The 65,876-nt window shown below is 44.9% G+C and overlaps 15 protein-coding genes and 1 pseudogene across 15 annotated transcripts; 4 read left to right on the top strand and 12 right to left on the bottom strand.

Moving 5' to 3' along the window:
* Window positions 1–22,351: 22,351 nt before the first annotated feature.
* On the bottom strand, window positions 22,352–23,204 carry LOC128713160 (uncharacterized). Its single transcript, XM_053808021.1, has 3 exons — window positions 23,024–23,204; window positions 22,765–22,962; window positions 22,352–22,701 (listed from the first exon to the last, which is right to left on the bottom strand). Exons 1-3 carry the CDS (start codon window positions 23,202–23,204, stop codon window positions 22,352–22,354), a joined length of 729 nt encoding a protein of 242 aa, XP_053663996.1.
* Window positions 23,205–23,341: 137 nt separating this feature from the next.
* LOC128713826 (CLIP domain-containing serine protease B15-like) lies at window positions 23,342–24,456 on the bottom strand. Its single transcript, XM_053808695.1, has 2 exons — window positions 24,216–24,456; window positions 23,342–24,141 (listed from the first exon to the last, which is right to left on the bottom strand). Exons 1-2 carry the CDS (start codon window positions 24,454–24,456, stop codon window positions 23,342–23,344), a joined length of 1,041 nt encoding a protein of 346 aa, XP_053664670.1.
* A 558-nt stretch (window positions 24,457–25,014) lies between these two features.
* LOC128715264 (uncharacterized) lies at window positions 25,015–25,940 on the bottom strand. Its single transcript, XM_053810145.1, has 2 exons — window positions 25,853–25,940; window positions 25,015–25,562 (listed from the first exon to the last, which is right to left on the bottom strand). The coding sequence occupies exons 1-2, from the start codon at window positions 25,938–25,940 to the stop codon at window positions 25,015–25,017; spliced, it is 636 nt and encodes a 211-aa protein (XP_053666120.1).
* Window positions 25,941–26,410: 470 nt separating this feature from the next.
* On the bottom strand, window positions 26,411–27,179 carry LOC128713159 (uncharacterized). Its single transcript, XM_053808020.1, has 3 exons — window positions 27,098–27,179; window positions 26,840–27,037; window positions 26,411–26,754 (listed from the first exon to the last, which is right to left on the bottom strand). Exons 1-3 carry the CDS (start codon window positions 27,177–27,179, stop codon window positions 26,411–26,413), a joined length of 624 nt encoding a protein of 207 aa, XP_053663995.1.
* A 1,824-nt stretch (window positions 27,180–29,003) lies between these two features.
* Window positions 29,004–29,710, bottom strand: LOC128713158 (uncharacterized). Its single transcript, XM_053808019.1, has 3 exons — window positions 29,629–29,710; window positions 29,364–29,561; window positions 29,004–29,302 (listed from the first exon to the last, which is right to left on the bottom strand). The coding sequence occupies exons 1-3, from the start codon at window positions 29,708–29,710 to the stop codon at window positions 29,004–29,006; spliced, it is 579 nt and encodes a 192-aa protein (XP_053663994.1).
* A 778-nt stretch (window positions 29,711–30,488) lies between these two features.
* LOC128714230 (uncharacterized) lies at window positions 30,489–31,264 on the bottom strand. Its single transcript, XM_053809106.1, has 3 exons — window positions 31,183–31,264; window positions 30,918–31,115; window positions 30,489–30,832 (listed from the first exon to the last, which is right to left on the bottom strand). The coding sequence occupies exons 1-3, from the start codon at window positions 31,262–31,264 to the stop codon at window positions 30,489–30,491; spliced, it is 624 nt and encodes a 207-aa protein (XP_053665081.1).
* Window positions 31,265–31,742: 478 nt separating this feature from the next.
* Window positions 31,743–32,471, bottom strand: LOC128713157 (uncharacterized). Its single transcript, XM_053808018.1, has 3 exons — window positions 32,390–32,471; window positions 32,129–32,329; window positions 31,743–32,065 (listed from the first exon to the last, which is right to left on the bottom strand). Exons 1-3 carry the CDS (start codon window positions 32,469–32,471, stop codon window positions 31,743–31,745), a joined length of 606 nt encoding a protein of 201 aa, XP_053663993.1.
* A 2,438-nt stretch (window positions 32,472–34,909) lies between these two features.
* Window positions 34,910–36,252, bottom strand: LOC128714563 (uncharacterized). Its single transcript, XM_053809438.1, has 2 exons — window positions 36,124–36,252; window positions 34,910–36,022 (listed from the first exon to the last, which is right to left on the bottom strand). Exons 1-2 carry the CDS (start codon window positions 36,250–36,252, stop codon window positions 34,910–34,912), a joined length of 1,242 nt encoding a protein of 413 aa, XP_053665413.1.
* Window positions 36,253–37,544: 1,292 nt separating this feature from the next.
* On the bottom strand, window positions 37,545–37,865 carry LOC128714648 (uncharacterized). Its single transcript, XM_053809524.1, has 2 exons — window positions 37,757–37,865; window positions 37,545–37,675 (listed from the first exon to the last, which is right to left on the bottom strand). The coding sequence occupies exons 1-2, from the start codon at window positions 37,863–37,865 to the stop codon at window positions 37,545–37,547; spliced, it is 240 nt and encodes a 79-aa protein (XP_053665499.1).
* Window positions 37,866–38,447: 582 nt separating this feature from the next.
* LOC128713156 (nuclear valosin-containing protein-like) lies at window positions 38,448–42,135 on the top strand. Its single transcript, XM_053808017.1, has 7 exons — window positions 38,448–38,507; window positions 38,678–39,107; window positions 39,202–39,719; window positions 39,819–40,321; window positions 40,392–41,337; window positions 41,406–42,002; window positions 42,079–42,135. The coding sequence occupies exons 1-7, from the start codon at window positions 38,448–38,450 to the stop codon at window positions 42,133–42,135; spliced, it is 3,111 nt and encodes a 1,036-aa protein (XP_053663992.1).
* A 315-nt stretch (window positions 42,136–42,450) lies between these two features.
* LOC128716109 (carboxypeptidase B-like) lies at window positions 42,451–43,577 on the bottom strand. The gene is made up of 3 exons (XM_053811028.1): window positions 43,203–43,577; window positions 42,857–43,125; window positions 42,451–42,784 (listed from the first exon to the last, which is right to left on the bottom strand). Exons 1-3 carry the CDS (start codon window positions 43,575–43,577, stop codon window positions 42,451–42,453), a joined length of 978 nt encoding a protein of 325 aa, XP_053667003.1.
* Window positions 43,578–44,958: 1,381 nt separating this feature from the next.
* Window positions 44,959–46,679, bottom strand: LOC128716106 (carboxypeptidase B-like; annotated as a pseudogene).
* Window positions 46,680–49,776: 3,097 nt separating this feature from the next.
* Window positions 49,777–51,309, top strand: LOC128716108 (carboxypeptidase B-like). Its single transcript, XM_053811027.1, has 5 exons — window positions 49,777–49,862; window positions 49,944–50,141; window positions 50,212–50,484; window positions 50,557–50,797; window positions 50,860–51,309. The coding sequence occupies exons 1-5, from the start codon at window positions 49,777–49,779 to the stop codon at window positions 51,307–51,309; spliced, it is 1,248 nt and encodes a 415-aa protein (XP_053667002.1).
* Window positions 51,310–51,611: 302 nt separating this feature from the next.
* LOC128714618 (carboxypeptidase B-like) lies at window positions 51,612–53,354 on the top strand. Its single transcript, XM_053809492.1, has 4 exons — window positions 51,612–51,783; window positions 51,858–52,527; window positions 52,699–52,797; window positions 52,884–53,354. Exons 1-4 carry the CDS (start codon window positions 51,707–51,709, stop codon window positions 53,352–53,354), a joined length of 1,317 nt encoding a protein of 438 aa, XP_053665467.1. The 5' UTR covers window positions 51,612–51,706.
* A 549-nt stretch (window positions 53,355–53,903) lies between these two features.
* Window positions 53,904–55,376, top strand: LOC128714617 (carboxypeptidase B-like). The gene is made up of 4 exons (XM_053809491.1): window positions 53,904–53,974; window positions 54,048–54,260; window positions 54,318–54,596; window positions 54,671–55,376. Exons 1-4 carry the CDS (start codon window positions 53,904–53,906, stop codon window positions 55,374–55,376), a joined length of 1,269 nt encoding a protein of 422 aa, XP_053665466.1.
* Window positions 55,377–59,297: 3,921 nt separating this feature from the next.
* Window positions 59,298–60,524, bottom strand: LOC128714855 (carboxypeptidase B-like). The gene is made up of 3 exons (XM_053809736.1): window positions 60,314–60,524; window positions 59,823–60,239; window positions 59,298–59,756 (listed from the first exon to the last, which is right to left on the bottom strand). Exons 1-3 carry the CDS (start codon window positions 60,398–60,400, stop codon window positions 59,298–59,300), a joined length of 963 nt encoding a protein of 320 aa, XP_053665711.1. The 5' UTR covers window positions 60,401–60,524.
* Window positions 60,525–65,876: the final 5,352 nt, after the last annotated feature.

The following is a 65,876-nucleotide window of genomic DNA, read 5'->3' as shown; positions in this document are numbered from 1 at the left end:
GTATTCATGTCGCGAAGGGCCTAGCTACACCTTCGCGTAGCCGGCGAAGATGTGTCCCGGGGGAGAGTAAGGCGGCAGGAGAAATAAAAAACCAACGCAACGTGAAAAATGGTTCACGTGTGTAGGAACGATTTACCACACTGCTGGAATGGAGACACAGCAACTGCCACCCCGACCCTTGGTTGGAGTACCCAGTAGGTAAGTGGAAAGCTTTAAAAAGTTTCTGGTTTGTTTCGCAGGAACTTTTTGTACGGTAATGGACGATGTTCCAACGGTTGTGCAATCATCCTTCTCATTAGGCTGCGCTAAAACCTGAAGACGTACCTTACTGTCGTTTAATGAAGTTGTTAGGGCTTTAAAGATTTGTTTCACTGATTTTTGTAAATTTGTTCTTTAATTTTTTTTTCTTGATATGTGAGGCTTTTCATGGCTTATTTGCCAAATCGAAAATACTTTCATTTAGAAGATATTGTTATTATTTAAGATAAAAGTTTAAATTTAGTATATTTTTGTGATAAAAATAGACGAAATTCTGCTTACGTTGGTAACAACACACCTTAGGAGAAAACCCACTCCAATATTAACGCCCAGGCGGATGATTTGATTTGGTTCTCTCTCCACGTCACTTTCGTACGAAACAACACCAACACACACCCATACCGAGGTAAGATCTTTGTAACGATAAACACACTCTTTGACAATCTCACAACATTCTTTTAACGATTAATCAACATTTTTATATAGCTAATATCATCGCATCATTGTTTTCCACATGAAACCCAACATAATGCGTCGCATCATAAAACCACCAACACATCTACCTCGAGAAGCTGCTGGAATGTACCGCAAAGGCAAAACAATTTCACACCACCACTGGCACCATTACGGTTGAAGTAAAAAAACCCTCCAAAACGGAAGACGCTTTCGATGGCGGGCAGCAATGTCGTTCGCTTGGTTGGCAATCAAATTCGCGACCCTTTATACCATTCCTTCCCCCCCTCCCACCAGAGGGCATGTAAAGCGTTGTGAGGCAAAACAGTCGAAGGATTTGTAATAAACTAACTTCACCCTAGCTTCATCACAAAGCCGCACTGGGTGTGGAAGTAGACGAACCGCGGGCCTAACCGCTACCGACGTCACGCACAATACGCAATAAATTGAAATTATTACAGCCACCCGCCCACCATGTTACGGCAAGGTGTGTCACGGACTTCTTCACGGAAAAAGGGAACAACGGAGCGCTTTTCGGATATCCTTTCCTCCGCAGATTGAGGCTCATTTGTATATAAACTTCACGATATCTTAATGCTTCGATTAAACGGGAACTTTGTGTACAACGAATCGAACAGCACACACTTTTCACTGCACCATGTAAACAACATCGATTGTTTCTTAATCGTTTTGATGATCTGACGTTATCAAAACTGTTAACAAGAGCCCACGCATGCCAGCAACAAAAAAAAAGCTATTAAGAAAAACACAACGGTAAGAAGGAACCATTCGGCATTCAAGGCACGGTTTGCTTTCCTTTTTTTTTTAATATCCTGTTTTTGCGCTAACGTTTAGAGGTCGATCAGTTTCTCGCTCTCTTTTCGAACACTCTCTCCAATTAGATGACACTTGTTTGACACAACAATTTAAACATTTATAAGCTTCAAAGGCAAATGTGAAGCATATTTTTGTAAACCGAACAACGTTACGATGCAAACAGACTGTTATTTCCCTACTCCGCGCTATGTGCACTGCCCTGCGAAAAAATACCGGTAACAATGATTTGAGTTGGTTCCCATTACGGAGGCTTTCCAACACTCGTACTGTTTTGTCCTTACCGTAGTAAGGGGTTGACAGATGGCGAAGCTTTCAAACCGAGCTTTCGAGTGGCGCGCAGGCGCATACCTCACGCCAACGGAAGTTAAAAGAAGAACACTGCCAATGTTAAAACCATGTCAAGCAGCAAACTTCATGATGGGATGTAAATTTTGCACTTTATTAACTCATTTAATTACACTATCCCACTGGTAAAATATTCCTTAAAGAGAGCTGGTGTTGGATTTAAAGCAACAAAACGTACGTTACATAAACAAATGCAGTTGTAATTCGCAGATCCGGGATTTGTGTCACCGTACACAAGCTTTCGGCGATGGAAATTGAACCGCGGGAAAACCAAACCATTTGAAGGTTAGTGTTACATGTAGGTAAAATCCTTCCCGCACCACCCTAACGACGGTTGTCATTTTCGTGCCGGGGATAATTCGGTTCTATATTTGCTCGATAACACACCCTCTGGTTTTTTTTTTTTGATGCCGTTCCACCGGGGAATAACAACATTAGTGTCCCCTGTTATTGGTGCCAGGATGACGGTTGCGAAAGAAAATTAGCGGCACGTTTTATGGATTGTTTGTTTCAAGTTGGTTACTTGGATCTGTTTTTGCTTGCATAAACAACTGGTCTAGAACAAAAAAAATTGATTTATGAGTTAATATGAGTTATGGAAATTGAAGAGAGTTGGACATGTGAAAATGTTATGGTTATGTTATGTCTCTTCACTATGTGCAATAATAGCTTATTCTTAAATTACTACTATTTTTAAACCGTCGTTTGTTCTATTTCCATCGTTTATTCCATCCATATTCAACTTTCAGCTTCAATATCCCATCAAAGTGATGGGTGCAGAGTGAGCAGAAAACGTCGAAAAGGTCAAGTAATCGGCATGCTATTTAAAATTCACCGCACGCTCCAATCATAATGTAAAAGCGAAATCCAATGTCATCAGCTGACTGTCCGGTCTGTCCGGTGTCTCCGTACATGACCTGGCACATGACATGAATTATTGTTTCCCTTTGACAAAAGCGCCCAACCAACCCTATCCATCCCGGGACCCGGTGGTTCGATATCAACGGTAAGCCTTCCGTTTTTGCTCGCCGTCAACGGAAAGTGCAACCGGTCCCGTCCAAAGACCCAGAAGAAGAAGGTGCCCGCGGACGGTTCTGAGTCCGGTTGCACGCAACGCATTCGGAAGCGCCTTTCGGCAAACTGGCCGCACAACAGACAAACCGCGAGCGGAGACCGTTGGCAGGCGAAGATATCTAATTCTGACAATTGACTGACACGCCACTAGCGACGGCTTACGATTTGACGGAAAAGCAACGTACAGGAGCGAGGCGAACGTTTATGGTACGATTGAAGTGGGATGCGAAGAAAGAAATGGATGTCTTTTGTAAGCGCTGGATGGAATATTATAAAAAAAATAATAGAATATGTAGGTTAATAATAAATATATAATAAATAGTTACCCAAACTTGTACAGAACGAAATTCTACAAGAAAAATCACATATTTTCATACAAAACAAAATCCAAAAATCGTTTTCCCTTTTTGTCTCTTTAAATGCACTCGTCTAGATTTTTCACTTTCAATTCTATTCTCACGATTTCCCAGTCGTGCAAAGAAGAAAATCGAAAACATCCTCTTCGACGACCGTACGAACGGAAACGGGTTCTTTGCGCAAACTTCATTTTCAATGCACATCATAACCTCTTTATGGTTTCCAAATGATAACGAGCCAATACCGAACGGGCCATCCAGGGTGAGATCTGGAGAGATCGTCGATGCATTGAAGTTTCGTGCATTGGCAACAATGGCAATCCATTCATACCGTATGGAGGAAATATTCCATCTCACCGGCTTTGACCACCAGCGTGCAAACTTAGAAAGGGCACTGGAAAAAGGGAAAACTCCCTGCGGGGCATAGAACTTTTACCTCCCCCGAAGGTAAACCGGGGGTTCCAGTAGTTTTTCAGTCGCTTCTTGGATGATCACAACAGTGGCCGAGTGAAACAAAGCACAAACAACGTACGCCACGGCAGGGTGGCATCGGTCGATATGGATCAGGTTGGGTTCGTGTCCACGTTTTTGCAACGAAAGGAAAATTACACACACGGCCAACTAAGGGAAATCGCGTAGATCTCGCTGGTTTGTACTTAACGAAGGAATCGAAGCACCACAAATTGTCTAAATTAAATTTATGACTTACAGTCGAATATCTTAGCATCTTGTAAATGACGTTAGATTATTGATTTGTCTAAATGTTCACCTCACTTCTCTTCACTTCACTGCCGCTATTCGCACCAACTATTTCCTATGTTTGATATGATTCAATCACCGTTTCCCAACGAAACTACTGAGCAGATACAATCCCACTGTTGCACATGTGCACCAACCGATGGGAAAATACCGAACTTTTTAATGAAAGTCTCGCACGAAGAAAGGTAAACACATTGTTCGTCGATAGGAAGGGCGACGGGCGCTCGCACATTTGACTCAGGATAAAAATAATCGCACCCGTCGACACCCAGGTATCGATTGCGCAGTGCCCTTCGTAGGTGCCTTACTCCCCGCTGCCTTTCGCGGCCAAAGGTTTCGCGCATAAATCTAGGTCATCTAATGATGAATGAACGACGCTGAGCGCTTAGCGGTACGTCGGGTCGAACGATCCTTCGCTCACACGGAAAAAAAAGACTGCAACTGCAACCACTGCACACACCGCATTGTCTCTCATCTGGCACACCGGTGAGTTTGGGGGAAATGTGGGGAGCGGTATTTTGCTTCGGTTTGTTTGTTTGCCCGCCCAGTACCGTCTTCCTTTCCCTGGTTGCACCAACAGTCAAACGCCTGGTTGGCAGAAAAAGGTGGCATTCGAACTGTGCGGCAAAAGTGCATTAACGATACGCGGTGAGTTATGGCCAGTTCCGGCGGCCAACACTCCGGGAGCTGCAAAACGCTCCTGGACCCAGTTAGCAAACGGGGTTTCGCGGGGTAGCGTATCAAATCCTCCCTACACCCCACACCCCTTCCCTCTCTGCACTCCCCGGAAAAAAAGACTCCCAATCACAAATGAACATGTGTAAGATAGTGCTCAGGCCGTGGGGTTTCGCCTGCTATCGTCGATTGCTGCCGAATGTCTGCGTTATTAAACTCTCCCCAGCGTGGAACAGTAAAAAAAGCGACAGTAGCGACCGGAAAATTGCACCAGCAAAAAAAAAGAAAAACGACACATCACCCAGCCCAAACTTGCCACCGTTTGCGGGTCGATCTCGCGGGTCGAGCGATAATAAATGATCGGGCGCTCATCGGACGAGGCGCTTGCGATCGTGGCAGCCCAGTGAATTACCGTCGATAAGCGAAAGCCTTCCACTGCACGGGACACCGACGGGCCACGGCAAATGCATCCTGGTGCGCTCGCTGACGGGTTTGTGTGCATGTGGGGCGAAGCATGCATCATGCTTAGCGGCGACGATGGCTCCCTCCCGGTGGAAAGCGATAGTTTGTTCTACATTTTAATGACCCTTTCGATAACAAAAAAAAGCGATGAGGGCTGCGAACGGACGTTTGCTGCATAACCTTCAAACCTACTTTTACGCACACGAATCCATTAGGATCTGTCAATGGTTCGCGCGATCATAAAGTTCGTTTGCAACCGGATCTTTCGCTCGGTGCGGTGCAGCAGTTAACAATCGTACCAGCGGAAGGTAGATCGGTGCAAAATATGTATCAAATAAAGTATGGGATTTCCTTTCTCTTGCTTACAACTACGTGCTGATATATTATTCTACACTCTATGAAGTGGCTTTTCAACGATAAATTCACTGTAGCTTGCGAGCTTTTGAATTAGTGAAATGAGGGAAGAATATCTAATGAACTTGATCTGAGATAAAGTTCCCAGGATTCAAGAGTTATACATCTCCAGATTCTTAAACTTCCCCTTGAAAAATAAGCTTTAAATGAGGGTTTTAATCATTTTAACCTTTTCGATCACATTGTTGAAGTCATCCGTTACACCCTTACCAATTATGGCATCTAATATCACAAAGGAAAAAAGTCACCTTCGCTGTCGGATGTGCGCGGATGTATTGTGCGCAACAAAGCCAACATTAACCATCCATCACTTGACATACAATTCCCGTACAAATAACAATATCCGATCCGCAAAACTCAATTGCGCAGACTAATCATAGTGACCATTCTATAGCGCATCGCGCTTTCACTTTTCACCCCCAAGGAGCTAGAAGCTATTGTCCTGCCGTTGTACAGGAAATGCCTTCTTCCATCGGTCACCTCATCCTCAAGCTACCCATTTCTGCGTCTTGAATTTGCATTTTTGTTGCGGAATTCACATGCTCGCGGTGCAGTTGCACTACTGTGCGCCGGTTTTGTCTCTCCCCACCCTGCGTCCAACAATGAAGAACGGGGCTGCACACCTAACAACGGCAATTCGTTAAGATCTGTCATATTGACAAACGAAGATACACGCACGACCAAGAATGCGCTGCCAGCGCTGGTGCGGATCTGTCAGCGAACGCCAAAGACCCTTTCAGCACCAACGGGGGCCCCCGAAGACAAACGTACAAAGCCACGGTACGAACCGCACACTGGCGCGTAACGGCTTGACATCTCATGTCCGCCTGTCGAAGCTCGTTAGCATGTGTAAATGCCGTGCACCGTTTGCCGTGCGTCGAAGATGTGCCAAACTGCCACGGCACGTCACGTCGGCGCGCGCGCGCTCGCGAATCGACTGCCGTCGGTAAATATGATGTTTGCATTGACTTCACCTCCGGCTTACACCACGTGCTGACTCCCGATTTGACACACTTACCCCCACCGGGGTGCATTCTTTCCCTACGCCATTTCGGAAAGATGGCAAGCAGGCAGATCATCTGGATCTCGTATGTCCAGTACCGATGAACGACTGCCGTTTTGACGAACGGTAAGGAGTTCGGATTGTTTTTTTTCCGGGACACTGGCAAGGGTCCGAAACGAGTGCAAAGCACACACACGCAAGAAGGGAAAAGTGTGCAGCAATAGATGCATAAGTGCATCGGAGCAACCCCTAACCCGAACGCAACAATAACCACCCATAATGTGGCAAAAGGGCAGGATCTCCAAGGAGAAAACCAGGAAACGCCGAAAAGGCTCCTCATCGCGCTCGGTGATGGAAAACGAAAACAAAACAGTTTCCCGCGCTTCGCTCCTTATTTTTCTCGTCGTGATCGTGATCGATCGTTACCACGGGCCGTATGGTGGCAACGTTTGGAAAAAAGTTGCGAAACGTTACGCGATCCATTTTTTTTTTCTGCCGCTCGCTTGTTCTCTTCACTGGGCCACCCCGTTCGAATACGAGCCGATTTTTCGGATTCGAAATGGCATAATTTATTGACTTCGGCATCCACCGTACGCCATACCGCCGGATAATGCACGTGACTAACGTGCGGGCGGGAAGATCAAATTGATTCTCAGCCTCCTGAAGGGTTCCGCCTGGCTGCCGGGTCTGGGCGATGCCAATTATAGGGCCAGCGGCTCGCTCCCCAAATGCCCTTTCGTCAACAATGTTGCATTCAAATGGTGGCGGCGACGTGCCGATAATTGTCAAATCATATCCCAACCCCGGGAGAGACGGCGGTCGCAGCTCATAATGTATGCGCCATTGAGCAGCCATGTTTAGCGCTGGATATTTTTGGGAAATTATAAACCTATACCTATCAACGTTTGACAAAAAATAAACGATGTTTGATAAAAAAAAACTTACCTCCGTCTTTGAGAAATTTGAGAAATAACCTGTGAAGGTTGGCCTATAATGGCTGAATTTGCTCGACTTCTTTTGCCCTAAGACAACGCTCAGGGTGGGTTTTAATGCCTTTTCTATCGTATGAAAGACCGGCGTATTTGTCCCGATATCATTCGGACCATCATTTACCAATTAGCAGAACTAACCGAATATATTTAAATAGAGAATTTTAAAAGAATATTTTTAACGATTGATTCTCACTGGTTTTCCCACAATAATCAATTTCCTAATTCTAGCGTCATCTGTAGAGAAAGGCTTGCCAGTTCATCGCACAAAATTATTGTTACACTTCGTATATTATTCACTTACGTTAAATAAGAATAAAATAGTATGAATAGAGTATGTTTGCCCCACAATACTCTATGCTGGAATCAAAAGCAAATCAAAAGAGAAAGCTCTTTTCCATCGAGCTTAAAGCTTCAAGATGAGCTTCTATAGCTGCCTCTTTCATTTTCCCCCATTTCTCTTTTGCACAATTTTGCAGGGTTAGCGATTGAAATGAAATTTTCCCGAACAGTAAATGAAAAAAAGGTTTAAATTAAAAGTTGTTCAAGTAAAGTGTTCAACTTTACGTAATACTATTTAAGTATATTTATTTACTGTTTTTATTTAGCTTTACATTTTTTAATCTTTCAACAGCATGTAGACCATTTACAATTACAGTTTTACATGGTTAAAGAAATGATAATGATGAAGATGATCATTTTAGCTATATTCAAGCAACGCTCAATTTTTCACATGAACAATAATATTTTTCCATGGTTAAGGTTGACAGTGTTTACCTGATATTCTCCCTCTTCAACATATGTTGATAAGATAATTTAATTTTCTGGGAATTTTAATTGTTTTATTTATAAATTATTTATTTTAATTTGAAAGATGATTTTGAAAAAAAACAACAATAATTTTATTTAAATCAATTGTAAAAACAAGTATGGCACCGTAAGAAGGCAATTTAATAACTTTTTCATCTTTGATGTAATGATTCACAAGTAATAAATGTTGTTTCGGCTCATGAATTCATGAATTCCTTTCGATCATTCCAAAAAATATGTCAAATACAAACTAACAAAACATCGAATCTTCTTTCACTTCTAAACGAAATCATTAGTATTTCCACGAAAGGGAAAACTTCAACGATAGCTTTTTCCTTTTAACGCATCCTTTCACTACACATTCCGATGCCATCGCGTCATAATTTGCCCACAGCATATCGATTTTATTGCATCGTTAAGAAGCTCATCGCCGATTTGTTTGCACCGTTTTTGTGTTTCGTATGTGCGTGATTTACGGACACGCGAACTTCCTGCGCACGCTCCGCGACAGGCGAGAGAACAAAACGCTCCCGAGCGGATGCAGTACCCCAATGTTGGCACCGTAATTAACAGTAACTGTTGCCGTAAATCAGCGTAACGACTCCACCTTTCCCATTCGATTGCAGGAAAGGGTGCGAACTAAGGGAGGGGTTTTTTTTTCCTTTCGGTGCCGATCGGAACTAAGCAAAAGCAACACTAAACAAAAAAAAACCGCCCGCTTTGTACGGTGATGACTGATCGGAACAACGCTTAATTAGGTTCAAGAACGGTGCGGCCACATGTTGGCACATTTGAGGGGTTAGAGGTGCGCATGCGGCAGCTAATGCTCATTGCCCTGTCACCGATTGCCAACGTGTTGCCCTATTGCCCTTGCGCACCGTTTCGCAAAACCCCGATCACTCGGGTGCTCCAATTATATGCCTGTATCGTGCCAGATGATCAACAGCAGCAGTAGCAACCGTATGAGTCACAGTAGGCTTTCGGTCTGGGAATAGTTGTTCCCATGCCCTTCCTTCAGGGAACAGGGTGCAACGCCACCGTGGGGTTGCTGTTTACCGCATTTGTGCAACCAGGAAAGGGACATTCCCTTTTTCGTGGGTCCAAGCAAACCATCATATTCTTTTTTCATATTTGACGGAGTTTGCTGATGGCAAACAAAAAGCGGGTTCCACATTCATCCAAATTCAACCAACGCAATAGTGGAGTCTGGGCAAGATGAGAACAAATTGCATACTGTTGCCTAATAGACCGTTCTAAGAGGAACAGAACAGCAGACATTTGGTGCAGATCGCATGCACAATGAGCATTAGTATAGATGACAGCCAATTCTAAAGATGTTGGAACACCACTTAGAAGCTGTTGGAAGGTGGATTTCCACACCGCATCGAAATGATTCATCGCTTTTCTATATTTTGCTAACAATATAGCTATCAAATCTTCGTAAAATTTATTGCATTTAATATAATCCAATTCGCCATTATGACGCCATTATTCGTCTCCATACAAATGACAAGGTCAGATGCAACGACATAACTCAGATAAAACAAATATACACACCCAAAACTCATTGTTTCTCTGCAGCAAACCACAACAACCGATTTTTTTTTCACGAAACTTACTGGTAAGATTATTAAAGAGGCTACTTATTATCGCTTTATCTCGTCCCGTATAAACAACAAACCAAAGAAAAGCTCATTAAATGTTGTACCATAATATTTGGGAAAAAGTGCACCTTTCTTCACACACCCCCCTCCCCCAAAACACCCTGACGATAGAAGACAAACAATCTACCTTTACAATTGACAATGATATGTACGAAAATCGCCGCCATAAAGCAAAACAACTGTCGAAATGTGGCCCAACGTGTTTGTCGGATTGGGTTAATTGTATCGTAATCTACTAAAAAAAAAAAATGGAGGCCAACTGTGGGGCACGCTGCCAAGGCATTCATCAACACGCGGGGGCACACTAATCCAGCACACAAAGAAAACGACTGCATTGCAGGCAGCGCCACGAGAGGCACATTCTTCTCCCATTCTGATGTTACAACGCACCGAGCGTTACGTCGATTACCGCTCGCAACCATTTTCTTTAAATCCCTTAAACGAAGCGCCGAAACGCTCGTAATTCACGTTGATGGTGTGCATGCAGATGGTGATGAAACGTTTAGCTTACAATTGCTTTATTAACTGCACCTTTTGCCAAATAATGTTATTCGGTACAGTTTGTGCGATGATACGCAAGCTCACTTTCAGCACCATTTTCCAGTAATCTTATTTATCATACACAATTTTAAATCTATTTGACTGCTTCATTGCGCGTTAAAGCTACATTAGCTCACTTACAGCAAAGTGCAGTGTAAGTGAAAATGATTGATTTTGTGAATTTTGGGTTACCGTTTCACAATACTTTCACCGGTAACCGGGCAACCTTCACCGTGCAAAACGGATAATCGTTGTATTCATTCGCCAATTAACACCAAACCCTAGATCACACCTAAACAACATAGTGCGTTGATAAAATTGCCCTAAATTGTGTGCTTGCGAGTAAGAGGGAGGCAATTAAGGCGAACGGCGAACAATATTTATATCATTGCGCGGGTCAGTCGCACCAACCGATCGTCGGATGAAACATTCAAAAGGGCAGTTTTCGCAATAAAACGTTTCGAATATTTTCGCCCAGTACAATCATATAACATACATTTCAGAGCCTCGTTTTGGTGGTGTTGGCGTTGGCAGCGTCAGGAAAGAAGCTGAGAGACAAATGGTGGCTAGCTGAGCTAGCTCCGCTTACGATTATGCCGGCACCATCACCATCGCGACTCCAGTCGATCCCCAACCCCGAACCGTTTATGTTCATTATCGTAATGAATATGTTCGCGATTGATTTATGGGTACCGTTTTTCCCTAAACTTTGCATCTATTTCACGTGTCCGGCGACCATAAACGCAGGCCCGCCGATCGAAGAACGGTTTTCCAGCACGGACGACACACTAAAAGCAGCAAAAAGACATACCAAAACAGGGCTAGGACCCATTAGAAGACTGGCGAATATACCCCCCGACCCCTCCGGGGCGATGGAAGACGGATCATAAATATATGTATATGGTACCGTGCTAAGAACGTAACTATTCTGGATGCCATTAAAACTTCGTACACGACGGTTACGAAATGTGCTCCACTGGGTACGCAAAATGTGCCTGCACGCATCGGGTCCACCGACCCCTTACAGCACACCATCCCGTAAATTATTTCCCCCGGGTGAGCACACCCCAGAGGTTCCAGTTCCTCGTTTTTCGAAGGAGTCACAAAACAACATGGGACTATTGCTACTACTTCGACACCATCTCCCCTTGACCATTGCACCTTCAGACAGTACGGCAGACGCGCAAGCCCTCGTGAACCGCACGGCAAAAGGGAAGTAACCGTGCCGGGCATCCGTTTTGCGAATGAGCTGCCGATGTTGGGGTGCTCTCACCTACATTTCAGCGATCGCTACTCAGCGCACCGGACGCAACCAGAGCAGACGCGAGATATTCAACAATTGCTCCCACCAAAAGCCACTCGCGGAGCGGAGGAAAAACACAACGCAAGCGAAAGGAGGTTCTGCTTTTCTGGCTAACCCACCGCAACACGGCACGAAACAAAACGGTTGATGTGCGAAAATCGATCGATAGCTTCATTATCATAAATCGTGATGCGATCACTGCTCGTTTTGTGCATGATTTCTCCCGTTTATCAAAATATCGGCGGAACTTTCCATTTTTTTTGTTTTCTGCAAACGTTTTGTATTGTTTTTTTTCCATCTGAAGTTGCCACCGTGAGGTTTTGGTGCTTAAGGGGCGTAAGAATGCCGGGCCTGGGAAACCTTTGATGAGGTGGTGGAAATGGTGCTGGGAAAACTAACGAAAACGCTTAAATAGAAAGTATCACGAAGGACAAAATAAATATAATTAATTAAATAATTATTTGTTAAGCCTAAACCGATATTTTCCCAAACTTCACAGCGACCAGCTTTGTTTAATTGAATAATTTTTTTAGTCAATTTCATATCCTTTTTTGATAGTATTTCTAAATATTACAACATTCTGTTAATGTGTTTAAGGAAAATTATCCTTATATTTCTTGATGACGTTTAAAAGATTTGTTATACTCAATTTATTTAACTTAAGCTACTTATTTCGACTCTACAACCTGTCCTAGTACTTGACCGGGCATGCCTAATGGCTCAGTAGCTTTGAGTTTTAACATTCTTAGCACTATGATCAGTCGAACGGTTCCATAGTCACGTGTCACGTCGTTAGATCTTATTCATCAAAGGTTCCCACCATATATGTTCGAATCCCATCCTATATGAGGGGATTCAAAATCGAAACAACAGTGCCGTATGGAAGAGCGATGATAGTCCAAAAGAAATTGGAACTTCCAGACTGGGCGTGTTGTTGATTCTCTACTAGTATTGATAATAATATATTGGCAGTCCACACTTTGCTTTGTGACGTAGAGTAAAAATAGCCAAGGTGTTACAGTTGCACCCGCCCGGAAGTTGAAGGTGTGTACGTCTGGCAATGATAAATGGTCATTCTTCAACGAAGTTTAAAAGAAAATCATGTATTGCCATCAAAAACGTGGTGAAAGGGTTACCAGTCAATGACCAAACCTCACTAAATAGTTGCAATAATTAACCAATTTAACACAAACTTCTTGTAAAAAGGGCCATTTTTGCAACAGACCAAACATTAATTCAATGCTGTACTCTAACCGATTCTTAACCCACATACAACACCGCTCCTTACAAAACAACAATTCAATATTGCTCCACATAAAATAGCAAACACAACCATTATCGGCTTTCATGACGGGTTGCGTGAAAAGGCAAAATAAAAACATGAACATTTTCCTCAACCCCGAGGCGGCAGCGGTTTTGCAAAAAAAAAAGAAAGCACCATGAAATCGGCTTCCTCCCACCTCCTCCCCCTCCATTGCACATAGGTATAGTTCCCTCCCACATCCTCGGTCTAGAAGACACCCCCCCGCCGAAAGGATTGCACCGGACAACTGCGTCCAATTAGGGAGCCTTGCCTCGGACTAGTCGACTGTGGCGGCTTCTTCTTCGGGAGTGGCCAACCCCATTTTACCACCGGCCCGCAAACATCGAACCACACATCTATGCGTTCCGTGTACCGATGCGAGCCCGTTGATGGGATTGATGTGTACTAAAACGAAGTAGCGGCAGCAAAAATACGGCAAACCCCTGCGGCAGGTCTTTTTGCTCCAGCTACACGGTTCAGTGAAATTCAAGACGATCGTTTTCGGGGTGTGGAGCACTTTCCGTTCTATTTGGCCTGGTCGTACCAGTGCGGGGAGGCACAACCATTAGTGCTTCAGTGTCCGGTGTGGGCTTTCGGGTGGGCAGAGCGCCCGTGGTGTGTTCTCTTTATCTCATCGTACGTCCCTCCCCATTAGACAACTATATGTCTTTTTCCGCGCTGCTACGGAAAATAGTTTTCCATTACATTGTACAATTTTGTACTGCACGCGAACCGCGGTAATCTGCATATTGATCGAGTAGCATTGAAAACCAGCTCCCAAGGCCAACGGTGACGAAATGGACGAGTTGTCGACCGGCAGTTGTGGCGAGTCTAATCGAATAATTTACCTTTTATCCCTTTCCCACCTGCACGCAGCCGTTCCTTGTAATGTTACCCTCCCCAATGCAGCATTGCCATACGTCACTTATCGTGCATACACTATTGCATAACAATTGCCTGCCCTACACTACTGCCAGGCGGCGTTGCATGATGGGGCGTTGGAATGATCCACCGGGTGCTCTTGAATTCTTGCCATCAGTAAGGGTGTTCTTTTCCCCTCTGCATTTCTGGGCTATCAGCGTAATGGAAACATGCTATAATATGCTAATTTAATCAAAATCAAGCGATTATACTGACCGATCTTTGCTTTGAGGACGACCTGTTTTGAGGTCACACCTTTATTATTATAAAGGAAACGAATTTCCAAGTGTAAATAGGTGTCAACAGGGGTAATGCAGGTTGGTTTATAAGAAAATTTGATACTTTAAATCGCTTTATATTATAAATATTGTTATTTAATTTCTGATTAGATTTTACTTAAACTTCAATGTGTTTGTTGAAAGTATTTTCAAAATCGATCTTTCTGATTGTATATAAAATCTGTTGCTCTTAATTTGGTTCCCATGTAAAAATATCAATTTTTAATCAAGTGAACCATTCCGTACTATCAGTATCATTAGCTGGGGTTCATTTTACTTTAACTTATTCAATTACCAAAAATTGAACATCAATGATCGGATGGCACACCCTGGGTGGTACTGAAAGTTCACATCCGCACTTTCTAGCTGGCATCATTAGTCCAACATGACACAATGATAAAATTTCTTCCATCACCAAACAGACCAACCGAACGAAATCGAAATCGTAAAAAAGCGCATCCCCTTATATGCTGACGCCCATTAGGACCGTCCGTGACGTGAGTCATTAAGTGGCCTTAAATTGAACGTTACAGTTGATTTCGGTTCCATTTTTGGGGACAGCAAACAAATAGCATACTGGGCGCGTTGATCTCGCATTGGAGTGATCGTTTTGCCGCCCTAACATCGCTCATCTCACGTAAGCGGAAGCATCTTCTCACATCCGCACCAGACACCCGATTGTGCTTCAAAAGGTGGTCCGCGTGTGAGAGAAGAGTATTTTTTCACAATATTTTCTATTCCTAATTTTTGCGCTGTGGTTGATGGGCTTCGTTTTTTTTTTAAATTAACTTTTCATTGCGCTCGATCGGACGGGAAAGTGCACATTTTGTGTCCACCCGTATAGGGGGTGTTGGAATGTTTTGTGGTTTACTTTGGACGCTGGGCCTCCATCGTGATGACTTCCCTTCCAGCTAGAAGTGTACAAAGACTGTACTACACGCACCCGGGAGACCACCAAAAGCGTAAGCTTTTCCATCTAATATTTTCTCCCCCCAAACTTCCCCTCTGTCGCCGACTGCCCACTGTCCCTGCTTTCTTTCGCGGGACATTACCGTACCGCATGCGACCACGGAAATAAACGTCGCCATTGGACTGGACCGCGAACTGCGGGGAATCCTCTCATGCGTTGCTGCATTACCGAGTGCCCACGGCCGTGAAATTGGATATTAGGTTATGGGTTTTCGGAAGCAAACTTCTGCCGTCGTATTAATTGCACACCCTCCTCTGCCTCTTTCCATCAATCGCCTGGTGGAAGAGAAAATATATGCCATAATTGTCGTTTACGTTAGCTATTTAGGACTAGCTGAGGCGCACACAGACGACGTACTGACGAGTGAGAGATAGATACGTTTGCAGATGGCTTTCGAAAATCAGTTGAACTGATCAATTAAGCGTATGGGGAATAACGAAATATGTGGGACAAAGATTTCCGGTATCCGTTTATGGGGATGATTGACGAATGTTCATGTGTCGTTTAGGTCATGGTTGGAAGAAGAGTCTCTGAGTGTAGACATGTTTATAGTCAGACTTTATATTGCACCACTAATTCCACTTGCCCTAGGTCACTCGCTATGGTTCTAGTTTGTCTTGAGAATATAACTCTTAACCTCAATCGTAACTGTCATTTTAAATTGCCAATGATTGCGTGTTTATGGAAACTGTTTGCCTCTTGGAGCTCAACGATGCAATAAAAACGGTATAAATATAGATCTAACAGAGTTAATTAAGAAATTTATACAATATTCAGACGTAGTACGATTGAGAAAACCAAAATTCGGAAAAAAAAACTTTCAAACTCACTTCATCTTCCACCGACGGGTTCCTCTGAATGCCCAGCCGAACCTTTGAGTACTGCTTCAAAAGCACGCGCCAAACAACGTACGCCATCTTGCCGCCGATTCCCCTTTCTTCCTTTTTTTCACTTACAACCAGCTTTTTGAGTAGTGTTGCATCCTTCTTTAAACCTCCTTAACCTCGTTCCCTCTTGACCCACACGATCGCGTTCGAGAATCAATTCAATTTCCAACCGTATCGTAGGGTGTGCTTTTCGTCTCACACGTACCGAGGGCCCTTTGGATTGCGTACTTTACCCATCGAATTACACTAATCGCACCTCTTTCGACACTATCACTCCCATCGATAGAGCTATTTTTCCTTTTTTTTATGGTAGCTACCGAAACTCACTTCGTTTCTCTTTCACCGATAATTTGCCCAATAACGCCACCACGCCACAAACACACCATAATTACACTGGCAAGCCGAGCCGTGATGCTTTTCTTTCCAAACTTTTCGCACTATTTTCTATTCACGTTTGCTGCTGCTGCTTTTGCACCAGCTTTTCCAGCACTTCCAGCACAAAACTTCTTCTTTTTTTTATTAAAAACCATATACAAACACACAGGCACAACAGTTCATCAGTACGGCACACCGGCAATAGCCACTCACACACTCGACAACACGGTTTTTTCTCTCTTCCTCTCTGTTTGCTCACTTGTTTGAATTTCCAAACGGCTTAATGTGGTGCGATCGCCATTTGCTTCGATTTGCTTGACCGCTTGCTGTACCGCCGGATCGGACGCACAGTGCACACTTATCATAACCTATATTTTCACTGCGGGCAATCATAATTACCGGATTGATGGATTAATTTTAACACCCATCCGTCGTCGGTGTTTGTCGTCGTCGCCAGGCAAGTACAGCGAAATCGTATTCCGTTGTGTGTGTGTGTTGAGTGTGGTTTTATGATTTTGTTTTCTTTTGCCGCAATTGTCAATCACGGAGTAGCCACTGTACACAAACAACGTTCACACGCTCACCATTTTCCGATCACGGCCCATCCGGTCTTCAAACGCTGATCTGTTCCAGCTTAATTGAAGCTTCTCCTATGAGTAAGAACATTCCAGTAAAGCACAACGTCACACCATTACCGGCACGATGTCAATTCATTAGTAAGCATGTAACGCACCGCGCACGGTCGCGCACTGTTCGCCGGGTAAATGGATACTAAAAAACGAGCAAAAAAAAAACCCCAAGGGAATGGAAAATAGAAAGAAACTAAAGATCGACTCCCTCTCCCGCTTCCTGCTGTACTGGACAGATTAGCTACGGTCGTGCCGGCCGTTGTCACACCGAAGACTAATAGGCTGGATTAGTAAAATCCCGCAAGTGCGTCCAATATGTCGTGTCGTGCACTGAACACCGCCATGACATCACCGTTGAGCTCGTCAAACCAGAGGTAAAACAAGCACACACACACACACACACGTACACGGATTCCGCGAACCGTGAAAACTCATCCGACACCTCGCGGTACAACGGGTGCCGTGCGACGTCACGGTATTCACCTTCCAGCGACTAATTGATTTTGTGCCCACAGGATCCGCACATCTGTACGACAGTGCCCACACGGTAAAGAGAGAAGCCTTGCACGCTCTAGCGCACGCACACCTTCTTCGAAAACGCCAGCCAACGTTAGGCCACTATTTTTCTGCTTTGTAAGACGAGGACTGCACCGAAGGTAAGAAGCAAACATACACCTCCACATTTAGAAGTTATGCCTTAACGTAGTTTGAATTCTTTGTAGCACTCGCGCATTCGCGATTGACAATTTGCAAAACAAAACAATGCGAAACACGACACTTGAGCGCCGAACGAAATTGGTGTCACGGTTTGGGTGCTCGATGCGTACGCGTGCACAGAAAGAGAATTGATTAATACGTTCTTAGACTGCACCTACTGCCCTACCAACCTGCCACCAACACCATTTCTTCGATCTACCGTATCGATCGGATGCTTTGTTTTTTCTTTTCACGCACGTTTGTGCATCAGTCGTACGATCGATCACCGTAGCCTTTTGAGCCGGTTACCATTTTTGTGTTGTGAGCGCGCGCGCGCATCGCGTAAGAAGCCGTACCACCGTGTGGTCATCCGTGGCGTACATCAAATCGGTAACTGAATCAGCTGCCATGCGGTAGAGAGCGAGCGCGCGCCTCGGCATCGGCACCGAACGCGCAACGGACGGCGCCACCCATTTTCGTTTTGTTTTCGTTTGCTGCCCCCGGACCTGGTCGGATGATTTTTCACAAAACAGCAGCCGAACGGTGGCCCGAACAGGCAGCAACAGTAACCAAAAAGCCAAACTGCCCCACGCAAAGCGTATTAAAGTGCTTGCTTTTGAACTGTGGGGTTGGTTTTCCCTGTTTGGGGAGTTTTTTTTTTGTTTTGATCCACGGACGGATGCGTCGAAACCGGCTGGTCTGGGCAGTGGCTACTGTTTGATTCGACCCGCGTAAACAATGTTGCTTTATGCTTCGGTCGGGGTACCCGGGAATACCGGATGGGTGGGCAAATTGGGAGAATAATCGACATCGACCACAAGCGCATAGTTGATAGACAGGGAGGAAAAAATGATCCCCAACCTGGTTTAAAGGGGACCTGTCTGATTGCAACCATTTCCTCAATGATGCATGCTTTATGTGATTTATGCTGATATGAATCGTGAATTGATTTTGAGTAATACAATTTGAATTTTACATAGAAGTTTTCCGTGTTCGCATTTCCTTTATTATTATTATTATTTTATTTTTTTTGATAAAATGCATAACGCATTAATATTAAAATTTGTTTTTCTATTTCATTATATGATTTGTTTCCCATTACGATATTTGCATTATTCAATGATTTTACATCAATTTTCCGTAAAAAAAAGTATATCGTTACACCTACTTTGTGTATTCATCTTCTGCCCATAACCGTTTTCAATATAAATATTGTACTGTTATTGCCGCATCTGTTTTTATTTTTAACTTAACAGTTTTCATTCTCTCGCGGTTTTCTACTTTCAATAACAAAATGTATCTGGCTGGCATACTACCGAACAAAACCCCACACCGGAAACCATTTAACCGTCGTGCTAAACTTCCCCCGATATGACCCCACGGCGGTCACGGTGAAGGACAGCAATTATGTGAGACAGTCCAGCATTTTGCTAAAATATGCTAATCACGGACGCGGGGTTTGATTATAAAGTTCGTTGCTCCATCCAGTACCGACCGGGGGTAATGATTGTTTACATTCTTACACTGTTCTGTAGCACTGCCCTTTCAACAATTCGTTTGACGCTTTTCCCTTACGATGGAAAATTTAATACTTTCACTAAACTTGCAATAGAAAAATCAGATCTCTTAAAATACCCGTTAGTAGAGCTTCAATGCGTTACGGTTAAACTAAAGTAGCATCACATGCAGCAAACAAATGGCTACTCAAGTGAACCTCCATTCAATGGGTGGGCAAAATGGAAAGCACTTTTTTCTTTCATCGCCCAATGAGCTCTCATTGATCGCGAATTCGATCATTAATTATTGTGCGCTTACGAAAAAAGAGGCCCATTTGCCAAAACACCCTTCAAAAGTAGGGCAACGGGAAATGCATAACGTTCAAACGAAGGAGAAGAAAATGTTGGCCGACGTTCACTTTCAACGAACCGCAAGAAAATCGCCAAAGATGTATGCGATGTTTCAGTCCCATTCTTGCTGTTGTTTGCGAGCTAGAAGATCGTCTTTCACAAAGGTTATTATATAAAAGCAACATCTCAATGTTTATCGATCACATTCCAATGGTTCCGTCTTAATCGCCCCGGTCCACACGGTATTGCAGATTGGGAAGAAAGTTTAAAACCATCAGATCCTCCTTTCAAATCGTTCCCTCGCAGCTTATTAATGTGTTAATCAATTGCCTTATTAATTCATTATTTTCCCTCCCATCGAGCACGTGCGTTTGGGTGGTGGTGTTCAAGAGGGAGTGGAACCGGTACGCTAAACAACCGACAAGACAGTGGACTATCGGCATATTAATAATCAACGCCACTTTTTCCACCAACCACACACACGCACGACCACGAACACATGCATCAGCTGGACACGCACAACGTATGGAAAATGGAAGCGCCAGTCTGCCGCTACCAAGCCGGACAGCGGTTCGGTGGTTCGTACCATCAACTTGGCTTATTTTGCAATTGGATTTGAAAATTCACTTTCTAATGGTGGCGGTGAAAACTTTCCATTTCCTTGCATCGATCCGTCAAAACGAATCGCATCCGTGCGGCTATGTAACGGCTGGTGGCCACCTTTCGTAACGACACCCTCGCGGAACAGGCGCGATAGAACATACGGCGGCGAGCAGGTGTACTTACCCACTGGAGGACGTGTTGCCAAATTTCATCGATCTGCTCGGCGGCCATCCGGCAGTACCCGGTCATCCATTCGATCGCGCTGCTACAATAGAGGTGACAGGTGTGCAGAAGGATCAAGAAGTGATCCATGAAGCCGGCCATCACGATCGCTCAAATGAGGTTTTAAACGTTTTCCTTACTGTACGCTCACAATCACTAGGCAAATTTCCCTGGGAATAGGTTCACCTACAGATATGGTCGCTTCTTTGCTGACATCACTTATATGGCCGTTTGGAAAATGTTAGCTTCGAACGCGGACACAATCGTGCCGTCATCGCAATGTACCAGCGAACAACTGAGAAGGCGTCCGAGCAAATCACCGCCGGCACCAATGACCGCAGGCGCGCACACAGCACCGAAGCATAACTCCATGCCTGCCTCCCTTGCATATCCAGAACCTGCCGTGCTTCCCGACAAATAGAACCGCCACCATGCGTTGGCTTTTGTTTTTCAGGTGTGTCGCCGTTCCGAAATTATCCATTCGCTTCGTCTCACTCTGCGTCGTACACATCCGTCAGGGGGCTGACACCGGAATCGGTCGACTGACTGAAAGAACTCCGACTGCCCGAAAGGTTGTGCTACCGGTATCCATTCCAGCGCCTTGGAAGGTTTTAGTCACAATCGAAGGGTTTTTTTCTTGCAGTTTCTTTCTTTCAACCTTCAATGAAACCAATTGATGGACGATATGCGGTCAACTAAATTCTCCCCCAAGCATTGCTGTATGAAGACACGCCGTGCAAAAAAAGGTTTGCGTCAGAGACGCTTGTTATTCCCTTTACGGTCGAACGAAGAAACCCCACAAGTTTGTGATTTTTGTTTCAATTGTCGCTGGGTTTTTTTTGTTGTTTTGTTTGCAGCAATAGAATGCTAAAGACATTATGCGACTGTGTTACGAACTTGCTTCGTAAATGCGGCCACGGTAGAAAGAAGGCCAAAAGAAAGACAATATATTAAAAGACAATTAAACGTTCCTACAATAGGAACCGGTACGGGGGGGATATTTTGTCAATTGGATGCACTTTACAGTTCAAATCACGTGCTAAACAGAGAGCTTGAAAAGCAACACCCAGCGTCTAGAAGGTGTTTTATTACATTACCTCAAGCTGGATTTGTGTTCAAGGATGTAGGAATAGCGACGTGTTCTGTTGGTTGCTTTCGATGTCATTCAGCGATTGTGAGATTTAAACATTACACGTGTTGTACTAATTTAAATATTACGCGTCAAACGGTTAGCTGTGCAGGTCATAGGTCCAACCATTAGGATGCAAATCGTTTGTGGATTCTGATGCTCTAGAGATCTGGTTTCTAATCTGGTTATACAAATGTAATTTGCGAGAAATCGAACGCAAAATCTAAATCGAAGTTTATTTCAGTTTTAATCTTATCTCCATACTTTCTTTTAAGTTGGACTATTTTTCACGTCACGTGTGTCATTTGAGCATTGCTGACCACTATGGGGCTTTTTTTAAATACTCGTTTAAACATGCCTTACGTAACTAACATTTTAAACATTGTGAAAATTCGTTTAGACGTAGCTCATGCAACAACTTGCGTTATAAATGTAACAATGTTTGTGAAGTCAAAAATTTTATATTTCATCAGCGAAATTCTCGATTGCCTCTCAGTATATCAGTTTGTATTCTTACAATGTTCTAGTACAGACTGGTCTTGCCGTAAGTTAAGCCAAATTGCACTTAAGCAGTACCGTGTCGTCAATGCTATTGGAATCAGTATTTAATGGACAGTCATAGTAATAGAAAAGATCATAGTTCCACTTAGTAAACGCTATGTAGTCCAAATCCAACCTGCTGTGATTATCATTAAACTCCAGGAACGGTCTCTTCTCGCCATCCTTCGTCAGCAGAACGTTACCATTATCGAACACTTCCAAACGGAACATCATGGGGCGTGTTTTGGACAGCACGGCTGGTGTCATTTGGGTCTTTAGCAGTGTGTTGATGTATTCACTGTTGCTGGTACGAGTATGGCGATTTATTTCCGACTTTTGTCCCGACAAGCCGGAAAGACCTGCGGAGGAGAATGTGAAAATTATGTTGAACTACGATTGCGCGGCGTCTAGCACCAACTTACAAATTTCCGACACACTCTCGCCGTAGGGATAACGGAATTTTCCGAAGCGTATGATACCGTCGGTGGGTCCCACCATCCCTACACGAATATACTTTGAGCTGTGCGTACGGCCAATGTGTCTAAAGGTGTCCGTCGCAAAATATTCCAATGTATCGTTGTAGCCAGGCACGTTGTCATACTGTAGGCATCCTTGTACCGCTGGAAACATTAACAAAACTGTGAGCAATAATGTTACACCAACCAAGAAAAGTTCACATACCTTCGAAAGGGTTACGATATTGGATGTTGCTGAAGACTACCGTAGCATCAGTTAGGAGGAAGATAAATACAAACCCTGAGATAGTGTTCATAACGCTTCTATGCAACTCTATGTACGACTGTGAACTGGAGATGAGTTCGGTTTGAACGGTCTTCGAGTGACCAATGATAAGAACCAACATTTTCAAAAGTGGATGAACTCTAAACAAACACAAAACCCGACAAACCGGTTCCGATTTCAATTGAAAATATTCTGAAGTTCCATTCCGGCACAACTACAAGGTCGCACACCTCAACACTCTCAACATACGATTCCCACCTACTGAAATAAACTCTCCACCTTCCTACCGTTCAACTGCACCCTCAGCAACACGTTACCCTTATGCTGCTGCAAAAACTTCTTCGTCTTCGGATCGACCGACAACCGAAGCAGCGTCGAGCTTCCATCATTCGGAACAGGTTTGCTTATCGGTGCGCTCTGCAGCGGATCCTCAAACCGTACGCCCTGAGCACGCATCCAATCCAGATACTTCGCCACATCGGTATACCCCACGTATCCGTAAGAGTTGCAGATCCCGCTCTGGTTGTCGTTCACGGAGGAAAACGAAGTTATCCCGCGCATGAACCAGTAGCCACTCATTCGGAAGAACATGCCACCACCACTATCACCATTGCAGCTGGAGGTACCGTTGCGACTCCCAGCACAGTACACCTTCGTCGTCAGTACCTGGCTGAAGAGGTTCCGATCGCTAGCCAAACAATCCTCCGCACTCGCCACCGGTATGTTTGCCTGACGTAATTCGGCTGAGGTGGAGTTGTTCTCTGTCCAGCCCCATCCAACTACCGTCCCGAAGGCACCCACCAGCTGTCCAATGTCCTGCGGTACCGAACGTATACAGATGGGCTGCACGTAGTCATTGTAGGTGAACTGTGTTTGCATCTTCAGTATAGCTATGTCGTCATCGAATGTACGCGCACTTGCTCCCGCTGGTGAGATGATATCAAACACTCGATTTTCTTGCATGGTATTGCCACCGACATCCAGATCAAACACTCCTGCCCGGGCTACAAGACGACCTGCTGCGATCGGTCGTTGATTTTCCACCACACAGTGATACGCTAGAATCGATAGAACCAACCGAATCAACACATCAAACAGAATGCAAAACCAATCGCATCCGGTGGCGTCATACCCGTAAGAATCGTATCGCGGTTTATGATCGTGCCGCCACATTTGTACGACGTTCTCGTGATGGATTCCCGATGAAACAGTGCTACGTGCCATGGCCAAATGCCCGGCGTGGATGCGGTGCCGCCAAAGATCAGTCCCTGTTTCAACACCTGCACCTGGCCACATCGTTGAGCGGAAGATTGTAACACCAAGACGGCGGATGCAAGCATTATCAAGCAACCGCTACACCAAAGACTGGCCATGATGACAACAAACGCACGACTAACACTAAAGCACTAAAGTGCTGAGATGTATTGAAGATCGCTGATTTTGATTAACTGAAGCTGAAAGAAGGCAAAACCCCAAACGTGTACCGTTTTGTTGTGTGCGTTCGCGTTGTGTGCAGTTTGTCCAGTTCGTCGCCGTTAATCAGCTGTTTCACACGACGAAGCCGGTCCGTCCGTCAGCAGATGAGTCGTAAACAAACACTATCGTAGAAAAATCCGGTTTACCGGTGGTTACAACATCCCACAATCCCAACCCGGCCTGTTTGTCGGCAGTTATTCCCCGGTACGTACACCAACACACGGGTATGAGGATCGTTGTGACGACGTGTGACGGTTGATGGGAAACCCAAAGCAATGTTTAATCCCCCTGGAGTAAACAAAGTGAAATCATCTGTGATAAGATAATTTTACAACTGGAGTTGTAGAAAAAAGTATAAAATTGATTGGATACGTTTATTCGTTTCTCTCATACACCGTTCACGATCACTTGAACAAGTGATCGAGCCTTAACCAATGTGTCATTTAACCTTAACCCTAGGCAAGGCTGCATCGCAAAAGCACCGACTCTTCACCGCCAGCACCATCATCGTTCAGCGGACAGTCGTAGAAGTAAATCAGATTCACGTCCCACTTTACGAACGCCATGTAATCCGGTGGAATCGCATTCTGGCTATCGCTGTACTCGAAAAAGGGTCGTCGTTCACCATCCTTAGTCAGCTGGACTCGTCCATTGTCGAACACTTCCATCCGGAACACCAACGGTCTCGATCGATGCAGCAATCTCGGTGTTGATGCTTCCTTCAGCAGCACATTGTTGAACGTTTGGTCTCGACGGCGCAACTGTCTTCGAGCCACCGACTGAGTATTACCCCAGCCACTGAGCACCAGCTCTACTACGTTTTCATCGAAAGGGAACGGCGATCGTCCAAAGCGAATGTGACCATCGTTTGCGCCGACTATGCCGATTCGGAAGTAGCGAGAGTTACTTGTACGGCCCACATTTCGGAAGGTGTTCGTGGCAAAGTATACCGGCGTGTCGTTATATCCGGGCACTTCGTCAAACTGCAGACATCCTTTGATTGCTGCAATAACAAAATTTAATAGACAAAATGGGAACGAAAGAGGCATACGATTAGAGGTAGCTGAACGCTGTTTAACTTCGCTCAACGTATGAAGCGTGTGTATTCTTATTCCATAATCACCAAGAAATTATGTGATGATTTCCAGTTTTGGTTTTGCCTTACACCATAAGGAATTTTCAAAACTCGCTGAGCTCTAATCACATGACCAGCTTTTTACAACCTTAGCCAGAAGGTCGTATAGGCGTAAGCGTTCTGAGGAACAAAACAATCGAAACAAGTTCTTTACTTACCGTCAAAGGAATTACTATGCGACACATTTCCTCTACTGGGACCCACCGACAGGCCGAGCGTTAGAATTAACAACGTGAACGCGATCATTGCTGTTTGAGCACTACTTCAAGTGATGTGAATCTCAACCGAGATTCCGCGGTTTTTACAAACCTGCTTCTTGTTCAACACTATCACAACCACGAAATATCAAGAAAATCAAATATCTTTTACCTTTGCCAAATTGTGTGGGATAAGTATTGCAATCTTCGTAAATTAATTCAATGTACCTTCTTCTCCTTGTTCATCGTTAAATGCAGAGCTGATGCATGCCTGTTTATTAAATTTGAATGTAAGCTGGATAATGGGAACGACCAGTCTAAATCATGTTCGATTGATTTCGCTATTAATGATACACTTGCATTTTAATAAATTTATCCATTAAAAACTATTCTTTTTTCGCTAAACTGTAATTTCCTTTGTCTTCCATTTAAATGAGGGAATCTTTATTTAGCATTTTATTAGTCCTTATATTGCGATTACGAAACACTAACTATACGGCTGGAACATCTTGTGATTTGCTAGCTATTGCATATCACTGAAGGCAGTTCAGGCATATCAGCGCTCACATCTCCCAGTGGACAATCGTAGAAAAACACCACGTCCTTATTCCATTTGGTGAATGTCATATAATTCACAGGTGTACGTTTGTTGTCTTTGAACGACAGGAAAGGATGATCTTGTCCGTCAATGCTAACTTGCACTGTGCCGTTGTGGAACACCTCTAGCACGAACATGGTGGGCTGGAACTGTGACATAAGTTGTGGCGTTTTTACCTCAAACAGCAGGTTATTGTTGTTTTCATTCGAAATTTTACTATAATGTTGTCGGCCAGCACTTTTTGTATTTCCCCATCCTCCCAATACTGTCAAATAAGCAACGTTATACAAACAAAAATATCTTTAATGAATGATCATGCGTAACTTACTACATGTCCAACATCGTCTTACCAATCTCAATCACATATTTATCGTACGGAAACAACGAGTCCCCATAACGAATGATTCCATCGTTCGGCCCTAAGATGGCGATTTTAAAGTATGTGGAATTTTCCTTATGGCCAACATGGAGTAGATTTGTCGTCGGGAAATATTTAAGAACTGCATCGTAGGCTCCAACTTTGTCGTACTGCTTACAGCCTCTGATCACTTGGAGAAACATCGTTTTTTCAGTGTTTAACATCAGTTTTCTTTCATTTCCATGCTTACCATCGAAGGGATTCTTGTGCAGTGCCGCAACATCAACCACTTTAACCAGCACAACAATCACTACAACTGACCACAGCTTCATGATGATTCTGATGTGTGAACTTCAATGCAACTTTACGAACTATCCTCGAGAGAGGCCTGTGCCATGGTATAAATAGTGATATGGACCACCCTATTTCGCCTCGATGGATCTGCCACGGTAACTCACCGCTGACAAGCACCGGTCAGCGATCGATGAGTTAGTACGATCCATCGAAAGGGCAGCGTACGGGCGTGCGTCAATCGTCCTCACTTCGGATCGAGAAAAGGAGAAGCGAGGGACGATTCAGTGGCGGAATCGAAAGAACGTGAAGCAAATGTAACTTGCTTTTCCTGCAATATAGTTTAAGCGAATGTAACTGAGTTCCCCCCGTGTCTCTTCACTTGTTGTGAAGTGTTTCCTTTTTTAAATCAAAGACAAGTTTGCTTTAGAGTTGTACTTAAACGGTACAATTCGATCACTTCTTTTAAGTGAAAGAATAAACCTTGTTCGTAAAATTATGTTACTGCAGTTCGCGAAAAGTGCCCAGGATAAACTGTCTTTACAGATAGGCAGGTTGAATAATACTTTCAATTAGAAGACAGCGAAGCGAACTGTACAGGCTGAATTAGGAACGTTGAACTCTCCGTAACGCAGGTTGAACAGTGTGTAACGCAGTTTGAACGGCTGGTTACGCGCTTTGTAAGGAATGTAACGTCGGAGCATTTAGTGAACGACCTGCAACGGTAGATTGAGCGAACTATATGAACGAGATAAAGGATGGCAGACATGATTTTTTGATGAGAGATAAAAGAACGAGAGATCTGTACCGTTCGTTCAGTTCGTCACCTCAAACGAAGCAGTTTGCTCTAACTTTATCAACAATAAAGTTGTTTAAGGGAAGAAGTGGATGGTGACGTTCGAACAAAGCTCCTAGCACCCATCAAGGATCGACCGGATCTCACGCAGGAACAGCTATCTGCCGCAGGTCAAAGTTTAACCGGCTTGAAGGTAACAAGTGTAATGTTCGTCACCGGGAAGGACGAGCATAAGAAACACTCTGAGAAACCAGCAAACTAATCATAACCAGCGGCATCCTCACCGTAGTACATTGGCATCGAAGCCACCACCGAGCCCAGGCTGGTGAAAGATTGTTCGTAAGGCTCTCACAATTGTGGGAGATATGGCCATCGCGAGGGTCATTGCCTCTCTTAGGGCCGTAAGAAAAAGTTCATCTGATTTCGCAAGCGTACTTCGGCAGTGCCACGAGTTGCGGTAGTAAACGTTCGTAGCATACAGAAGCGCAAATATGTAAACATCCAAACAGGAAATAAAACAACAAGATTGCACCTCGACACGGGATCAAGCGATATTCGGACAGAATGCGTTTAAGCAGCTGGGCATGCCGCCAGCAACACCAGCAAAAGTGCATGCGAAGACAGCAACCGGTACACGCCTTCAGCTAGATGGTGAATTTGTGGCGAATGTTACAGTCAAAGAGATGCCAAAATCGGCGACAATTTCTTCAATGCATTGTTCTACTGACGCAAGTTAAATTGCTCATTATGCGATAGTAACTTCGCTGTGATAAGGTCACCACAACAACTCATAGTTCGTAAATGTGTTAGTCACTAGTACGTTTCTGAATAAAATGTTAGATACGGAACGCTGCAGTTACGATATCAGTAAAGTAATTTTTCTTCGCTTTAAACAAGGGAGAGGGGCCTTGATAACCATCTGCACAGTTATCACCTCGAAAGTGCATTGTATCTACAGTCGCTTGTATTACAGCTGCTCCTGCAATCAGAATCAATATTGTAAGATAGCGGGGATTTTTATTTCTATATTTTTTTATTTGTTCGAATCATCGGTACGCAATCAGTTGTCTTAATTATTCTGCGGACAATCATAAAAGAAAATCAAATCTTTTTCCCACTTGGTAAAGGCCATGTAGACGGCAGGAATGTGATTACTGTCGTTGAACGACAAGAAAGGTATTGATTGACCATCGAGACGTACTTTCACCCAACCGTCGTTGAACACTTCCAGCACAAACATTACGGGCCGGTACTGGGACATCAGGTTTGGAGTTTGAGCTTCGCCGAGCAGGGTATTGGTGTTCCTGTTTGATCCCGTTCGGCGCTGTCGTCGTCCAGCACTCTTAGTGTTGCCCCATCCTCCAAGCACTGGGATTAGATAAGTCTTTGGAAATGTCCTGTACAGAATATAGCATATATTCCTGCTTACCTATCTCAATCACATCCTTATCGTAGGGAAACAACGTTTTGCCGAACCGTATATGTCCATCGCTAGGGCCAAGAATTGCGATTTTGAATACCTTGGAATGGTTTGTTTTACCGACGTGCAGCATGTCTGCCGTCGGAAAGTATGGTACCGCACCATGATAGTTTACCGCACTGTTGTACTGCCTACAACCTCTGATTTCTAGAGAAATGATAAATTGGTTAGCATTTATTTGCTGACTGAATTCACCCAGCTGCTCATCACTTACGATCAAACGAGTTCGTATTCAACGCATCCACTACGAAAACCGAAAGGATCACAGCACTTACAACAAGTTGAAAAGATTTCATTTTGAGTCCGGTGTGCAGCTTAGGATGTAGCGGAGACAACTGGAACGTTCATCACCTCAGATGCGTTTTATAGGAAATTTTATGAATGGAAAATACGTGGTTCTTTTTTTATTACTGCAAATGTGTTACTTTATCTGCATGTTCCTGAATAGATAACATGTCGTAAATTGTATTTGTGTTGCGATATCACAGGCGTGCAAGCAATTCCTATGTTAAATCGGAATAGATGATAGGAATATTGTGTAGTTACTTGATTATCAGTCGCTGCAATCGCTTCGCGGCCTTGGCCTCCTCTGTCTATGTGAACCACCGAAAAAAAAACTTCTCACAGGACGACTCAGTCCTTTGTCATTCTTGTGACATGACTGGCCCCCCGGAGGCTGGCGAGTCTAATTTGCTGTACGATAGTGGTGAGTTGATCGTGCACAGCTCGTAGAGTTGTTCATTTTAGTGGATCCTCCATGACAAAATCCTTCTGAACATTGAGGGGGTATCGTCAGTTTTGGACCATGTGTACTATTGCATAGATATAGACTAAAACGCTTACCAGTTTGTATATTAGTATAGTCAACATTTGGATGCATGAGCTTCACACGAACGACGTCTTTATTCACTTGAATTTGGTGCTATGAACTACGGGAAACGGAAGGTTCGGAAGGGATTTTGTCTCGGTCCTATTGTGTGGGACTGGCGTCGCAAGCAAATCAGCACACCACCGGGCCACTCTTGAATAGTGACTACAAAACATCGACTTAAGGTTGAAATATCCTTTGAGCTACTAGACAACAGTGCAGTTTAAAAGCAAAGAATTGTACAAAACATTCGCATCCTCGAGAGGACAATCGTAGAAATAAACCATGTCCTTGTCCCACTTGGTGAACGCCACATAATTGGCAGGTATACGTTTACTATCGTTGAACGACAGGAATGGATGATCTTGTCCGTCAATGCTAACTTGGACCGTGCCGTTGTGGAACACCTCTAGCACGAACATGGTGGGCTGGAACAGTGATAATAAGTTCGGCGTTTGGGCCTCGACCAACTGGTTATTGTTGTTTTCATTCGAGGCTTTACGATACTGGTGCCGAGCAACACTTTTTGTATTTCCCCATCCTCCGAGTACTGTCAAATAAGCAATGTTTAACAAATCAAACTCCATGAACGGAATGATCATTCGTAACTTTCTACACGTCCAACATCATCTTACCTATCTCTATCACGTACTTATCGTACGGAAACAAGGAGTCCCCGTACCGAATGTGTCCGTCGTTCGGACCTAAGATGGCGATTTTGAAGTACTTGGAATTTTCTGTATCGCCAACATGGAGCAGACTGGTCGTCGGGAAGTATGTAAGAGCGGCATCGTAGGATCCAACGTTGCCGTATTGCTTACAGCCTCGGATCACTTGGAGAAATATCATCGTTTTTTTTTTCAATGAATTACATAACTTTTCTTCAATTTCGATGCTTACTATCGAATGGATTCCTGTGCAGTGCCGCAACGTCGAACACTTTCACAAACACAACAATCACTACAACTGACCACAGTTTCATGACGATTTTGATGTGTGATCTTCGGTGTAACTTAACAAACTGTTATCAAGAGCGGCCTGTGCCATAGTATAAATAGAAAGATTTGAATTCCACGCTAGGCTAATTATTTTCCACTGATAAGCAATTCATACAGTGACTTTTGTGAGCTGCTCGGAACTGCTTTCGTTGCTCTGATTTGTTACAATTAAAACAAATATACAAGATACAACAACTATTTCCGGACCTCTCCAGCAGATACCTTTGCTCTACTGAACCAATTCAGATAGGTCAGTTGTTTGGATAGTAATTTAGTTGTGATAAGGTACAGGGGAAACATACAGCTCGTTAATGTATTACTCAAGCTCACGTTGCTTAAAATATGTTTGATAATGAGTTCTTATGAACGATCATCAAGATGATTGTTATCAGTTGTTTTATTGTTACCTAAACAGTCAGTATCACTATTATAGTGTGCATATTTTATTGTTTTCGTTTGAAATTATTTTAAAGCATCAGCGCGGTTGGGATTCCCCAAAGGACAATCGTAAAAGAAAATCAAATCTTTATCACCCTTGGCAAACGCCATGTAGTCAACAGGTGTACGGTTGCTGTCGTTAAACGATAAGAAAGGTGTCGATTGACCATAGCGACGTACTTTCACTAGACCATCGGTGAACACCTCCAGCACAAACATTATAGGACCGTACTGCGACATCAGGTACGGAGTTGGAGCTTCGGCGAGCAGAGTGTTAACGTTTTGGTGCGATGCCGTCCGGCGCTGTCGTCGTCCAGCACTCTTAGTGTTGCCCCATCCTCCAAGCACTAGGTTCAGATATATGTTTGAAGGAAAACTTTATACACGTAACGTAATATGTTTCTACTTACCTATCTCAATCCCATCACTATCGTAAGGATATACCGTTTTACCATATCGAATGAGTCCATCGCTAGGGCCAAATATGGCGAATTTGAAAAACTTGGAGTTTTGGTTTGTGTGGCCCACGTGCCGCATGTTTGCCGTGGGAAAGTATTTGATCGCACCGTGATATTTTGCTCCACTGTTGTACTGCTTACACCCCATAATTTCTAGAGAAAATGATCACCATTGACACACGGATTGAATTCACCAATTCATTCATCACTTACGTTCAAACGAATTCTCTATGAACGCATCTACGATGGAAACCGAAAGGATCACAGCAATTACCACAACTTCGAAAGACTTCATTTTGAGTCGTGTGCAGTTTAGGATGCATCGGAAACAACTGGAACGTGCATTATCTCAGATGTGGTTTATATAAAGTTTTGTGAATAGAAAATTTTTTGTACTTTTTTACTGCACAAGTGTTACTTTATCTTCATGTCGCTGAGCAGATAACATGTCGATAATGTAAGTTGTCTTTGTGTTTAGATATCACAGACCAGGATGTATTTAGTAGTTAACATGCTAATATTGATGTTGGTTTATCTGTGTTACAAATATTGAATTGGCCGAGTATAGCCGAGAAATGCTGTCTTTTAACTTTTAGGAGAAGATAATGTCTTCAATCGAATGTGAATTGTACCTTAGATTTAGTTACCAATCTTTAAAATCAGTTCTTGTCGAATAAAAATCTATTACCGTCGATAACTACAACCACGCGTCTCTTCTGAGAAACTCTCAGTACCATCATGAGAGAATGGTACGAAGATAGAAGGCAAGGAGTGTACACCATAGCCAGATCCTTGGTAATCACACCATGAGGTAATCTATCTGGAATCACATCTGGAAAACCACCACCAAACCGTGTGCTCTAGAGCTCTATCGACATTCTGAGAAATACTTGGGCATTTCAAACATTAAACATGTGAAGTCGGTTGGTACAATATTATTCAAACATATTTTAATGCGGATAAGGAGCATAAGTCATAGCCATTCCTCTCCATCGCTAGTGAGCTACGATGAACACGTTTTATGCGCGCCCTCTGGCGGTTGTTAGCACGCACTAATGATCCATTTGCTGATTCTTTGAACACTCGCTCTGCAGTAAAGGCGGGCTGTATTTTATCTTTCCTTTACTTTTATGTAACACACCAAATGTAATTAGAAAACTGTAGTACTGTTCAAAAAGTGGACAGTATTAGACATTGAAAGTATAAGAAAGAATACTTCAGAACGAGGTATTTCGGAAACCTTCGGAGTTTTCATCATGTCTCGGTTTGGACAGCTTGAAATCGATATTGATGATCCACTATTATGCATAAAGCGACTCGATTTACTCAATGAAGTGTAATTTTATTTCATCCGCAACAGCACGTACATTGACATTCTGTTCCGGTGTTCCTGCAGCCAAGACATTGTATGTACACCAAAACGATACGCAAAGCAATCAGTAGGTTGATATAAATTCGTATACAGTCTTTACCCGAGTTACGCGGATTTTATAAATTTGACAGTTTGTGTAGTTGAATCCAATTTCTAGTTTGCTAATGTTAAACAATCTCAAAAACTCTTCAAATTTTATTATCGTACAAATTACGTTTGATAAAGTTTTATTCTAATTTTTCAAATAAACGTGGGAACATCAATGTTGAATGTGCTTCGTAACGTGGAAATAAGAATTCGTTTCCTTAGTACGACATAAACGATGTTTTAAAGCAAATCGAAATAATCGGATTTCTCTGGTACGCATTATCCGCGTATCACGGGTACTGACTGTCGATAGTATGCGTGATTTTATTCTTAACTACGAAACAAAACGTACGTAAAAAGAAAGCATTTAAATACTAATACTACACAATATCGTATTCGCAACGCCAACGCTAATGTACTACCGTAGCTTATGGCAGTACTATCCGAACTTTCTCTACGAGGTATGTAGGTAGAGGTGCATGCTTTCAACCAATACATTCATGGTGAGCTGCGAAGGGTGGGTCTATCGGAACGGTTCCTTACCAGCTAGAGTTAGTATACATGTTGCCACACCCTACAGCCCACCGCCTGCACTGCACACAATATTTTCGAGAAATAGTGGATTTCGCGGAATCTTTTCATCGTGCCGAACGGTTTACGACAGGAAAAGCGATAGTAGATGAGTAGGTAAAAATGCGATATGAAAAATGGGACCGCTGTGGTCGCTGACCAAATAAACAATATAGATCATGCAGGTGTTACTGTTTTTTCCTCGAACTTTGTTTGGATACTCTGCGCGAACTTCACTCACCGTTGTATTTTTCGTCTTGGCGTAACCACCTACTGGTCATGTCTGCCATTTCTGGCTTACTTGATTTATTTTTCCACGTTGCCGGATAGTCCGTCCTTGTTACGGGAGATTGGTCCGGTCCTGGCGTGTGAAGACCTGCGATGCCCTCAATATACCTTCAGACCGCCACTCACCGTTGTTTGGAGCCTGAAGTTCGATGTGTGTGCTACGCGGGGAAGAATTGATTGCTCTTTTAGCGATCTCTTTATCGCGCTCGATCCGATGTCATTTTCCGGCTATAGGAAGTTCGATAGAACCCCAAGAGCTAACTCATCTTACTTTCTCGCCCTGTCAAACTAACAATTTAAACTACCAAAATGAGTACCAAATCCAACGCAAGTTCGCTAGCAGTTCCCATCGGTTGCGTGAATGCGGTAACTCTAGTTCGCAAGGGCAAATACGATACATGGAGAAACACGGTTACCTAATCGCTAAGCTTAACTCTCTTGGCAGAACAAGTTCCACCCCCCGGTTCCTGTTCCTGGCCTTCCTTATCCGTTTCGGTTGCTTCCGAAGATGGTGGCACAACAGTGGAACTGGAGGATTGAGATTCTGTTTCCGTATACAACCTCTTCAGCATACTGGAGCACGTGCGAGGTTTAATGCTACATTGTTTGATCGTTGCGGCCGTACTTGATGCACCCGTCGGTTCTGCTCCAACCGATGGTGCACCAAACCCGAGCTGATTTATGTTAGCCAGCAGTTCCAAATTTTTCGTTTCCGATTCTTCCAACCGACGGCGCAGCTCCTTTATCTCGGCACCGCGACGCACCAGCATCAAGCGCATGCTGCGCATTTCAGCCTTGAACGAAGAAATGGTATGATCGATCCGATTAATGTCGAAACGCATTTTGCGCGTTTTGTTATTAATGCGCGCGATCGTAGTGTTGTTTTCGCAGCTCCCATTGTACGAGCTCTGACAGTACAATCCACCGAGTGTTCCGGAGGAAGCGGATGAGGATGACGATGAAGTCGGGAGCACCTTTTGGGTTTGCTGGGAGATGGGCGTTAGCGTCGGTATTATAAACTTTTCCCCATTCACATCGCATGGCAACATGACTTCGTGCTGTATGAAACTAGCCGCGGGAAACGGTAAACTGTGGTGGCTACCCAGCTTGGGATGATGCTGTACGCCGATTATCTTCTTCAACCGATGCGCAATGTTTTCGTCGAAATGTTCGATCGCCATGGAGGAAATGTCGCGCAGCTCCTGGAGCACCTCGTGCGCTCGAAGGGGCCGCGACGTGTTCTCGATTAGACCCAGGATGTTCAGCACTTCGTCGATCACCTTGCCCGGTATGAAACAGCACAGCTCCTTCTCGATAAACTTCGAGTACGTCATGGACAGCATGGAGATGCGTGTTTCGATGCACGTCAGGATGTCGGAATGCTTCGATAGCGGATGGTTCCGTCGTTCCGATTCACGCCGTGGCAGCTGAGATTTGATCGCTTTCAGATTCATATTGTGTTTTCGGATCATCTTGATAAAGCCTCTGTTCAGCAGCGATTGGCAGATGCGATCGATTTTTCGACAAACCTACAAAGAACACAACGGAAAGCAGTCGTGGATGTGACACATTTGTCCTTGGAAGAGGTGTCGCGTTGGCTCCGGCGAGCGCTTTGTGCGGTGTAACTTACAATGCGCTTTTTCGCTATCTCGTCGTATGTTAAATTCTCCAGCACATGCTCTATCATACAGTCGGGAAGATCCAGAAAACTTATACACGCACTACCTGCTACAGCAGAGTCCTCGGACGTCGAATCCATGGTACAGCGGGTATCTGCGTAATGTTGGCAGCAGTTACCCGAGCGATTTACACCAGCAAGGATTATTTGATTTAGCAGTACAGCTTTTTAATGTCTGCTGCTAGGAAACAACAGTCGGGTTTATTATTTACGTATGAATACCATTTTTGCAAATTAAAAACAAAACAGCTTGACTGTCAACATTGGTGCAACGACTGTTGTAGTGTTTCGCCAAAACGTGTAGAATTCAGCACAGTATGGCGCATTCATAGTCTATTGGACAGATTTATTTTTTTTAATTTGCAACGTATCATTTTCCTTGAGTACTGAGGAAAATCGGGATAATTAATCTAAAACAATGCTAATGGCGTTGAATTATGTGTGATGAATATTTTAGATTCTTTTGAAATATATCTCACATTAAGACACGTGATGTATCACGCAACAACGGCCCAATTCAGTGTTTGAGTACTTTTGCGCGTTGTCGTAGTTAAAGATAATCGACTATACATTACAATTGAACGTACTTCAGGTACGTTGAACACCTTGTGAACTTGAGCTGTGTTAAAATTAAAGAGCTGTGTGAGTTTTATTAATTAAACGTTTCTCTACTCTATCTCTTGGAGACTTCACTTTCTAACTTACCACGAACCAGGTTAAGAGACACAGTCATCAATCAAAATTTGATTACTGCGACAAGCCTATTGACCGGTATTTCTTATCTAGCGTATGATTTAAGTAATCCCCTACAAGTACTCGGTGATGTTGAACAATTCTCGATAAGAGAATGTGATTCCCAAAACGACGGCGCTATACAGGGATGCAACGATTTTCGGTGACGTAAACCAACTCGTTATCATGTTATCAATTTTCCCACAATCTTGCCCATGCCGGAAAGAGCAGGATGTCATGAGCCGTGACCGAAATTCCCATGTCTGCGATATTGCTTGTGGAAGCCGATACGGCTACCAGCAGTTCAATGGTTATCGATTAGGTGTAACGCGCGTCTACTTGCCGGTACCTGATGACATATACAATAACTTACGACCGTTTTGTATCATTCCTTTTATATTTCCTTTCACTTACTTGCACAGATACATTCATAAACACTAGTGTAAAAACACAAATAGAATTTTCACTTAAGCGCAACAAAAGCAATACAAAAACGTCAGATCCTTGTACAGTAGGATAAAGTCGATGAGATTTAACTGGTGTTTGTCCGTAAAATACTTCATAGTAAAACTCCATTCACATACCGGCGAGTTGGGATGGGCTTTCGACGTGTGGATCTTTCGGTACACCTCTGGCGGAGTTCAAGAGCGCGGTAACGGCGAGACGATCTGCTGATCCACCGGTTGAATGCCTAACAGGTTCCCGGTAAAGGGAAGCACCACCTTGCAGTTGAAATACCATTGGACGAGGAATATTACGAAGAGAAACACATCTGAATGGATGGGAAACAGCAGGCGAAATGTTTAATTACGATGACCTCAATGGAGGGGATACTCGGTCCAAGCACACTCACGTATCGTGACGCGTTCCCAACTTTCCACCATGTACAGCTCCGTTATCATCAAATACCGAAACCACCAGTAGTTGATGAAGCTCAATACTCGGTCCAGCAGCTGAATCATGCTGTAGCAATGCTGTGTGTTTGCCGGTGGGTACGATATATGCTCTTACCGGATGCCGATTTATGCTTCTGGCGATATCGATGCACCAGTAATATTGATAAGTTAGATGTTTGTGGAGAAGAAAAATAAACACAAACACACTGCCAATGTGACAGCAGATTTGGACTGTTGTAAGGTTCTTCACAATTGCAAACATATTGTTCCTAATCCGTTTATAACAGAGAGTTCACCTGCCGGCAACGATTTAAAATTCACAGGATGTTCATTTTAGCTTGTGCTTCATGCGATTGAAAGAAATATCTTTTCAGGAGATATTTTGGGACTCGAATATTGCTAAAAATAAAAATTTTAGTTTGTTCAATCTCCAAATTACGTTTTTTTTACAGTTCAACTGCCCGTTTCTATTTGCCATGTAAATTTGACAGCTTATTTGCGGCTGTCAAAATCGAAACCAACATGGTGTCGTTTGAATGCAATCGAAAGAGAATTTGGCACTGTTTCTAGTGGAGGGAAAGTTGGAGCGTCGGCAAGAGCGCAAATTGTTGGACAGCGTGTTGCGGTGTGTTAAGATACAGTACAAAAATGCATCGAAAAACTTCACCATTTCCGTACGATCCGATGATAATTCCCCGAGTAAAACAGGCGAGTTTCCCAATGCTAAAGTGCATCCTGGTTAGCTTTGTTTGCTGACCGGAGGTTATGTTGCGATATGCGCAGAAAAGCCGACTGTGGAATTCTACGTACTGGTGTTGTGTTTCATACTGCGATGAATGATTATTGATTTTTTACTGCGCCTTTTGCTTCACCTACAGTATCTCGAGGAAAATGTGCACCAAACGTATGTGGACACGGGAGTGATGGCCCGGGAGCTACAGCAACGTTACCGCGAATACCATCGTCGCAAAACGAATCCATTCCGGTTGCTGGTGGAAGAGGCGTACCGTACCGTGTTGCACAGCTACGGGCTAGATAGTAATGCCACCTCGGAAGCAGAGGATGAGGCTGGCTCAGATGTGGAACTGATGGATGAGGGAATGGAGCGAAACCAAATGAGCAACACACTCACCAATATGTACATGAACAATCGGAACCGTGCCGCACCCTCACAGGCAGTTCCACCGGATCAGTCTGGAAATGGAGCGGATGGCGTTGCCATTGACATCATAAGCAGCGATGAGGAAAACGGAGGCACAACAAATGCTGCCGAAGCTGCTGCAGGAGGTGAATCTAACTACGTTCAAAGTACATCACAATTAGCAAATAATGTCTACACGGTAACTTTAATGTGTAATTTTTCATTTCATACAATTTTTTTTGTCCCTTTTTTGCTTCGTAGAATTCGTAGCACAAAACAAGCACGTAACGGTGACGAAGCTTACCCGGGTGAACAAAGCACGGGAAGATGATTCTAGCAACGGTAGCGTTGAAAGCGGTGTAAATGCGTCTGAAAAAAGTCAACCCGAGTCCAAGCGTCGCCGATTGGAAATGGCCAATGCGCGCGGACCGATGCAAAACTTCACTAACGGACAGATGAATCGGGCGACGAAACCGAATGATGTGAGCAAGCAACCAAACAAAGCAGATCAAACTAATCAAACTACCGGTACACCAGCTACAGCAGCGTCCGGTCAACGTATGAGAAAGTTCCGCAAAGAAGTGGTATCTCGCATGAGTGACATTACCTTCCAAGATGTCGGTGGAATGGATAAAATATTGAAACATCTCTGCGAGCTTCTGCTGCACGTGAAGCATCCGGAAATATATCGATATATTGGATTACCACCACCGCGAGGGTTCCTTCTGCACGGTCCACCAGGTTCTGGGAAAACGCTTCTGGCTAGAGCTATTGCCGGGGTGAGTAAAAGCGGAGTTTTCCTGCCTATTAGCATATGATTCTGAGCACAGCTTATCTTCCTGTTTTACAATTTTTATTTTATCATTACAACCTTCTAGCAACTAAACGTCTGCCTAATCGAAATACCAGCCACAGAACTCGTTGCCGGTGTGTCCGGTGAATCGGAAGAAAGAATCAGAGATGTATTTGAGCAGGCCGCCTCACTGGCACCGTGCGTACTATTCATCGACGAAATTGATGCCATCTCTTCGAACCGCATCAACGCACAGAAGGACATGGAACGGCGCATTGTTGCACAACTGCTAAGCAGCATGGATGCGCTCGGAACGCAAGATGGCGGCGAAGGAGTAATCGTGATCGGTGCCACCAACCGAGCCGATGCGCTCGATCCGGCACTGCGACGTATCGGACGTTTTGATCAAGAGATATCACTAGGCATTCCGGACCGGACGGCACGAACACAAATTTTGCGTATCATCTGCCGGAAGCTAAAGATCGGCGATACGATTGATTACGGCGAGTTGGCAAAGCTAACGCCTGGTTACGTTGGTGCTGATTTGTTAGCACTTGCTACGCGCGCTGCTAATAATGCCATCAAGCGGTAAGATTGAAAAGAGTTTTGAAAGGAAAGAGAAGATTAATAATAATATTTGCTTCTTCACCCTTTGTAGACTTTTTACCAAACAGGAATGGAAAATGTTGGAGAAGGTAACGGCAGAAAGCACGGACGAGGACGTAGTGGCCATAGACGATGAACCGGATGAGGTAGTAAATTTGGACGATGAAAAAGACGATCCAAAGGAAGCAGAAATCAAACCACAAGAGGACACGGGCAATATGGATGTTCCTAAGGCCGTCGAAAGCACCAGTGAGGAATCGAAGACCGAAACCGAACAGGGTGTTGCTGCTGCTGATTCGACACAAGTTACCGAACCGGCAGTGGATGTTTCACAGCCTGAGGTAGCTCAAGAGAAGGAATCTACCAGTGAGACGAGTGCTGAAAAGATGGATTTGGATGCGGAACAAATACCTACGGCTTCTACCGAAGCCACTGTAAAGGAAGGTGAAAATGTGGAGACCGTTGAACAGGAAGACCGTCAAATGGCAGATGAATCGAACGATAATCAAAGCGCATCAATCGAGGAACCCACCGTGCAACCAGCAGTGGTAGAATCGACTGTGGAAGCGGACAGTGTTATTCCACCGAAAGTCGACTCACAGCAGGAACTCACTCTCGAGCAGATGCTGCAGTTACTGCTTAATCAACAAAATGCTCTGCCGGCGGCGGACCTGGAGGGACTATGTATCGAGCGGGATGATTTTATGGAGTCATTGAAAACCGTTCAACCCTCGGCGAAGCGTGAAGGGTTCATCACCGTACCGGACGTAACGTGGAACGATATCGGTTCGCTGGGTGACATCCGGGAGGAGCTAAAGCTAGCCATACTGGCACCGGTCAAGTTCCCGCAGCGCTTGAAACTGCTTGGCCTAAACGCACCTTCCGGTGTGTTGCTGTGCGGTCCTCCGGGATGTGGTAAAACCTTACTTGCCAAAGCGGTCGCTAATGAGGCTGGAATAAACTTCATATCTGTCAAGGGACCGGAACTGTTGAATATGGTAAGTGGCGTGACTTAGTTAACGTAAGAAATTGTTCGAATTGTTTTTTATTTGTGTTTCTATTACAGTACGTCGGTGAATCGGAACGTGCCGTACGGCAATGTTTCCAGCGTGCACGAAATTCCGCACCATGCGTCATATTCTTTGACGAATTCGACTCGCTCTGCCCAAAACGATCAGATACGGCCGAAAGTAGTGCGGGTTCGCGCGTCGTCAACCAGCTGCTAACGGAGATGGACGGCATTGAGGAGCGGAAGGGTGTGTTTTTGATGGCGGCCACCAACCGACCCGATATCGTTGATCCGGCCGTGCTGCGTCCGGGCCGTTTGGATAAGATACTGTACGTGGGACTGCCGGCGCAGGACGATCGGGTAGATATATTGCGCGCGTTAACAAAGAACCGCACCCAACCACCGTTGGCCGATGATGTGGAGTTTGAGAAGGTGGCCGAGCTAACCGAAGGATTTACTGGTGCGGATTTGGCCGGACTTGTGCGGCAGGCTTCGCTACAGACGCTAAAGGACTCTATAATGGCTAGCGGTGATGAGGAGCGTGTCGGTGAGAGTGGCCAGCAACAGATTGACGAAGAGCTGAACAATATGGTGGTTCGTTTTGAACATTTCACTCAGGCGATACGAAACACAAAACCATCGGTGAACGCAGAGGTACGTTTGGAATTGGTAACGGTGCTTTGAGGACATTTGTTTGATGATGTTCCTATTGTTTCTTTCTTTCTTTCAGGACAAAAAACACTACGAGAAGTTACGCCTCAAGTATGGGGTTAATGTGATGGTTTAAAGAGACGAAAGGCCAAATGAAGTTATCTTGTTGCGAGCGTATAGATTTACACACAGGGAAGGCCAAATTCATTTTTTTTGCAGTTGGTATTAAAGAGAAAAGTGTTATTTTTTGTTTATTTCAATTTCGTGCGAACGATAATTTGTTTTCATCACGCGTAACTCCTGTACTGAAACTTCAAGTTAAATAACCGATTGTCGAGGATTCTTGTGCACTGCTCTTTACACATTATAATCGTATGAATTATAATAAAACAAGTAATCGTACTTTACCCGATCTGTTGCACTCTCGTACTTTTGGATGAACAGCACCATCTCAGCGCAGATGCAACGTACCGCTACCCTTCATCACGGACCGGAAGCTGGCAGCGAGACAGTTCACCATCGCGCCGATCCCGATCCAGCTTTCTTCGCAAATTCGCTGTATGTTTGCTTCCGGCGGGTGGAAACCTTTCGACGCGACCTCCATAACGATTGCCACCGGTACCTTCTCGATGTCGTGCGCATAGTCGATGCTGGATCCGCCAACCGGTCGATTCAGTACGGTCGAGGCACTGCCACAGCGGTACCGTACACCGGTCGCTTTCTTCATCGCCTCTACGCCAGCCTCCGCGATCGTATGCTGCATCTGCCAGTTCCGTGGTAGTGTTCTGCGAACAAGCAACCGATCATTTTGCTACGCTAAACGCCGCCTTCGTTCGGATCCCATCCCCAAAACTAACCTCGTGTAGGCACGCGGGTAAAGAATTGCTTTAGCGTAAGAGTGTAGCGATAGGTAGAACTTGCACGTGGGCCGTAGTTTGCGGAAAAGATCACGCACGTTCTTCGTTTCCTGCTCGGAAAATGGCCGCTCGCCACGGTACAGCAACGAACAGAACCTGGTACTACCGATGGTCCAGGCAACGTTAAAGTTTCGATTGCAATCAACACCGACACAGCTCCGGTGGTTCCTTGGCCCGAGCGGTCTGCGCGTTTTGCGCCACATTTTATTCTGCAAATGTGTTACCCCACACGTGGAACGTAGAATCCGACGGTTCATGTAAAACATACCAGGGATTGCATACTTACATGCTCACGGCTGTACTCGTAACCGTCCGGGTTTAACAAGGGTAGTATAATCCACTCGAAGCTCCGGAAACTTTTGGCGCTAATTTCGTCCTTCTCCAGCAGCTGCTGCACAATGAACAGAGCGACCGAGACGGTGACCCATTCACGGGCATGTATTCCGGCATCTATCAGTATGCACCAACGGTTCGACAACGGGCGCTTCTGCCGGATGTCCGTACAGATGCGCACGGTTAGTATTTCCCGTCCCTCGTACGATTCGGCACGGGAAAAGATTTCAATTTTGCTAGAATACCGTTGCACCAGATGTTCCAGGTATTGCTTAATGTCCTGGTGACTTTGGTAGGCTGTGAAAAGCTTCGTCGAATCGACAGACATCTTGAACCATGCTCGAGATCTGTTTAGAAGACTTCTTCTGGGCAGGTTTTCCTAGTAGGCGGTGTTGTGCCCTTGAATAGTATTTCGAGATAATAGGTGTACAGTGTTGAGTTGAGGTCTTCAATGATCATTACACTTGAAACCGAGGACGAGATTGCGTATTTACTTAAACTTCTTACACTTTTTGTACTCAATTTAACTGGTTCACAACACTGCGTCCACAACACAAGCTCTCCAACGTCCTTAACGCACAGAAAACAAACAACCACTAACCTACGGAAAGCCTTACGAATGTGGCGCTCCGTTTCCAAATTTGAGCACGACGAACGAAACACCCTTTCTCACCTCCCCCATTTACTACGCCCACGTCTTCCCCCCTAAAAACACCGACGAAGGGTTGCCTGCAGAAGTAGTAACAGAGCACGGCGTGAGACCCACAAAACAAAAAGTAGCACGCGCCTGGGCTGCAGCAGTGTTGCGAGCATTGTCAAACAGATAAAGTAAGTAAATAGCACGAAACGGGGTGAACCCTTCCGTTCCGGCGGAGTTCCTATGGCCTGCACTACGGTCGTTAGTGACTAGTTATCAATGAAAATGGAAATGAATACGAAAAGGGGAATAGCACGGGGGAAACCAAGCATGTAACAGCTCGTTTCGTCGGGAAGCACGACATTCCACCACCTCTGGTAGGCAGCCGGTTCGATCGATGTAATGTGTCTTGCTTTCTTCTAACCCCGTTCACCCGGTTTGTTGCTGTCAGGGTATTACGATACGGTAACGCGGGTCGGTCTAGTCGCGTTCTTGGTGCGTTTTTCTGGAGGTACCACTACTATTGCAGCACAAAAAAAGGAAAGAATCGAAGTGAAAGCAGTGAGATCCATTGACGAGTTGGGGCTTTTGCAATTGAGGAAGTAATCAAAGACTCTTGGCAGCGCGCTCAATCGATTGAATCGATTAACTCCGGGGCAGTAACAGGCAAATAGTGGATAAAGTTTTTGTTAACCATAATGTTCCACTTTGGGAAAGTTTTTCAGTGAACGAGGTTGTCAGTCATTAAGATTAGCCTTCCCACCCGAGCGTGGCACATAAATGTGGGTTGACATTGATTTAACAACCATGTTGCGTCTGTTTCTTTGCAAACTTGGGCGAAGAAAATGGAGCATGTCGCTGGGTTTACTTCCTAAATCATGCTAGATTGGGGGAGGCCACTAGTTTACTGACTAATCATTTTATTGTACCGCGAACAGAGACATACAGAAAAAATCGGAACTCTAGCTCGTTTTGAAGCAGATAAATAATAAAGCTACAACCACTACATCGCTAACATTCTACGACTCCCTTTCCAGCTGTTGCTGTACCGTCTGAGACTCGTCCTGGGGGTTTAGTGATAGTTTTTCGCCACCTCCAGTGCCATTGCCCGGACGCCAACGAACGTTTCCTTCACGATCTCCTCGATTCGCGACGGTGGTGGGTTGAAGCCAGCCGAACCACCGCCCGGTAGCTCCATCGTGATCGATATCGGTACGTCCGCGACTGCGAACGCGTAATCATCGCTTCCACCAGCGGCCGCGTACAGCACATTGGTGGAGCTACCGACCGTATAGACCGTGCCGGTGGCATCTTCAATAGCGCGCGCACCTACCTGTGCGACTTTGTCGATTTTTTCCCAACCAACCGGCAGTTCCGACGTCCAGCCCCAAGGGTACAGCAGATATTCGCCGTACGTGTGCAGCGAAAGGTAGAACTTGCAGCGACCCTTCAGCCGCAGCAGCTCATCCCGGATGGCGCGTGTTTCCGGCTCGGAGAACGACCGTTCGCCGTGGTACGTTTCGGCACAGGGTGCATTGGAGGCGCCGACCTCAGCCCAGTGGAAGTCGTAGTTACGGTTACCGTCGATGCCGTAACAGTTGGGTCCAGCCGGTCGGCGTGTTTTGCGCCAAAGGCGCTCCCGTCCGTGACTGTACTCGTACCCATCCGGATTGGCAATCGGCACGATGGTCCACGTTAGCCCCGTCAGTAGATCCTTGTTAAGGTCGGCATTCTCCACGAGCTCGCTGATCAGATACATGGCCATGGCTGGGGCGGCCCATTCGCGTGCATGGATGCCGGCATCGACGAATATCACCGGCTGAGAGTTGTTGCGAGCTGCCCGGGCATTGTAGCTGCCTGGTGAGCGTATGGTAACGGCAGGAATCGAACGACCTTCGTGGGATTTCCCAATCTCGGCCACAGTCATCCGGTCGGAATATTTGCTCGCAAGGTTGTTGATGTAGTCGACCATTTCTTTGTAACGAAGGTATTTAGTCAGAGGCAGTCGCTTCGACGGGGACGTTCGTTTCGTGCTGTACAGATGCTCATCTTGCACGCTGCATGAGATAACACTGGAGATAAGACTCGAGTTTGTATGAAGCAGTTAAACGCACCTACCTTCCGAAATCGGGAATAATTTCACGGTGGCGTAACTGCTGAGTGTCGAGCAGTAACTTGAACGATTGCTGCTGAGACGGCGGTACCAGAACTCGAGCCTCCGAACCCACCAACCGGTCTAGCTTCCAGAAGTCGAGACCGTCGACGGATTGTTGAAGATCACGCAGAAGATCCACCTGCTGCTGGTTGTTCTGTTCCACGGAGTAGAGCTTGTACCTGTGGATGTTATGGTCAAAGTTTTGTTAGCGAGCGGTGCACCGATTTGCGGTTTTTGCGGAGAAGGTGTTGCCCCTTGCTTATCATATGATCTGTTCCATTCCAAGCGTGGAAACCAGCCCACACCCTTATCAAGTGACGTTAATCGCAAGAGGTAAACGACACTTCCAGCCACAACAAAGTGGCGCCAAACTCTTCCAATCGATTCTGTACTTGTGATCGATTCATCTTTTCGGTGTAAAATATTCATCAACTCACCCACGGTACGAATGGCTTGGAGCGGTTCCATTCACTGCGCTACATCCAATAAGGGTTAGGAAAACTGTCACCAACACTGGCCCCAACCGAACTCCTGTTTGAGACCTCATTTTCGAACGTGAAAGAAACAACCCGCAAACGAATACACCAACCGGGATTGACCGTCAATCGCACACTGGTCGTACCAGCGGTTCGGGACATTCGTTTTATAATGAAGGGCTAATCGATCGGGCCACTTTAAAATGGCCCACCGGTGGTCTTCCCGCGGCGGAGCACTGTTTGCCGATGGTATTTGCGATAAGCGATTGGCAATTCGGTTTCCTTCTGGCACTCTAACGGTGGCAATACTACCTGGCCGCGGCTAGGTTGAGAGATTATGCGGGGCATCAGTCGAACCTGCTGAGTGGCCGTACGTACGTGCACGCGTCGATCCCCGAAGGGTGGGCGGGAAAACTTGACGCTGTAAAAAAGGGGTACTGAGTTCGTCAAAGCAGTATGCGGTCGGGCGTGTGTTTGTTTCAAGTACTCACCAATGATTTATGAAGGCTAGGTCGTTTATTGTTGGGTTTTAGTGCATTTAGTTTGCCTTTCCATGCCTTCAGCACCTGTTGAAGCAGACGGCATTAAGAGCCACAAAGCCACAGTATGTACGGTGATGATCATTTGAATAATATGTGAGACTTACTCACTTCAAGCGGTAGTACATTGCCTTCTGGGAAATACCTTCTGATGAGTTTGTTGAGTCGCTCTTCCACAAACTCAATTCTGGATTTGAGTATTTTAGAAGAACTGCAAACCTTAACCTAGTGAGACGATAGTCAACAGGCAGAGAGGAGGAAAAAGAGTATTTTTAGCTTTGGAAATATCTTTGACGCAAGATCCCGTCTGCATACACACTTCACATTTTTTTTCCCCAACGGTTTGTTGAAGTAGGATGGATTAGCTTTTTATGGTTTGATTTTGTTTTTGTTTACCGTGACGCTGGTTAAGCATGCCGAGCATGTGTACATATTAAGAGCCATTCAACGCGTGATAACGGCAGGTAGGTGGGATTTTTACTTTCCATTCCGATCTTTGCTGTGAATCAAACCACTGAAGAGGATGTGATCGGGCGATTGTTATCTCTGCTTGGCATTGTCCGTACCGGTATTAACTGATTAAAGCAGCGGGCGATTTTGGAAGTATGTCTGTCTGAATGCTGATAAGGTGCTGGAAATAAAGCACAATTACATTTGTGAAGTGACATTCAATAAGGATCGTGATCTCCACCATGATGTCTGCGGGTGATGCACATAAAACGGCTTTATGACGCAGGTGAGGCGTTATTTCAGTAGCAGATTACAGAGTAACACCAATAATTTTTCATTTAATATCAATTTCAGTGTTGTGCCGGAGGTGCTTCTTCGATGTGACGAAGATTTCTCGGTTGATACCTGATACTGATTTATGTGGCTGGAGGCGCCTAGTACTTGATCGATGTTAGCAACACCTTGATGTGTACAAGCTGTATACCCCAAAATAATGTAGAATTGTTTGAGAAGCTTTAGGAATAATACCTCCCAAGATTAAGCCTTTACTCAGGATTTGTCATTAGAACTTCCCACCATTTGAATCTCCTATCAATATACAGCAGAATGGTAAAAAGAAATGAGATCTCCATTATATTGACCCTACACCCTCTATGCTCTATGTGACAAGAGTCAGAAGACGTACCTATTCTTGAATCAATAGAACCTGTACAGTGAAATAAAATCATGTTAATGAAAGTAAATCTCAAATGGCTGCTTATCTGTCTCTATATACGACCTTACTTAGCATAACCATATAACATAGACACTATTTTAAGTAGCATTTAGTTGTGCAAGAAGCAGAATTCAAGTTGGTTGTCCAATTTATTGATCTTATCAGTAATATCTCTTTGAAGGGCTAAACTGATATGGAGCCGTTTTGATAACACTAAAGGGTTTGGCACTCACTTCTTGCTTATCACGGCCGTACTACCCATACGACGGTCCTCCGTACAAGTATCTTCCCCTGACATAAGCCGGAATGTTCCTCCTTAATTTGATTTTTGCTATACCATGAGACATATTATCTGTCCATGTAGATCAACGAAGCGGAGAACACATTGTTCGCCATGGGCTATGCCAATTGATTGGTTCGTTACAAAGCTGCAATTAATTACGCCCTGATGCCCATTGCGTATCTTTCGTGTATGGAGCTATCCTACAAATCAAACTTTTTGCTCGTTCGGTTCTATTTCTTGGAAATAAAACGATTCATACAGGATTTTATTACACTTTCCATCAGATAGTGCTTTCGAACACAGATTCTCTCCCCTTCCAGCTCGGTTCATCACATATGTAATTGTTATCGATGACAAGCGCCACCTTATCGGGCGCACCATCTACAGCTGCAACTGTATATCAAGATGCTTGGAAGCAGTGTTGATAAGATAGAAAGATAAAGTACTTTAGAAATTGGTGCAAGTCCGTTACGCTATGAACTAATAAAAAAAATTCAGACGAGATAGTGGTAGTAATAATTAGCGTTAAGGTTAATGAGGCACAATACAACAAAACACACGGCCTATGCTCATAATTCTTCAGGACCTCGCAAGTACAACGTTAACCATATCGCGATACATTAATCAGACATATCTATTTCTGGAGTCTGTTGAAGCCAGGAAAACAAATTAAATAAATTAGCGTCTTCGTGTCCTGTTCCGCTCCAAAAATAGCAGGAAAGATCACATCCTGCCAATTCCGATAAGATGTTGTTTTCGATAACAAAGATTTTCGGAACGTTGGAAAGACTATTATCACCGGTAATATTGAGGAAACCAAATAATATGGAGGAAACCATTAAGCACCCGTTGGTTCGGAGAGTTTGCCAGTAATCAGTTCCAGTACTTGGATTAAAACTTGATTGATTTGGAACCGACGTGGAAACTTATCGATTCGTAAGGCGTTGAGTGAATAAAATGTTGTAGAAACCTCGTAGACATGTACGGGTCCGAACAGACCCTACATTTGACGGACCTGAGCTAAACGAAACATTTTTTATCTAATCGGGCAAGATCCAATCTGGACGCAATATCGGCATGACAAAGATTTCTTGCGCCTATCTTTGAGCCGCCATTAGGTGGTTGGGATTTTTGGTTATTCTTTGCACGTCATAGTTGTTGGTTAAGCACGGAGATTAGTCGATCGATAACCGAAGGTATAAATTTGGCAGCTCCTGGTCGTTTACCTTCATCTCTGTTCTGTCCGTGAAGGTTGAGACCCGGTTGTGCGGAATGAAGTGCTACTGTGCTGTTGTTGTGTTGCTGGCTCTGGCATTGTTCGGCCAGAGCAGCTTTGCCGAGCAGGTGTCGTACCGCGAGTGAGTTTGGGTGGCTGTTGCTAAAAAAAAAGAACTCATGTGCCATGATTAAATTTCCTTTTGGCATACCCGACCTTACAGCTACAAAGTCTACAGCATCAATGTGGACAGTGTGGAGAAGCATACTATTCTTAAGCAGTGGCAAGACATCCGGGGTGTCGATTTCTGGGATCGTGCCGGGTACCGTGTGATGGTGCATCCGAGCCTGCAGGAAGCCTTCGAGCGATTCCTCAGCGTGAACCGGTTCAGCTACGAGCGAATTATTGAGGATGTGGAAGCGTAAGTTCTGGAGGAAACCTTCCGCGAATGGTTCTTCAGGATAAGCATTGCGTTTTGTATCACTCAACAGTACGATCGAGGCGGAGCGCAAATACGATCAGGAGTACCGCCGGCGCAAGGCTGCCTCCGGACGTGCTACGGTCGATTTTGAGCACTTCTGGACGAACGCTGAAATTAACGCGTACTTGGACGAGCTCGCCCAGACGTACCCGAATCTGGTCAGCGTAGAAACGATCGGAAACACTCACCTGGGACGTCCGATCAAATCCATTACGATCTCGACCAACAATGGAGTCGCTGGTTCGAAGCCGGTTGTGTTTATCGATGGTGGTATCCACGCACGGTACGTTAGGCTGCTGGATCGGCTTTAGACGAAGGTGTTAAGAAACGATTTCCATTTTCTTTTTCACTGCAGCGAGTGGGCCGCTATAATGTCCGTGGTTTATTTGATTCACGAGCTGGTTGAGCACTCGAGCAGCTACGCCGACATGCTGAACAAGGACTGGGTTATCGTGCCCGTCGCCAATCCGGATGGGTACGAGTTCTCGCACACGGACAACCGTATGTGGCGCAAGAACCGCTTCCCGGCCACGATCCTCTGTACCGGTATTGATCTGAACCGCAACTGGGACTACGAGTGGGTGTTCAGCAGCAATGTAAGCATGTGGTGGCGATGTTCTCCAAACCAAATGGCTAATTGTTCCCATTGTCCACCCAGGCATGCTCTGACTCGTACGCTGGCGAATCGGCCTTCTCGGAGTTGGAGACGCAAGCGCTGAACCGCGTTATGCAGCGATATGGTTCCAACATTGCCCTGTATCTGGCGGTCCACACCTACGGTGACATGATCCTGTACCCGTACGGCTATGCGTGGCCCTTCATCCCGGTAACGAACCAGGCCGCCCACATCGCACTCGGTGAGCAGGCGCGTGATGCGGTCACCGCCGTCGGTGGTCCACGGTACGTCGTTGGTAACAGTGCCGAAATTCTGTACACGGCCAACGGTTGCAGTGACGATTATGCTGCCGGTGTCATCGGTGCCGGGTTCGCATACACGCTCGAGCTGACCGGCGGTGGCAGCCAAGGGTTCGATCTACCCGCTTCGCAAATTTCGGCCGTCGCCACCCAAACCTTCCAGATCTTCCGTACCATGGTGAACAATGTCTAGACGGTACGACGGTTGATGTTATAGCACGATTAAAAGTTCTGTAGTGCAACAAACGTAACGGGAAGCGTTCTTATTTCTCCGAAAAAAACCACACAACAATCACCAACCGTAATATGGGGCAGCTCATTAGCGTTATGGTAATGGTACGGCTATTTATCTACATTAAATGTTTTATCTACAATCTGGCGCACGCCCGCAGCCCAACTTCCTGATACTATCGACGTTCGCAATTAGTGAAATGTGATCATTGGTACGAAGATGTTTAGCACGATTGGTTTTTTTTAGTTGTTTTGCGAAATCGCATCGTTTGCATCTGCAACAGGGCCGTTATCTGGTCAATTTATATGCCTGCGGGCGGACTGCAACGGTCGTCAGTCGTCTCCGGAACATTGCCAGCATGAAGCTACTCACGTTGGTGGTGCTGCTGTTCTCCGCCATCATCGTCTGCCGGGCGGAGTATCAAAAATTCGACAAGTACGTATCGATGTGAGCGGTTTTACAGCTGTATGTATTTCATTTCTATTAGTTTTGTTTCTAACTGTGTGAAGCTATAAACTATACACACTGTACGTGGAAGATGACGAGCAGGCAGAAGAGCTGCACAACTGGTACGCCAATGGAAACCTAGACTTCTGGAGCTACGGTACGCTCAACGATAGCGTCACGGTTATGGTCAGCCCAGAGCTGCAGGCATACTTCGAGACAATGCTGGACGACGTTCAGCTCGAGTCGGAACTGGTGGAAGAGAACGTACAATCGTTGCTGGAGCACGAGCAGGAGCAGCGCAATCTGCACATCCTGAGCAAACGCCGACGTCCCCAGAAGGTACCGCAGAAGCCAACCAACACCGACGCCACCGATGAGGATGCTATCGATTTCGAGCATTTCTGGACGCTGGACGAGATCTATCGTTATATGGATCGGTTGGAGAAGACCTTCCCGAATCTGGTGCGCGTAATGACGATCGGTCAAACGTACGAGAACCGTTCGATCCTGGCGATGAGTATCTCGAGGGATGGGCGTATCAATCAAACGCGCCCCGTGGTGTTGGTGGACGCGGGTATACATGCCCGCGAATGGGCCTCGCATATGTCGGCACTGTACCTGATCCATCAGCTGGTTGAGAATGCGGACAAGAACGAGGATCTGCTGTACTATACGGACTGGATCGTTGTACCTGTGGTGAACCCGGATGGATACGTGTACTCGTACGAGACGGTAAGATGAAGTAGACTTTAAGCTTGAAGTTGTAGTGGAGTTCAACGACTCATAGAGATATCTCTATTTGTTGGGTTCCGTACAAATAGTCGCAGGAATATATTTATTTTTGAAGAATTAAGCTGCTTAAGACTGCTAATTGTCCTACTCCCGTTTAATTTTATCCATAAGAACCGACTGTGGCGCAAGAATCGGTATGCGGACAACATACTCTGCGCTGGCACGGATATTAACCGCAACTTCCCATTCCGCTGGAGCTACACATCGCATGTAAGTATACCCGCAAAACGCCCCAAGAGCGTCTCAGTTCTCGCTAACTTACACCGTCGTAAATGGTTCCACACTCCGGCTCACAGTCCTGCACGGATGGGTTTGCCGGCAAAACGCCCGGTTCGGAGAGCGAAACCCAGGCCCTGATGCTGCTGATGTCTCAGTTCGCGCGCAGCATCAAGATGTATCTGTCCGTGCACAGCTGTGGCGATTACATCCTGTACCCGTACGGTTACGCCTACAAGCCGGCAACGAATGCGGAAGATCTTTACGCGCTGGGATTGCGGGCGGCCGAAGCGGTGCAGAAGGTCGGCGGACCGGAGTACCTTGTCGGGCAGGCATCCGGATTGCTGTACTTGGCCACCGGTAGCGATGACTTTATCTACGGTGCGTACGGTGTTGAGTACGCGTACACACTGGAGCTGTCCTGTGGTAACCGTGGCTATGGATTCATCATCGAACCGGACCAGATCCAAACGATTGCAGCGGAAACGTTCGAGATGTTCAAGGTGTTTGGCATGCACGCCGGCAACCAGAAGATTACCAAGCACCCCTAAGCGCAACGCAACAGTTTGCCTCCACAGTTACAAAAAAAAACCCAGCCGGCCATACATTCCGCACACGTAATCGCTATCGAATTTGAATATCGCAATAAATAAACCCAGAGAGATGCTCGTATACAGGCGATGCTCGTGCAAAAAAAAAAACCAAGTGAATGAAGAAAAGCAAGGCTGTTTCCGATAACGCTCCGATCTAGATAAATGTGACCAATTTGCTAAAGAGCGTCCATGTGACCAGCGCCAACTGGGATGGTCAATATTGATCCTACACTGGCCGGTAGCAGGAAAGAAATGATTTCGTGCGGGTATGGGAGCTTCTGACCGTTGATATATTGCACTGAGTGCCGGCTCGTCTGGAACTTCACAACACAGAAAGAACGGCGACGGCGAAAGATAATGATTGTCCGGAGATAAGCTAACGAATATAGGGCGAAAAACCCCCCGTTCGGTACGAATCGAAACGACCCGATTGGTGATCCGCACCGCGCCCGATATGTCGGACGGACCGATCCAGTCAGTAGACGATTGGCAGTGGTTGAGAACAGAATGAAGCCGCTCGCTGTGGTGACCGGTTGTTTGTTGGCCTTGGCATTCGCCAAAGCCGGTTCCTATCATGAGTGAGTGTGATTTGGAGATGATTTTCGGTTTTTCAACGTCCGAGAGCAACATCGTTTGTGGTTCGTTTTGCAGGTTCGAGGTGTACAATGTACGGCCGGAAACGCACGCACAGCTGACGGTGCTGCTGCAGTGGCGAAACGCCGAGATGGATGTGGACTTTTGGGACACGCCAAAGGTGGGTCGTAATGCGCGCGTTATGGTCACCAGGCAAGACCACAAACGGGTGGAAGAGTTCCTGGAACGGCACGACATCGAGTACGATCTGGTGGCGGAGGATGTGCAGGAGTAAGTTACGCGAGCTGAGTTGCATGGCGGTGTCACTGGAGCCACCACTCTTTGCAGGTTGTTGAATCGTGAACAGCGTCGCAATGTGGAGCACTACCGGCGCTTGAAGCGTGACTCGAACTCCCGTGCTACGGTAAACTTTGAGCATTTCTGGACGCTGGACGAGATCTACGACTATCTGGACGAGCTGGCGGTTGCATACGATGGGCTGGTGCGCGTATCGGAGATCGGAAGGACTTACGAAGATCGTCCCATCAAGGCCATCACTATCTCGACGCGGGGTGCTATCGATCAAACACGTCCCATTGTGTTTATGGATGGAGGTATTCATGCCAGGTACGACTCCGTTGGTGTAATAGATAAGGGCAGTCCTGCTCAACAACTAACCCTACCTCTAACTGCGCTTACAGAGAATGGGCCGGTGTTATGTCGGTAATGTACATGATCCACGAGTATGTGGAACATTCGGAAGAGTACGCAAATCAGCTATCAAACGCGGACTATGTCATCGTGCCGGTGGCCAACCCGGACGGGTACGTGTATACGCACGAGCAGAACAGACTGTGGCGCAAGAACCGCTCGCAAGCGAATGTGCTCTGCTACGGTGTGGATCTGAACCGCAACTTCCCGTTCATGTGGGATCGCACCACGACCGAATGTACCAACAATTTCGCCGGCCACACGGCGTCGTCCGAAAACGAAACCAAAGCCATTATCGCACTGATGGACCAGTACAAGGCGGCGATCCGAATGTACCTGGCCGTCCACACGTACGGTGAGATGATTCTGTGGCCGTGGGGCTACGACTTTCTGCATGCACCGAACGCGGCCGAACTGCAGCGTTTGGGCGAGCAGGCGCGCGATGCACTGGTGGCGGCAGGTGGCCCAGAGTACGAGGTCGGCAATTCGGCGGACATTCTCTACACGGCAACCGGTGCTACGGACGATTACGCGTACAATCTGGGCGTACCGTTCGCGTACACGATCGAGCTCACTGGAGGTGGTTCGCAGGGATTCGATCTGCCCGCGACCGATCTAGCACGCGTCACCTCGCAAACGTTCGAGCTGCTGAAGGTGTTCGGACAGCATGCCGGCACACTGTCGGTGACGACGTAAGCCGTATCAGCGTACTCGTTCGGGGTCGCTAATCAGCGGCCGATTAAATTACTGATCCATTATCGATTGTAACAGTCACTGATTGCAATGAGTAACACAATAAAGCAGCACGCTATCACGCATTATGACATTGCAGCACTTGGGAGCGTTGATAGAGCAGCGATTCTTAGAGAATATCGTTTAGAAATCAATCATTAGTTTACAAACAAACAGGAGCTTGTACAATGTAGCTCGGCAAACATGCCTCTTTACGAGGCAACATTGGAAAACAGAGCGAACGTTTTGAGCATAGCCATAAGAGAAATTCAATTAGCCGACTTTACACTGATTTTAATAAGTTGATAAAGCAAAAGTCCTAAAAGCAGTAAGTACATCGTTAAATTGTTCATAAATCTAAAAAAAAATCCGTTCATCTACCTTCTATTAGCGGGATGTTTGAACCAACAAATCAAACAAACAGTTAAACCACCGCAACCTCGCACTCACTTGCGACTCCTTCGTTTCGTGCCTTCGCTCATCGATATGCTGCCTTATCAGTGCAATCGGAGCGATTGTTTGGTTTGTAAAATTATAAATAACGAGCCACGGTTAAGTAAGGAGCAAAGACGGTATTTAAACGGACCGTCACCACATAACACGCCGCGACGTCGCTTGGTCCGAGTACAAATTTGGTTGGTTAGCCCCGTTTTTGTGGGCACATGCTAATGACGTTTTAATAGGCACGGATTGTAAAATTTGCACCCTGCTTGTTTACACTTAATTTTGTGCAATTTTTATGCGCCCCTTGCCTTAAGCGGCCGATCGGAAACGATAGGCCAAGTACTAGCGGCTGGACCACGTTTCTGCACTAACTTATCGTGGCGCTTATGTTCGGTTTTTTTTTTTTTTTTGGAAACGTAAACATAAACCATGGCCGGAGCGTAGGGGGTGTATAATTTAGCATCCAGCTTGCCTCTTATGCTTCAACGTGGACCAACATGCGAGACGGTAGGCTTAAGCGCACAGCATAAATGAACCAAATCCGGTCCAGTTCAGTCTCTATTGTTATGCATTTAAATGGGGGAAATTATTAGGCAATTGCATACCTTCAGGCGCGGTACGTCGGTACGTTCGGGCGACACGCGGGCGCTATCTTTTCGGCGCACAAGAAGCAAACCCCCCTGGTAAATGCAATCAGCAGTTCGTGGCGCTTTTAGCGCACATAAATCATAAGCATTATCGAAGGCTGGTTGGAAAATTGTGTCCTTCGGTGTGCGGTGTTGCTGTTGCTGCGTTTCTCTCGTTTCGCCCCGTGTCACATAAACAATTCGGTCGTTAGCGAAATGCGAACCAAAACTCTTTCAGAAACGCAAGAAAAAAAGGAAATTGTGTGGTTTGGATTGGAGAGGAAACGGAACATGGACTTGAGAGTGGTTGCTTCCATCCAATGTTGGTTTCTTTCTGTTCCCATAAACTTTACCTCATGAAGGAGGAGGAAAATGTCCCTTTCCATCCCTTTAGTGGTTTTCCTTTTTTTTGTTGCTCTCACTATTAGAGCTCTCCGTTATCCGCACCGACCGGATGGGGCATACAATGCAAATATAAATTTTTATTATCACGTAATTGTTTTCTATCATGCCGCTGCCGCCATATTTCACCTCCCGGCCGGAGCACGCCTCATTTTCCAACACAGCGTTTTGCATTGTGTGATGGGAAATAAAGTTCAAGATTTTACCAGCCCTGGCAAGGGGTGGCAGAAAACTTTTTTACCCCGTAATGCAAACCTTTCAAACCGACCAGCTTCCATAGTTGGTCTCTCTGTTTCCAGTGCCATTTTAGTTCTTTAGCCACTCATTGTGTCGGGTGGGCTGTTGTGTGTGTGTGTGTATGTGCGGTGGTCGTGGAGCACGGTTTTGGATGGTGTCGACCGTCTTGTCATTTGCCATTTCGTGAGGGAAAAGTCGAACGGTGACAGCGGAATAAATAAAAGCGAAATGGCAAATGAGTGTAGTGCACAAAAAAAGGAGCGGCAAATGCAAACAAAAACCAGCATAAAATGGTAGAGCAAGTTGGAAAAGTCTATCCCCAATACCGACATGGCGACGTCCGGCGGCTCTATTCGTTGTGCGAGGGGTGGAAGCAGCAATGTAGGCTTAAAAAGTTGCTCTTCAACGGGAGCAGAGACGTACCAACACAGCTGCCGGTACTTCGAGTGGAACTCCGCACTGAACCATGGTGAGGGATGAAGTAAATCAAGCAATCTGTTCACCGGAAGCGCACAAAGTAATAGACTCGATAATGTCCGATATTGAATTTCACGATAAATTTTAATCAATTATTCAACCGCACCAGTAAACCGCACCACCGATTTTTCTCCCACGGTCGTTGGTATGATAGGTGGGGTTTGATGGGGTGGTGCTATTTTTTTTTACTATTTTTCCCATCCAACTCCAACCCAGAGGACTGCTGCGTGAAGGGAAAAGTTTGTCCCCCCGCCCCAACCCAAGCTTCCTGACCCCAGCTGGACAGTTTGCATCTCTGATACTGTCATTAATATTTATGAGACAATCGAAAGTTAGGCGTTTGGTTGGTTTGGTTTGAGCTTTGTTTTATGTATTTGTCCCACCTTGTACCGGGTGAGGGGAGTGGGTTTTTTACGATGGTACTCTGGTTTTACTTTTAAGATCATGCTTTGGTAGCGCGAGAACGTACGAGATATATCGAGTTTATCGGTGTTTGCACATGCACAATCGGGCCTGTTGTGGTTGTGGAAATTGAATGTCAACCACGGAGGAAATAAATGTAAATCTGTTTTTTTACTGGTTTGTTGTGTGTGTATGCTAGTTTCGACTAGTTTATTTTATTTTTGGTTCACCAGAGATGCAATTCCAAGATTCCAATAATGAAACGACAATATGTTCTTATGTGCTTCATTGTATTAGTTTCCTCTATTTTCCATTTCGTTTAGCTGCTAAATGTAAAATGTGTTTGCATTCAACATATACAGTTTTTCTTAGCAGTTTTTTTTGAGGCCCCCAACATGACGAAGCCCTAGGCGGCCGCATATGCGGCCCATCGTTAGATCCGCCACTGGTCGGTACAAACCCCCCTGACAACGAATCCTCATCAAAATGCATTTGCCTCCTTCATTCTCGGTTCGTTTTAAGTTGAGTAGCTGTAACAACACAAACAGCTCATACATCACATAGAAAACCCATTTGGCTGATAAAGAGATGAATGTGGCGTTCGGCAGTTAGCACGGCATCTGGGAAAAGGGAATGAAACCGTGTGAAGCGTGTGACAGGACTTTTGGTTCCTCTTTGAACATACGCGATGAAAGCTACTCATCCGTTGGAAGTTTTCATCGAAGGTTTTGTTTTTCATCCGGTCGAAGGGAGAGCAACACATTTGTTTTAAATCAAGGTGTTGCCGACGTATCTTCTCGACTTAACAGTACATTATGGATGAGTTTAATGGGGCTTTTTAGTACCTTACCAATTGAAGTAATTTCCCACCAATGTGCAGTGTAGAGTGAAGTGAATAATAGAAGAAGAAGGTTAATAATTTACATTGTACAATAAACATTCTTCACTTCGTCAAGGATATTGAAGGACAATTCAGCTGTCGATAAGTAATTGATCTTTTCGTCTCTCGTTTAGTAAACCTTAAAGATTAAAGAAAGCGAATTATTGGATGTCAAGAGATACTCGGATTTTTAGACAATTCCTCAAAACTTCGAATAAATTACGAAATTCAAAAGATAAGGGTTTGTTACTTTTAGGTGCTACAAAAATGTAGGCTGAGATGCTGAAGAATGTAATAATGAAACAATAGAGATGCTAAACATAAATACGTTTATACCATCATACCATCATACAATCACATTAATCACGTACTCAAGTTCCAGATCATCTCGTAAACTTCAACTGTCTTTCCACCGATTCACTTGTTATTCGCTACGTATTCCGCCATCGTGAGGAACCCGTGCGTGGTCTCGTTAAGTATCTCGCCCATTTGCGCTTCGGGCACATCATAACCATAGCTGCCACCGGCACCCGTCTCGAGCGTAAACACCAAATCGGGCTGAACCGTGCCGGCCACAAAGTCGATGCTACTACCCGAGGCAGCCGGTTGCAACAGTCCGGCCCCACCAGTGGTAAAGATACGTCCATTCTGACTCATCAACGCTAGGGCCACACTGTTGCCGAGTGTCCGTAGCTCGGCCACATTGCTCGGATGGGTCATGGCACTGTGCGAGAACGGGTACAGCACCATCTGATCGGCCGACTGGATGCTGAGGTACAGGACCAGGTTGGCACTGTTACTTTCGATGAGATCCCGCATGGCGGCCGTTTCCGGTGCTGAAAAGGCGGCCGTTCCGACAAAGCTATCCGAACAAGCCTGCGGGAACAAAACTATCTTAGCAAAGACGAGACCGTAGACGAGAATGATTGGTGCAGAACTTACATCAGCGCTTCCTCCAACGGTATTCCAGAGGTAGCCAAAGTTACGGGTTAGATCAATCCCGAAACATCCGTTTCCATTGACGCTGCGCGACTTCAGCCAGTGGCGGTTGGTGGTGCGTGAGAACTCATAACCGTCCGGGTTGAGCAGCGGTACAACCAGGAAGTTGACGTTATCGAGAATGTTCTCAAACTCGTAGTAATGCTCGACGATCTCGTGCAGAATGTAGTTAGCGGACATCGGAGAGATCCATTCGCGAGCGCGTATTCCGGCTTCGACGATGACTACCGGACGATTGGCGACGTTATCCTTGCTGACGCGGATCGCACGAATTGGGCGTCCTTCGGTGCTGGTACCCACATTAACTGCGGTCGCTAGCGTTGGGAACTCGCTGGTGAGCTCGTCGATGTATTCGTTCATCTAAATCATTGAAGAAAATTCAGATAGTTTTTGAAGAAGGTGATCAGGGTAGGAATCTGGTCGGCGTATCTTACCTCCTGGGCAGTCCAGTAGTGGTTAAAGTCAAGTGTTGCTCCTGCCACAAGGGCCACAAGCAAGGGTAGTACCAGCAGACTGCGCATCTTAGACAAAGCTGTACGAGGTGCCGAATGTAAGCCCGAATTCGTATGGTTGTTCAGTACCGCTCCCGTTTCGCTTATATATCGTGCCCGTTACATATCGCTCTACATTGTCGCAAGATAGCAAAACGCCGGGTGATATGGAACACTCGTGCACGCTCAGTAACTTCAGCAGGATCATGTTTGCACCACGTAACCAGTCTATATCAGTCGTGGACAATCAGCATATCGTGTACGGTTGTAACGCCGTCCTAATTGTCGCCGCCCATTTAATGACGATTGTTTCAAATCGACGGGTTGTACCGCTAATCACCGTCCGTTATCGTGGTCCGCCGTTATACAGCGTTTACAACAATGTTGACGCTGGCGATAGCATACAGGGGCAACGGATTACGGTGGCCCGTTACAATTAGTGGTTGCGCTTAAACGGTCTGTTTGTTTCGGACGAGGAGCAGTAATTAACGAATCTTTCTCTAGAAACGGCAATAAAGTTATCGAATGCTTAAGATTAAACGTCAGCTACTGTGATAGTATCTTATCAGGAACGGGTTGTGTGCAATAGATTTCAGGGCGACTCGATTGGTAAGTAACCATGTGGTTCATGGTATGATACATAATTCGACTCGTTCAGTCTCCCTTATCATGGCCCGCTCAAAGTTATGCACGTTGTGCTGACATGGCCGGATCACCAATCCGTTTCGAGAAATCTCTTTACAAGGCTGCTCTCCTTCATAGCTAGCTGCATACAATTTCAGGCAGGTCTAGCTCCGCTTGATCCACCCAACGAGTAGAACGCGCCGCTCGATAACGGGCATCTTCCTGCTAGTGCATGAGTCCGACAGCTCCTCCGGCAGTACCAGCAGAACTCCTGTACTACCTTGTTAACGTCACCGTCATCTGAGACTGTCCTCCCCAGGCGGGCCCAATCGCGATCCTAACCTCTGTCAATGAGGTATTTTATCTGCGTTGCCTTGATCATCAATCCTAAGAATAGGATTCACGCTTCACGGAATAGATTTCTTACTATAACTAATTGCATTAAGAAATAGTTTATTTAAACATGAAGCATTTAGAGAAGATAAGTCCTTCGGTAGACCTCTTTTGTCCTTGAAGAAGGTCAAAAATGACTACGAAATGAACCCAATTTGCTGTTCTCATCACGTGCCCTGTTCACCAAAAGCTGGTGTGTCTAATTATCAGTAGTGAAATCTCTGTAATGGGGAGAAGAGAACGGCTATTTAGTAAAACCTCTCGAATCTCTTTTTATGGGCAAGGTATCCTGATGATCATAATCTGTCAATTACGGACATCAAGGACAGAACTCAGGACTTCAAGACTTCAGGACTTTGACCAGCCTAGTTCGTACAGTAGCGTCAACGTTATTCTTGATGTCGATATGACAATAGCAACGAGCATTGACATTTAGACGACTTCCGATAAGTTATGCTTCAACATCGATTTTATTAAACGCCTGAATGTATGTACATTGTTTGCATTGCGCAAGAAAGCTTCATTATCAGTGTTAGTCATAAGAAACCCTTATTCGTGGTCTGTACAAATCAAGATAAAGGTATGTTTGGCATGAGGCATTCTTTGTTGTATGCAATAGACTAAAAGAAATTAGTAAAAGTAACTAGAACAAAAGCATTATGATATTCATTCCACGGAAATGTGTGCATACCATTTCAACCTCGTAGAATTGCAACCCTAAAGCAGTGCGGTAAATCAAAATTAGAAACAATTACCAGCACTTTGTTACAATCATCGCCGAGCCAGTGAACATTTCGAAGATAACAATTTACGTTTGGATTGATTACTGGAGCTGTTGCCGAACTGCGAAACAAAAGCACCATACAAAGCGTTTGAAATGGGTAACTAAACACGTTAAGGCAGTACCCGTACCATCTGATGACATTGGTATGCGAAACGAACTACTCCACATGGCTGACGCTGGAAAACCTTGCCGATCAGACATAACTCATCGACACATTGTTCGGTAATTATTCGTTATTGTTTGCCATGATTTATGGACGTAATTAATTAGAACTTTCCATTTCATTGTCCTTCGAGGAGCACCAGAACGGGGTGTAGTATGTTGCTGTTGCTTTTGCGTAACGAGTGACAACCATCAGCTGACCGCAGGCTAATAGATTTCAAGCCACATTGTTCAGTAAGCGTTACATTTCGTGCAATGGATTGAGTATGGTGCTGGTGATGGAATTGTCAGATGCTAAAGTGGAACCATCCGGAACACTTACACTGAATGACTTTCGCTTAAGGTTAAACAATCATGGCTGAGTCTAATCTGAAACATAGTAAATATGCTGGGTCTGGATTTTTCTATCCATTATAAATAAGAGAGTCCATCCTCCATCCATCTTTGCATAGTTGGAGCATGCCAATATGGTAGATAGTGGTGAGATTTTCGGTAAACCATAGTCCAAACAACCTGTAAACCAGATCAGGACGCTCCAGTGGTCACGAAGTGAGAGATAAAATTTAATCCTTTATAAATCTTTTCCGCCAGCAGCATTCTTACATGCTGCTCCCACACACAACGTACCGACCCAGCCAGGAGGTGGGAGTTTGTTTGTTTGCTTATGGCTCCCATACGATGCATAACTTATGCATTCTCTCCACAACTCTTGGGAGGCGTTTTGAGGGTGGTTTAAACTGCTAACCGGTTGAAGTGTTGAAGCTCTGGGGCTTACAGGTACAGCTGCTTACAGGAATATTTGCACAAGATATTTACGGAGCATCAGAAGATAACAAATAACGTCGAGCTAAGCTCCATTAAAAGGATTTTTTTTGTGAAATGCATAAAAATACTCAAGAACGTTCTATTTAACTTTATAAAGTTATAGTTTACATAGTACATATTTTTTAACTTATAATATTACATTAAAAGAGCTGCATTCATCATCCCATGGCCGATTAAGGGAAAATCGAAACCAAAGGGCGGATAATGTGCGTTTACCGTGCTGATATTGATCGTAACCAGCAACGAAGGTATAATCTCTGCTAACATGGTAAGGTTAAGGTACCAACGTGCTCCCCATAGCATCCCCATATCCTTATGTGATAATTCGATTGGATATGAAAATGAAGTTTGACTCAATTTTTACGATTCTCTGCTTATTGTTCACCTTCCATTCCCATGCACAGTCCTCCATTTCTCTCCTCGAATCTTACAAATGCACAGAAAAAATAAACCACACACACAACTATGCGTAGCATACGGCAGACGGTCTCAAAAAAAAGCGACACTTTCGCTGGGTAACGGTTATGCATAACGAACGTATTTTGTTTCAATATTCATGCAATACGAGAGTGGCAGTTATGCTGATTTCCATGCCTTGTGCCAGTGCTACCATTTTCCGATCTCCCTCGGGGGTGCTTTCTTGCGGAGGTAGCGTTACAACTCTGTAACTCAATACACACCGTACGATTGCCTGTATCGGTAGAAAAAAACAGGCATAGGACAAAGATAACGATAACAAAAAAAAAAAGGGAACGAAAGTTGTTCCATTGCGGGTAGGCACGTTTTGGGTCAATTTTCCTTTTTGATTTCCTTCATCGGAATGCACGCTTCGTTCGTGTAGTTCGGGTGTGAAAATGATAGTAAATCAGCCAATAAGCACAAAAATGGTGCTACCCTTCGCGGCAAGAAAGGACACGCGCTTATCAGTAAAATCGATAGAGATGGAGCAGAAAACCATCTGGGCCGGGAACAACGGCGCTGGCTGTTGGGAAAATGTGGAAGGCAATGTAAATGAATATTTGCAAATGGTTTACGATGTGCAACTCGAGCCTCATTAGATTTGGCCTTGGTAATGGAGTCACATTTGTGTATCATTCGATCGCTGTCACACGGAATGAGTTGACTGTGGGTTTGTTGACTCATTCTTCTATCGATTTAGTTTTTAATAAACAGATTCAAACCATGAAATATGTAAAATAAAATATATTTAAAACCTATCTAATTATTGACATTACACAATGCACGAATTAACAATTAGTAGTTTGAAGCAAACTACATTGTATTTATATTACACATTATCAGTACATATTAATGGATTATTATTAGTGTGTGGCTAGAGAAACCCTTACGTTTAGTTCAATTATATCAAGGTAAAAGGGGTTATTTGAAACACTTTAAACGATATATTCTTCAAGGCGCCTTTAATACTAAAAGTACAAATGGATTCAGCTGCAAATTAACGTCTGTTTCACCCATTTTTTGTTTTCATTTTCGGGCCAACAGTCGTGTAAATTTTACCAACCACTGTGCAAAGAACAAATGTTCACAAGATCAAGTAATGCCTGACGTAAGTTTACAAAAATTTGCATTTAGCATGGCGAACATTTCTAACATTTCCTTTTCTAGCCTTTCCAGTCAGCACTCGGGGAAACAAATCGATTGCAGATAAATCTGATGCTAAGTGTAAAATATTACCATCATTTCCTACCGTAAGTTACATCCAAAAGTTACACCCATTCCGTCGATCGATTTGTTGCGCCGTTCGCGTTGTGCGCTTTGTTCGGTTTGTTCGTCGCTAATGAACGATGCTTTCTTCCCTTCTTGATATAAAAAAGTTGGATGAATGGGAATTTTCCTTTTCCGCCTATACGTAGCCCTTGGAATCAAGCGAAATTTAAAGACGAAAACAATCACTGCCAAGTTTAGGGTTAGTTGCAGTTCGTGTTGCAAATAAATCAGACCTCGACGCTCGACCTGCTTCCGCCGGAAAATCTTCTACGGTTCAATTATTCTCCCCGAAACAGGGCGAAGAGGGAAAAAGTAAAAAAAGAAATCAATTTATTTTCAAATGAGCAAATGAAATTGATCGTTTAGAATTTTTTTTCTGCGCCGCTACTAGATGGCTTTGTCCCGGACTGGACCCTCGGTGGAAAACAATTAACCGGAAGTGGGTGGATGATGTTCGCTTGATATGCGTCCTTGAATTGAAACGATAAATCACAACACACATCATTTAGCAGTAAATCTGGCGGGTGCGAGTAAAATGGAAATCTGCGAGTAAGAATGGTTTTCCAAAATGGTGGTAAGTAATGTGTGGAACAGTCAACGACATTGGTGGATTGGAATATTTCGGGTCCGTTACATGAGGAAAAGACGAAATGTTTGATTACAGGATAATAAAACGGCGGTAAGTCCACCGTGGAGTACTTAAGTAAGCGTAAAAGTGGTGGAAATAATAAAGACAGGGTTAAGAAGATTTAAATAAAAGAACGATGAAATCCTGAATGCAATAAAGGCAGAAACGATTCAAAACATGTACAAATGCAGATCCGTTTAATGTGTTGATCAGTTAATGTAGAGCAGTGATGGGCAATTTTACTGAATTGGATACAATATTATCTAAAAATTGTAAATGCTTCTTCTTAAATATTTCGACAATACGATAATACGACAAATAAGTCGTGAAATTTTTAGCTTCATTTTGTTTGGTCTATATGA

Source organism: Anopheles marshallii, chromosome 3, assembly GCF_943734725.1.
Source record: "Anopheles marshallii chromosome 3, idAnoMarsDA_429_01, whole genome shotgun sequence".
NCBI classification, from domain to species: domain Eukaryota; kingdom Metazoa; phylum Arthropoda; class Insecta; order Diptera; family Culicidae; genus Anopheles; species Anopheles marshallii.
Note: the sequence above shows the minus strand (reverse complement) of the source record. Positions and strands in the feature narration are given on the sequence as shown.

Excerpts from the sequence above, each read along its gene's own strand:
- LOC128714648 (XM_053809524.1), bottom strand. The coding sequence starts at position 37,865 with ATGATTCAGCTGCTGGACCGAGTATTGAGCTTCATCAACTACTGGTGG. Across the intron at positions 37,676-37,756 it reads TTGGGAACGCGTCACGATAC|ATGTGTTTCTCTTCGTAATA; the intron begins GTGAGTGTGCTT and ends CCATCCATTCAG.
- LOC128713159 (XM_053808020.1), bottom strand. The coding sequence starts at position 27,179 with ATGAAGCTGTGGTCAGTTGTAGTGATTGTTGTGCTGGTTAAAGTGGTT. Across the intron at positions 27,038-27,097 it reads GCACAAGAATCCCTTCGATG|TGATCAGAGGCTGTAAGCAG; the intron begins GTAAGCATGGAA and ends TGTTTCTCCAAG. Across the intron at positions 26,755-26,839 it reads TAAATATGTGATTGAGATTG|TATTGGGAGGATGGGGAAAT; the intron begins GTAAGACGATGT and ends CTTATTTGACAG.
- LOC128713156 (XM_053808017.1), top strand. The coding sequence starts at position 38,448 with ATGCATCGAAAAACTTCACCATTTCCGTACGATCCGATGATAATTCCC. Across the intron at positions 38,508-38,677 it reads TAATTCCCCGAGTAAAACAG|TATCTCGAGGAAAATGTGCA; the intron begins GCGAGTTTCCCA and ends CTTCACCTACAG. Across the intron at positions 40,322-40,391 it reads GCTAATAATGCCATCAAGCG|ACTTTTTACCAAACAGGAAT; the intron begins GTAAGATTGAAA and ends CACCCTTTGTAG.
- LOC128713826 (XM_053808695.1), bottom strand. The coding sequence starts at position 24,456 with ATGGCCAGTCTTTGGTGTAGCGGTTGCTTGATAATGCTTGCATCCGCC. Across the intron at positions 24,142-24,215 it reads CCGCGATACGATTCTTACGG|CGTATCACTGTGTGGTGGAA; the intron begins GTATGACGCCAC and ends TATCGATTCTAG.
- LOC128713157 (XM_053808018.1), bottom strand. The coding sequence starts at position 32,471 with ATGAAGTCTTTCGAAGTTGTGGTAATTGCTGTGATCCTTTCGGTTTCC. Across the intron at positions 32,330-32,389 it reads CATAGAGAATTCGTTTGAAC|AAATTATGGGGTGTAAGCAG; the intron begins GTAAGTGATGAA and ends CATTTTCTCTAG. Across the intron at positions 32,066-32,128 it reads TAGTGATGGGATTGAGATAG|TGCTTGGAGGATGGGGCAAC; the intron begins GTAAGTAGAAAC and ends ATCTGAACCTAG.
- LOC128714855 (XM_053809736.1), bottom strand. The coding sequence starts at position 60,400 with ATGCGCAGTCTGCTGGTACTACCCTTGCTTGTGGCCCTTGTGGCAGGA. Across the intron at positions 60,240-60,313 it reads ACTACTGGACTGCCCAGGAG|ATGAACGAATACATCGACGA; the intron begins GTAAGATACGCC and ends TCAATGATTTAG. Across the intron at positions 59,757-59,822 it reads CCGTTGGAGGAAGCGCTGAT|GCTTGTTCGGATAGCTTTGT; the intron begins GTAAGTTCTGCA and ends TTGTTCCCGCAG.
- LOC128715264 (XM_053810145.1), bottom strand. The coding sequence starts at position 25,940 with ATGATCGCGTTCACGTTGTTAATTCTAACGCTCGGCCTGTCGGTGGGT. Across the intron at positions 25,563-25,852 it reads GCATAGTAATTCCTTTGACG|CAATCAAAGGATGTCTGCAG; the intron begins GTAAGTAAAGAA and ends TTGTTATTGCAG.
- LOC128714563 (XM_053809438.1), bottom strand. The coding sequence starts at position 36,252 with ATGGATTCGACGTCCGAGGACTCTGCTGTAGCAGGTAGTGCGTGTATA. Across the intron at positions 36,023-36,123 it reads AGATAGCGAAAAAGCGCATT|GTTTGTCGAAAAATCGATCG; the intron begins GTAAGTTACACC and ends TGTTCTTTGTAG.
- LOC128713160 (XM_053808021.1), bottom strand. The coding sequence starts at position 23,204 with ATGTTGGTTCTTATCATTGGTCACTCGAAGACCGTTCAAACCGAACTC. Across the intron at positions 22,963-23,023 it reads ATATCGTAACCCTTTCGAAG|CGGTACAAGGATGCCTACAG; the intron begins GTATGTGAACTT and ends TAATGTTTCCAG. Across the intron at positions 22,702-22,764 it reads CGAGAGTGTGTCGGAAATTT|GTCTTTCCGGCTTGTCGGGA; the intron begins GTAAGTTGGTGC and ends TCTCCTCCGCAG.
- LOC128713158 (XM_053808019.1), bottom strand. The coding sequence starts at position 29,710 with ATGAAATCTTTTCAACTTGTTGTAAGTGCTGTGATCCTTTCGGTTTTC. Across the intron at positions 29,562-29,628 it reads GAATACGAACTCGTTTGATC|AAATCAGAGGTTGTAGGCAG; the intron begins GTAAGTGATGAG and ends TCATTTCTCTAG. Across the intron at positions 29,303-29,363 it reads TAAGGATGTGATTGAGATAG|TGCTTGGAGGATGGGGCAAC; the intron begins GTAAGCAGGAAT and ends ATCTAATCCCAG.
- LOC128716109 (XM_053811028.1), bottom strand. The coding sequence starts at position 43,577 with ATGTCTGTCGATTCGACGAAGCTTTTCACAGCCTACCAAAGTCACCAG. Across the intron at positions 43,126-43,202 it reads ACGAGTACAGCCGTGAGCAT|AATAAAATGTGGCGCAAAAC; the intron begins GTAAGTATGCAA and ends ACACATTTGCAG. Across the intron at positions 42,785-42,856 it reads TACCCGCGTGCCTACACGAG|AACACTACCACGGAACTGGC; the intron begins GTTAGTTTTGGG and ends GCTTGTTCGCAG.
- LOC128716108 (XM_053811027.1), top strand. The coding sequence starts at position 49,777 with ATGAAGTGCTACTGTGCTGTTGTTGTGTTGCTGGCTCTGGCATTGTTC. Across the intron at positions 49,863-49,943 it reads GAGCAGGTGTCGTACCGCGA|CTACAAAGTCTACAGCATCA; the intron begins GTGAGTTTGGGT and ends CCGACCTTACAG. Across the intron at positions 50,485-50,556 it reads GATGGTGGTATCCACGCACG|CGAGTGGGCCGCTATAATGT; the intron begins GTACGTTAGGCT and ends TTTTCACTGCAG.
- LOC128714617 (XM_053809491.1), top strand. The coding sequence starts at position 53,904 with ATGAAGCCGCTCGCTGTGGTGACCGGTTGTTTGTTGGCCTTGGCATTC. Across the intron at positions 53,975-54,047 it reads AAAGCCGGTTCCTATCATGA|GTTCGAGGTGTACAATGTAC; the intron begins GTGAGTGTGATT and ends TTCGTTTTGCAG. Across the intron at positions 54,261-54,317 it reads GTGGCGGAGGATGTGCAGGA|GTTGTTGAATCGTGAACAGC; the intron begins GTAAGTTACGCG and ends CACTCTTTGCAG.
- LOC128714618 (XM_053809492.1), top strand. The coding sequence starts at position 51,707 with ATGAAGCTACTCACGTTGGTGGTGCTGCTGTTCTCCGCCATCATCGTC. Across the intron at positions 51,784-51,857 it reads GAGTATCAAAAATTCGACAA|CTATAAACTATACACACTGT; the intron begins GTACGTATCGAT and ends AACTGTGTGAAG. Across the intron at positions 52,528-52,698 it reads ACGTGTACTCGTACGAGACG|AACCGACTGTGGCGCAAGAA; the intron begins GTAAGATGAAGT and ends TTTATCCATAAG.
- LOC128714230 (XM_053809106.1), bottom strand. The coding sequence starts at position 31,264 with ATGAAACTGTGGTCAGTTGTAGTGATTGTTGTGTTTGTGAAAGTGTTC. Across the intron at positions 31,116-31,182 it reads GCACAGGAATCCATTCGATA|TGATCCGAGGCTGTAAGCAA; the intron begins GTAAGCATCGAA and ends TATTTCTCCAAG. Across the intron at positions 30,833-30,917 it reads TAAGTACGTGATAGAGATAG|TACTCGGAGGATGGGGAAAT; the intron begins GTAAGATGATGT and ends CTTATTTGACAG.